Raw genomic sequence first — 60,043 nt, 5'->3', positions numbered from 1 at the left:
CATTTTGATATTTTAATTTTATTTAAATTTTAGGAATTTTTTTGAGATTTTTCGGATTTTAAAAATCGGGTTCGATTTTCCGAAAATATAAACTTTGATGATTTTTAAAAATTAATTTAAAGACCACGTGGCAAAACTAAAAATATATTTGGAGTCTACGTATTTTTCTGAGTTTTATGAAATTTTTTCGGAATTTTTGGACCTCGTTTTCGGTCCCGAGGCAGAGTAAAAATTCAAAATTTTGTATCCTGAATCGAACCGGCCGAATCGAACCGGACCGGATCGGACCGGTCGAATCGGGCAGCCCTTTTCCTTTTTCTTCTTTCCTTCCCCGCGCGCGTCGACCTCTCTTCCTTCTCTCTCTCTTTTCTCTCCTCCTGCCCCTGCCGCCACCTCCCCTGCCACGGCAGGCCGCGCCTTCCAGCCTCCCCCCCGGTAGCGCCAAACGGCGGAAAACGAGCGCGAACTCCTCCCTCGCGCGTGGCGTTCGGCTTCCCGGCCAAATCCGGCCGATCCGGCCACCAATTGGACCGGGTCTTGTGTCTAAAATCATCTACTCGAGAGCTTTCCATAGACACCAAGAACGCCGAAATCCATCAAGCGGTTTGTCCAATTTCTGCTCGGGAAGTTTTTAGCCCATTTCGACTTTTGGGCTAGATTTCTCGAAAACCATGAATCCCACGAGAAAACCGAGAGTACCAGAGTGCTCCATACGTCGAGAGCTTCGCGGGGATATAAATTTCAAAATTTTTCGACACCTTTTTTCGGTGGGTCCCACGGAACTTAGCGTGTTTTTCCGAGCATTAAATGAGCTTAGAAAATTCTAAAATTTTATGTACTAACCCCGTGTTATGGGCTTCGTGTAGGTATCCTCGATTCGCGGAAATTCGGCTTGGCCAAGATGTGAATTTTCGGGCCAGGACCGTTCTGGAAAAGTCTCCGAATTGGATCGAGGTTTTGGCTATCCCCCCATTATCAGATGTCCTGAGCGCGTCCCCGAAGTCAGAATCGGCAAAGGTAAACCCGAACCTTGCTTTTTTTTTCGTAATTTTCTAGTGCTTAAATAGGATTAAAAATCCATAAAATATTCGTGGTAGCTTAGAAAATTATGATTCTTTTTGCAATAGCCTAGTAATATTGCTAAGGACCCATGGCAAAGTTTTATAATTTTTAGAGCTTGTTTGGGTTTTTGCAAAAATGATCAATTATAAGGACTAAATTGAAATTTTACATATTATGATGGATGATTGATTTGATGGGCCCAGGAGGGGCTGTGTGAGGTGATTGAGTTGTGGATATATGGATTGTGAATATAGAAGTGTGTTTTGAGCCTTTTTGCAGGTTGGGTAAGTCCTAAGTATAGGGGAGACTCTGCCGGATTTTCTACGACTTAGTACGTATTTGGTCTTTTTCTTTGTTTGTATTGAGTCAAATTTATTAAATGATTGTAATAAAATTGTCAGGTGAGCCGGGACAGCCTTCTTCCTCCGCCCAGCCGCCTCAGTGACCAACGTCAAGTCTGTGAGTAAAATATTAATTTTAATTGTAATTTCACTATTATTATATGTTCAAGCATGCCCATGCATCACTTATATGCATATATTTATGTAGTTAAACTCTAGGCACGATTTATGTTACATTGATGATTGTTAAAGTGCCATGATGTTGTTGTGGTAATTTGGAGCAGTGTGCGTGCGTTGGTGTGCGTGTGATGTGGTGTGGACTATGGACAGGACGGGTAGTCACGACTTGAGTTCTTAAGTTCTTGGGACCCGATCCTTCTGGGGTAGTCACGGCTTGAGTTCTTCTTTGGGACCCCGATTTGGTTTATTAAGTGGAAGTCGGCTTGAGTTCTTCACGGCACGTGTTGGATTTAAGAGAGTCGTATAGGATCGGCTCCATATATTATGATTGATGTTACGAGTGTGTGAGTGCTCCAAATTACCTTTTGATGTTATGATGTGAAAATGTTGTTGATGTTGCATTTCACTCTCTGAGTGCATTAGTTTTAGATAGTTATAGAGATTATGGTTAAAATTGATATTTTACTCTCTCGAGTCGAACGCTCACTCTGTTCAAAAATTTTTCCAGCCACGGAGGATATTTTTGAGGTTAACTCGCTTTCTTCGCAGTCGATTACTAATGTTTGTATAAACTTGTTAAATCTTAGAATTTCCGCATGTGTTAGAAATGTTTATTTGATTTGGGTTTGTAAACTAAATTATTATTTTGGACCTGTAAACTTAATATTCTATGCATGTTTGATGGATTGGATGAGGGAGCTGAGCTCCCATTTATTTTTATGCTGATGAGTATGTGGAGGGTGAGCTGAGCTCCCCAATTGAGTATTTATTGTGTTTATAGGTCGGGTGAGTCGAAAACTTCCCGTTGGAAAGTCCATTTTATGGCCGGACTCTGTCCGTTTGGTTTCTTGAAATTGAGCCCAAATGGGCCTTAGAATTGGGTAAATGAACAGTTAGGCTTACTACGGGCCTCGGGGGCTTTAGGCTGGCCCAGGTCTTAGTGCCGGTCTGGCCCATAGGTTGGGTCGTGACAACATCAACGGGCATGCCATATTCCACTATCAACAATAATAAATCATCAATTACAAGCTCAAAACTATACTACTTGTTAGAAGAAAGAATACAAGTAATGAAGAAAAGGATTGTGTATTTGTCTGTGTCTCATTTACAGAGATATTACATCTATTTATACATGAAAATATGAACTAATTTGGACAAGAATAATAATTGCTATAATTATGCTACACAAATCTCATATAATCATGCTAATTGCTATAATTATGCTACACAAATCTCCTATGATCATGCTAATTGCTGTAATTATGCTAACACCCCCCCCCCTCAAACTCAAGGTGGTAGCACAGGTGCCAACTTGAGTTTGCTTAAGAGATCCTGAAAGCGAGCGGGAGGATGCGTTTTGGTGAATATATCAACGGTTTGGCTGACAGAGGAGACAGGAATCAAACATATGGTGCCATGAGCAACATGATGATGTACAAAATGACAATCAATTTCGATGTGTTTGGTACGCTCATGAAATACATCATTATGAGAAATCTGTATGGCACTTCTATTATCGCAATGAAGCATTGTGGCAGAAGAATGAGTGACACCCAAATCAGTTAATAACCACCGTAACCAAAGTAGTTCAGATGTAGCATCAGCAAGAGCACGATATTCAGATTCTGTGCTAGAACGTGCAACAACAGTTTGCTTTTTGCTACACCAAGAGATAAGAGAATTACCCAAGAAGAAACAATAACCAGTTGTAGAGCAACGATCTGTCAGATCACCAGCCCAATCAGCATCAGAGTAGCCAGATAATACTAGGGAGGAGGTAGCGAAAAAGTGAAAACTATGAAAAAAAGTGCCTTTGATATAAGGAAGGATTCAATCTTGCTGAGAAATGAGTTGAGCGAGGAGCGGACATAAACCGGTGACGGATGATGAACGATATGAAATATTAGGTCTAGTAACTGTGAGATAAACAAGACTCCAGACAAGCTGTCGATATAAAGTAGGATCATCAAGAGGAGTGCCATCAAGATGTTTAATTTTGCAATTGAGATCCAATGGGGTTGATACTGTTTTGCTATCGATGATGCACCTTTCGAGAAAGTAAGTCGGATGCATACTTGGCTTGAGATAGATAATAGCCATCAATTTTGAGAAACTTCAAGACCCAAAAAATAGCTGAGAGAACCCAGGTCTTTCATTTCAAAATGTTGATTGAGATAATGTTGTAACTCTGGAATACCAGATGAATCATCTCCTGTTATTATCATATCATCAACATAAAGCAACAGAAGAACAATACCACCGTCGGTTCGTGAGTGAATAATGCGAATCATGTGGACTAGAGAGAAAACCAAGTTGAGCAAGAGTGGAACTAAATTTGGCAAACCAGGCCACTGAGTTTGTTTTAATCCATATAAGGCTCGTCGAAGTTTGCAAACCTTATAAGGAGAATGATAACTGTGTGGAGGATGCATATAAACCTCTTCATTAAATCACCATGAAGAAAAACATTTTGACATCCATCCGGAAAAGTTTCCATTTATGAACTACAAGAATAGCTAAGAGACTACGAATAGATGTTAATCGGGCCTTTGGAGCAAAAGTTTCTTCATAGTTGATACCATACTCTTGAGTGTACCCTTTGGCTACTAGCGAGCTTTGTAGCGTTCAATAGTTCCATCGAGCGGGTCTTGATTTTGTAAATCCATTTGCAACCAATAGGGTCTTATTTGGTGGAAGATCAACTACATCCCAAGTATGAGTTTTCTAAAGCCCAAGTTAAATCGGTCATAGCTTGCGCCAAAGAGGGTCGATTGCCTCACGATAAGAACGAGGCTCATGAAGGGTTGCAATAGTAGAGTAACAGTGAAAATAAAAAGATAATGAAGAGTTTCTCTTACGGGTAGAACGACGAAGAGTAGTGCTAGGAGGAGATGCAGCGCAGTCTTTGGATCAATAATCGTGCCGATTCAACGAGGCGGTGTAGTTGGGCTAATATTGAGCACATCACAATCACTGGATTAGGACTTGGAAACAGACTCTTTGGAGGAGTCGGTGAAAATAGAGAGTCGTGATTGTGAGTGATGAAATTTGGAAAGAGAAGAGAACATAGTATTTTCCCAAAAGGTAACATGACGAGATGCGTAACTTATTAGAAACAGGATCCCAACAACGATACCCTTTGTGTTCAATGCCATAACCAAGAAAACAACATAGACGAGCACGGGGTTCTAATTTGGTATGTTCATGAGGTTGTAAAAGAACAAAAGAAACACATCCAAAAGGTTTAAGGATGGAATAGTCAGGAGGTTGTCCAAACAACTTTTCAAAAGGAGATAAATTATGAAGAACCAAGGTAGGAAGACGATTAATAATATAAACAATATGAAAAGCTGCTTCTCCCCAAAATTTTTGGACATGAGGCGGAAAGAAGAAGAGTCTGAGAATCAAGAATATGGCGATACTTGCGTTCGGCTCGCCCATTCTGTTGAGAGGTGTGAGGACAAGAACGTTGAACAACGGTGCCTTGTTGACTAAGAAACTGAAGTAAAGAAGAATCCCGATATTCAATGGCATTGTCTGTTCGGAGAATTTTAATGTCACAAGAGAACTGAGTTTTAATCATTTTTGCAAATGTGATGTAAATTTTTGATAACTCAGATCGATGTTTCAAAAAATATATCCAGGTAAACCCAGAATAATCATCAATAAATGTTACAAAATAACGAAAACCATTTATTGAAGAAATAGGAGAAGGACCCCAAATGTCAGAATGAATTAAACCAAAAGGAGTGTCTGAAGTAGTATTATTATGAGAAAAAGATAATGCAGGTTGTTTTGCAAGCTGACAATTTAAACAATTAAATGACTCAAACTTAGTGGATCCTAATAATCCACGAGAAATTAAAGGTTGAATTTTACTGGTAGAAGCATGACCAAGACGAAGATGCCATTGGTGAATGGAGAAATTAGGGATTGTAGCTGCATACACAAATCTCTGAGGAAGATGTAAAGATGTAAGCTCAAATAATCGACCCACTCTGCCACCCTCCCCAAGAATCTGTCCCATTTGTGGATCCTGTACCTGGACACCATGGTGAGAAAAAATAACATTTAGTCCTTTTTCACACAACTGACCAACAAAAATAAGATTGAGTGCCAAATTAGGGATATAATAGGTGTCAGGGAGATGGAGATTTGAGGTAGACACATGACCAGTATGTGTGATGTTCATTTTAGTACCATTTGCAGTATGGATTGGTGGTAAGGAAGATACAGGTTTTGCATAAGACAAGAATTTAAGATTAGTGGTCATATGATTACAACATGCAGAGTCAAAAGGCCAATAAGAATTACCCAGAGTGGCAGACATGGCAGCAGGAGAATTAGAAGAGAAACCTGTTTGAATAGTGCCTCAAGATCACTTATGGTGATGGCAATAGAGCCCTCAGTAGCAGCAACATCAATGACAGAGGAAGATCCAGGCTTTGAGACATTCTTGAATTTAGACTGCCCTCCTTTTGGTCTTGGAGGACGTGTGGGACAATGTTCAAGAATATGACCGTAACCATGACAATATTTGCATTTTATAGTAGGATAATATGCAAAAGCATGACCAATTTGATTACAATTCTTACAGAGTTGATTGCCAGATTTCTGATGTGAGGATCGAGTAGTTGCAAGAGCAGCTTCAAATTGAGGAGTTTTATCCAAACTGAGACGAGTCTCTTCAAAAATAATCTCTTGAATAGCAGTTTCCAATGATGGGAGTAGATTTCAATGTAGCAGAGACGCTCGAACGGCCTCATATTCTGATCGAAGAGCCATTAGAACTTGAATGAGATGAAGATGATCTTCACTGATTTTGGCCTGAGATATTTGATTCCAAATAGGTTGGACCTGGGCAAGAAAATCATTCACGCATTGACTGCTTCTTGTTTGATTATGAAGAGTAGTCCACAATCGATAATAGTGGGCAAGTCCAGTGGTGCGATATCGATTAGCCAAAAATCCTGCATTTCTTTTGCAGAGTCATAATTAGCAAACTGGATGTGGATGGATGAGACAGAGGTATTGCGAAACCAGGTGATGATCTGATGATTTTTACTATCCCAATCCTCAAGACGGTCAGCAAATTTTGCATCAGTTTCATCGTTCTCTCTTGTCGGCGCAGTGATATCTCCGGTAACAATACGCCAAAGCTTATGACCTATAAAAAAACTTTTCATTCCTTGAACCCAAAGATTATAGTTGGAACCAGTCAGAACTGTTGCAATAGGTCTTGAAATATCAGATTTCTCCATTGATAACAAGATGAGGAGAAAAAAAAAATGGTATAATAATAAGTATGAAAGAATAAACCAGAACAGGTTGTAGAGAGAGCAGAGAGACTCCAAAAACTAAAAATAAAAGCTTTATGGCTCTAATACCATGTTAGAAGAAAGAATACAAGTAATGAAGGAAAGGATTGTGTATTTATCTGTGTCTCATTTACAGAGATATTACATCTATTTATACATGAGAATATGAACTAATTTGGACAAGAATAATAATTGCTATAATTATGCTACACAAATCTCCTATAATCATGCTAATTGCTGTAATTATGCTACACAAATCTCCTATAATCATGCTAATTGCTGTAATTATGCTAACACTACTCATAAATCCAATTACACCCAAGAGAATCCATACTATATCAAACTGCTCATAATAAATATATTAGTTAGTCCCTCTCAGTTTCATCTAGACATAACCCAATATATTTACTATTACAACACTACACCACAAAGGGTGTCTTTAACTATATGGACAAGAGCCCTCTCACCAATGGACAAGAATTCCTTCATCTTGAATAATATATCCTTACTTTAGGCTGAAGCCTCTCTCCATTGCAATGGGCAAGTGCTCATCATCAATGAGCATAGCTAAATCCTCAAAAATTGCCAAATCCTCACTCCATGGGCCAAAAGCCACCTTTTTCAATGGACAAAAGCCAAATAACCTTCTCTCAGTCCTTATCTGATTAGGAGTTTTATTCAATTTAGGAATAACACTAAAATAAGAGTTCTCCTCATTATAGGAAATATTTATCCATCTTATTGAAGAATATTTCTCATACTCAAATTAAGAAAAAATATCTCTCCAAATTTCATTAAAATTTTGAATCATAATTCTAACAATATTAAATTGAAAGGACTCGAGGCAGTGTAAATTAAGAGTTTGAAAAAGAAGAAAATGTCAACAGTTTGACTCGGAAGCTTTTGAGCCGACCACGGTATCTTTCCTACAAACTCCCGTGGATAACGCGCAGGTGAGTGCATGGGCTAAATAGGTAAAGGTAGTTGCAGCTGGTGCCGCCAAGACAAAGCAAAACGGGTTAAGGGACCTCAAACCCTCAAACAACATACCTTCCTTTATGACAAATGAGAAAGGCTTCAGGCTTCCTTAATAGAACTGGATGATGATTGATGAATCCTAAAATGTGGTCCAAAACAAGTGTTGTTTCCCATTTCATAATGTCGCAGGATGGGTCTTAGGATATATGATTAATTTTTAGCTCAAAACTAATGCTTTTTGGCCGGTTTTGCATGACATCAAACCCCAAGTATCCGAGGTATCTAAAAGGAGTGTTTGTTGTCTACAAAATGTATAGAATTCTTCTTCACTTGTCTGAATTCTGGAACAGTTTGGAAATGAGGAGGGGAGGTGATGCCCCTGTTTCCAAGAAAGCTTGTGCATGTGAACAGTTTGCAGGATGGGCGTGTCCAGGATATCCATCAACCGCTTTGAATACAGAGCATGGCTCGTTCTTAATTTGACATTCTTGCTTAAATCGCTATTCTGAAATGTGCCTCTAATCACAATTTCATCCCCCACCCAAAAAGATAATGGATAACTTCTTGAACTATTATTTCTTGGAATTGATAACATTTATACCCATGTCGGCATTATTGATTTATCACATTCTTGATTCTTTAAATTTTATTTATTGATTTTTTTAAATGTCCTTCTTCCCATTTGAAAATTTCCAGATTGATTGGAATTATAGGCATGACATGAATTGTCTATCTTGAAGTGTAAAAGGTGAAATATTCAAACTCTTAGATATTGATTATCTATTTGGTTTTTTGTTTGGTAATTGCAGCTTCAGGTTGATGGCTTTTCACGTTTAATCAAGTTTCTTTTTTCTAAATTTTATTTTGGCAGTGGTTCAAAATCGATGTCTCATACTATTAAAAATGATCAAGTAGCATTGATTTAAAATTTATAATATCAGCAGAAAATAGATGGCTTGATTCATGCAGATCAGGGCCAGAACATGACATTGAAAATGTTCTTAATGCAATAACATTGGTAATCTCATTAACCAAAAAAATATAGTGTCTGTTCAAATTTCAATCATACGTGTTTGAAGAAGGTAGACCTTATGATATTATTAGCTCTGATGGTCTGGATCTACCTGGGCCTGAGCTAAGCAGCAATAGCTATTGCTTGATTGGGAACAAGCAAATAGCGAAATGTCTCCACCAGTGAGAAAGAATTCGAAAGAAAGAGCATTCTCCACATTTCATTGGCTTGCCCTTGGGATTTCAAACTTAAAAATTCATACTTCATGCTTGGATCTCTTCTAGAAAGAAATAACCAACTGAGATGTTTTCAGTGATCTAGAAGAATTATTTCTCAGAACTACTGCGGATTGGAACTCCAATCATTTGATGACATGAACAATTAGAGGAGTTTGAGCCATTAAGACCTTGTTCTCATTTACTGGGACACTGCAACCTACCTATATTGGAGACTGGAGATGAATTTGGCAAAGCCCAAGTTCAAGCTCAGGGGGGGCGCTGTCGTCCCTGTTATTGAAAGCTATGTTCCATTGTATTCTGTTGTTAAGCTGCCATTTTAAGTTGTGCTGGGATCTCTCTGAGCTTATTAGTACCTGTTTGGCATTGAATTTGAAAGGCAAAAATTATTTTTCTAAATAAAAATACCATTTCAAATGCTATTGAAAAAAGTAGTTTGAAAAAAATTATTTTATTAATTTAGTATTCTTATGATTAAAATTTATCAAATATAATTTTAAATTATTTTTTAATACTCTCTAACTTGTATATATAAAAAAATAATTTTCTTACCAATAGTTTTAAAGCAATGCTAAATAGGCTTTTAGTCGTCCTTGGGCCTAGCCCTATACTATCCTAGCCATTAGTTACACATGTAATGCTAGAACAATTTTTTTTTAACTGAAATTTGCAAATTTCTTTAATTTTTTTCTAGGTTTTTTCCTTAATTTCATTAAATAGTTCGACATAGCAACACAAAATTTGGCACGAAATAAGGAACAAAAGTTTCAAGCTGCAAAATCACTAATAACCATACGAGTTAATTACTGTACCAAACTTTACTTTACAAACATCTCTCCAAAGTCCAAACTTGGTTTCTGCCCAATATATACAAAAATCAGAGTGGTTGAAAGATTGCACGCTGCCTCAGCTTCAGTTTACAAAAGGGATTTAAGTTATTTCAGTCTAACTCAGCTTCCATGCTGCAGACGTCAGCAAAAGTTTACAGATGGAACAGAAGATTAGGCAACTCTACTTCTTACTCAATCCTGAACCCGAAACTGGTCCTCCTGCCAAACTGTGTACAGGCAACGCAAGATTAACAAATGAATGATAGATATTGATATCTTCTTGCATTCTCATAATCGGTATGTAAGAAAGATTCGTGCCTACCACAACAAAACGTATTGATAATATTAAGAATATTGAAAAAATAACAACTACAAGGAATACACACCTTGGAGAGCCAGAGCCAGGTCCATCACCTTCATAGGCAGCGTTCTTGTAAAATTGAACTGAAATCAAATCTTCACTTGCAGTAACTGCTGGCTCAGGTGACCCTTGTAGACACAAGCTTCCAATGTTTCTGGAGCAAATTCCTGCAAGAAAATTTTAAGCATATTAACTATATAAAGGCCCTAGTAGAATATTGGTACTACATTAGACTAAAAACTCTTCCACATGAGAGACTAACTAGCGTTTGAACCTTAAATTGTCTACATAAATCAACAGCAATATGACATTTGGAAATAGTTTAGAACGAAAAGACTCAGAATGAAATAGGCTATAACTGATTAACATAGAGCAAGCTAACTCTCAAGACTAATCTTAAACTGATGCACTTCAAACATAAGAATGCCTTTTCAGGTCACCAGGTCAATCGTGATTGAGCATTAGCGAGAAAAATTCAATGACCAAGTGTCTCAACTCAAATCTTGTATTCTGATAATGGCTAAAGCAATAAATCACAAACAGCTGGCCAAAGGATCCCATCAAGAGAAACAATCACATTAGCCAAGATCCTGCATAGTGGCTTCAGAAAATTCAACAAGCTATGGACTACAGTGAGTTAAAGGATTATGAATGAGGCAAAAAACTTGCTGTTTATTCTGTTCCTCTTGTGCTTTAATGCCGAAACCTCCATTTAGCTGCAGATTTACACTCTCTGCCAACTGATTCATGCATTTGCATTGACATGGAATTGCATGTTTGTCTTTTAGAGGAAATAAAAGCTTTAAATAGTGAAATTTTCCTAGCATTTAAGATCCACACAGATACTTAGGAATATACAGTATGGGAGTTGGTCATTTAACATCTTTCTCAACCCTTAATTAATATTGCAAACGAAGTATGATTCAAGCTAAAGATCAGGACCAGAATTTTGCAGCTTCAATATCCTATAAAGAAACAAACGTAATTATCTTTCAAGGGAAAACCCACTATTAAGGCAACTAGGCATATGGTGTAAGTTTGGCATCAAGGTGCAATCTCATGGCAATGAGAATTTTACTGAATTTGCCAAAGAAGGCTTAATACGTGGTGGTTTGAAGTTCATATTTTTAGCAATATACATGAGAACTAAAGAAACCTTGACAATGTACAATCTTGTCAATGATTTCCATCTGAAAAAATAGGCTGGGTGAAGGTTGGGGTCCAGGGGGAATTTTATTGGGCTTGTTAACTGGTCAAATGCCACAAGAGTTTATAATTGTTACGAGTTATGAAAAGCATATTTGTAGGACCAACTTATCAAAAGCATACACCATAAAGTTAGAAACTAATTATAGGCCAACTTATCAAAAGCATACACCATAAAGTTAGAAACTAATTATAGGTTCTTATCAAGGGCAAAATACAAATGCCTTATGCCATAAGCATATTTGTAAAGCACGAAATCAGCTATGAGTTCTGATAAGAGGCAAATTTTGCATTCCCCGTTTAAATAAAGAAATTTAGTTATCAACTAAACCACAACAATGCAATATCATATTAATTGCATCTATTCTTGGCACCAGACAGTACAAGGTAAATAATAGCCCAAATCAAATTCCAGAATGCGCTGTACCTTGAAAGATGAGGACAAGGAAGAAGAGAACAGTGAACGCCATGGCATATAGGCTGCTGTTCCAAGATGATGATTTTGCTCCTCTCATCTTTTTTAGCACTCTGATTCGTTCAATCCTGGCACGTTTTCTCATGGCAAGCTCGGTGATTTCCTGCACCAACTTCTGGTCAGCAGCATCCAGTGATGGACCTTTAGGAGGCCTGGGTGGCTTGGGAGCCTTTCTTGAGTTCTTTTTCTTCTTTTTCTCTTCCAGAAGCTTCTTATTCACAAATGGAATTTGCTGTTGACCCTCTTTTCCTTCTGAATTCTTGTCTAGCAAGAACTCCACATTCTCGTCAGCATCCTCACCAAATTTTGAAGAATTCCCCAATCCATCAAAACCTAAAGGCCCACTCCAAACACTATTTAAAACTTTCTTGGTTTGTTTATTTGCTGAAACAAGATCATTTGTTCCATCCTCTTCACTAGTTGTCCCTCCACTTTCAAGATCTACTTCAGGCTCTCTTTCTCTGGAAACCAAACGATCCATCATACCAGGCAAATCTCTATAACTCAGTTCCCACCCATTTATATGTTGAAGGTTCTGTTATTTTATCAAAGAAGTCCAGTGCTTGCCTTAAATAAAGCTCATCAAAGGATACATTTTTCAAGCTCAGAGAAAGACAACACTTTTTATCATCAATAGTCTAAATTAGAGCCCAACCCAAGCAGTTACACAAATGTTAAATTCTCAAACAGCTAGGTAAACCAGTTTCACAAGCAGAAAAGGAATCTACTGATTCTGTAACTCAGAAAAGATCTCCATCCCCAAACTCTCAATCATAACGAAAATCGTTGAACTTTTTAATGAGGACAAAAAATGTGACACAATTCCGGAACAATTTAAAAAAAAAATCCCTGCGTTCGAAAACGAATCAGGATTAACTAGAGATTTCAATTCAGTATCCAAACAAAGTGCAGAATAAACATAATCATCAACTATGAAACGACCCATAACACAGAAAACTTCTGAAATATTTTTCCCCCCTTTACCATCCCCCTTAAAGCAGCTTCAACATAACCCATTAACCAAAAACAAAGAATTGCCTAACCAAACCCACTGACTTGGCAATAAGAACTTAAAGCAGAAAAAAAAAAAAAAAGAACTTTTATTAAATAAATAAACAAAAAAAAAATGCACCTTTAAAGGAAGCGAAGAAGCCCTTAGCGAGGACAGTGAACGGAGGATCGTAAGCTGGTTTCGTCGAAATGTATCCCTATATTTGGAGCTTTTTGCAAACATAAAAATGTAAATATGTTACCCTCACCTCCCAAGTTTCAAACAAAAATTATCCATCTACTTAAAAAGAAATTAAAAAAAAAAAAAAAAGGAGAAACAGTAGCAGGTTTTTGTCTTGTAAGATGCTAGTGGACGAAAAGTAGAATTTTTGAAGTTGAACGTGTCAGCTTGTCCAAAGACGGCAAAGGGTAATTGCCGGTAATCACGAAGAGTGTCAGGCCTTTAATCCCGATTTAAATTTCTTATTAGATGATAATTAGGAATTTGTCAATACCTTAATAGTCCTTGTACTTTTGACGTGGATATGAATTTTAACTAAATCCATCAGTTTTATATTATATTTATTTTATTTTAATAGAATCTTCTAGTGGAATGTCTGTCTTTTCTTTTTTTTTGGTTTAAGCTCCCTTCAAAATTTAATATTTTATGTTAATTTAAGGAATTTTATTAAATAAATAAATTTGAAAATCTCTCTTATATTTTAATTAATCAAATTAATAAGCTATAGATTTTTGAAGATTTCATGCTGAAATATCTAAAACAGGAAAAGGCCTTTAAAAAATTATAATAAATTGACAGGACCATATAAGTGGCCTATGGGTACGTCTTTTGTGCTCTTTGAATTGTGGGATAAAGGTACCTCTTTAATTTTAATCGATGGTCTTGCTTCGCGCGAAGAGATGTGCGACATCGCTTATGGTTGGGTGGCTGAGTCTCCTCCTTCATGTCAGCAGCACTGTAGGTGAACAAATAATTGTGTTCAACCTTTTTGCTTAAGGGTTTCTAGGGATAGGAGCTGGACTGAGGAATTTATTATTTAGATTGTGATTTACTAAACTTTACTTTAAGCCTTTTGTTAATATTGTTTATGTTTCTAGCCCATTCCATGTAAGTGTGCCCCATGGGACTTCTTTATGCAAATACATTTGCAGTTAAAAAAAAAAAAAATCATATATATATATATATATATATATATATATATATATATAATTTTAATTATTGATCCTTAAAAAAATTTTGCCATCTTATTATAATATAATAATGTAAAATATTTAAAATTTGAAATACTTATAAATTAAAAAATTAATTATAAAAAATAAATTTTAATAATCAAGATATTTTATAATTGTTTTAGTTCATTGAAATATTGAAATGCTAATTATAAATTAAGAGTATTTTTATTTTATATACACAATTTAATAAAATTTAAATATAAAATATTTTATATATATCTAAAATTTTTACATATTATTTAAAATATTAAAACAAAATTCTATAAATAAATTATACACTTTTTTTTAGGAAAATAAATTATATATTTTTTCAACTCTTTTTATATATTAATTCAAAATATAAAATTGACCCAATGTTATTTCTTACTAATTTTGGTGAAAATTTATTAAAAATATTTTCTATATTGCATATATTTTTAAAAATCTATGTGTTGGGAGTTCGCCCTGCTTAGCCTAAGAGAAGTCCTCTCAATTCGATCTCTTTACTATGGCTGCATGATTAGCAAGGGTGGTGATTTCTCAAAGTAATCATAGTTTTCATTCTACAGTACCCAAAAAAATAAAATTCAAACATATAAAATAAGGTAACTCATTACGTGAAACACAGCAATTTGACACAAACCCAGAAAACACTAAATGGCAACATTTATAATCCATACCAAATCAATGAGTTTTAGTTCAAACCCAAATCCACAGTTAAAAACAACGAACATCTTTAGTTTTTAAGCAGCGTGTAGCCAATACTATGAGTAGGAAGCGTAAGCATCCATAGCAGCACATTCAATCTGCATAACATCTGGCACACGGATTGCCAATCACTCCTGCAAAAATGTGCTTGAAGCAATGTCTTTCGGACCAGGTTTTCTGTAGAATATAAAAGGCCATCGTCTCAAAGTAAGAACTCGAATATCAAGACTGTTTTAACAGTTAAGCCCGTACGCTGCATTAACTTAGATGCATCTCTAAAACAAAAGCAGTATTGAGATTGATCAAAAAGTACTGTGGTCAATGTAGAAGAGCCCTATAATAATGCATTTGGTTTCTACAGAAGGCTGTAATTCTGTTATTCATTGTGACATTTGGTCTCCACTCACGATCTAATCCTACAATTATTTGCTGCCCAGTGACCCTATATTGTTCCCTAAGAATGCTAGGAATCCACGCATCTGCGACTTGAGCCGATCAGTCACAAAGAAGTAAATCATTTGTGTGTTTGCCTTAACCCCTCTTAGCTCTTTCAGCAGGGAAACCTACCTCTTCTTCTTCTGGTACTAAAAAATTTCCAATTTCCTATTTAACGGGTCTTCCTTAGGTCATATGCATGGAAGCTGAAAAGTATGACCTGAAAACCATAAGGTGGCTTGCTCTCTATTAATATCAATGCATTTAATCTAACAATAGTTAAACTGATTTCCATATAAGGTATCCTTCAATTTGAAAGTTGATGCACCCTTTAATTTAAAAATTGATGAAGTCATTTTTACATAAGATTGAGCTTATAATAACTACATCCACTACTATATCCTGCGCCACAAGGCACAACATAAAATAATTGCTTAAGTTCTCCCAGTTCCAATGGAGGCTATTAATACGCTTACAAGCCCATTTCAAGAATGAATGATGCATTTCGAGGAACTGAAAAACAAAGCCATCAAGCGAGAGTGTAGTTAATGGGCAGTAGTTCTGCTTCTCCTCTCTCGGTTAAGCATAAAAAGTGAGGAGATGAGCGGAAGGCATTGTAGAGGAAGGGGAGGGTATACAATGCCTTGAAAAAAAAAAGAAGGCGGCCTCGGCAGCGGGTGGTGTAAATGATTCAGCTACTCAAAGTAAACTTGTTAGATATTTAAACTTGAATAATTCAAAATTTCAAATTGTGAGTCAATCAAAGTTCAAACATTACGTTGCTCACCTTGAATGGCTCACATATCTAATCAAATATTTTGCTTAAAATATATTTTATGTCATACTATTATACACAAGCACTTAATAATCACTTTTCAAATTGAGCTCAAACTTGAGCTCATTCCAGCTTTCGCATCAAGGTGGAGTCGAATTCAAATATGAAAAAATAAAATTCAATTGACCTCTAATCATATTTTCTAATAGAGTTGAATCTGCATGATACACCACATTAACTTGAATCAACTCAGCTAGATCACAGCCCTTATACCACACTGCTGTATTTTTATATTTCAAAGTTCAGACTATGCAATCACATGCCTCACCGCTTGGGCAAGAAAGCCAAATGGAACATCAAACCAAAGATTCAACGCAGATTCACCAACTGATTTACCATAAAGCTTGTACAATGATGTCAGTTCAGAGCTTATGTGTGGCACATGCAGAGCCTACAATGAATGTGAAAGGAATTACGCAGTTCAACAGTCTCTAATTATGTTTGCAAGTGAATATCTATGCTTCTTTTTAGGCTAAAGAAACATAATACCCACATTGGCTTCCTTTGTTAGCTTGTTTGACGCAGTTTTGACATAGAATTACACAGCAACTATGAAGGAAAATTAGAATTACGCAGCAATCATGAAGAAAACTTACATGTTGTGTGTAATTAGCGCATTGCATCTATGAATGTACAAGTGAATTTCTTCAAACAGTATATGCATCAACAGAATCTGAGTTGAAAAGTCTGTCAATAGTAATCCATTGATGCAAACAACATCCATTTAGGAGATTGCAACTTCTTAATATTGCCACACCTATCAAGAAAATTACACCACTTCCATACAACAAAGAAGTTCTGAACAGAAATGAACCACTAATTGAAATTGAATCAATCCTACAACATCAAAAATGTGTCGGAGCATTCCCTTGTTAAGGTTGATTAATATCAATCATACAAACCTAGATTTGGGGCGTGCCCTGTGGATCACTTGTAAACGACCATTTTCTGAACCCTGAAACTGTTTGGAATAGAAATTTAAGCTAAGGCAGAATAATCATCATAAAATCAGCAATGCCCACAAAAAAGAATCCCAACGTCTGCCTGCCCAACCAAAAACCTAATAGAAGTTACAGAAACTGCACCCTCCTGTGCACTGTGTACGAAACAATTGCAGTTAGAGAATGCAGAATTGAATGATATTTTCCCATCCATAGCCACAAACAGAGGCCTCTTATAGTATGGTAAAATCGGCTGTGAATTTTGGAAAGATAATGGATGTAACAAGATTGTGAGGGGACAATCAAAATTTGAGGGGATAAACAAAAAGAAAAGACAATAATTAGTCTTTCTTTACACAACCAAAGACAGACAACTCACCAAAATCATTTCCATTACATGAATTTAGTATCGATTGTAAGCTTTTCCAAAATCTTCACGCCTCTGACGCTGGAACTCACCATATCCATCATGGGGCCTTGAAGAATAATTTTCCACATGATTTGGGTACCTGACCCTTGAATCCATTGGTAAACCAGCCCCAGGGTAGTGAGGATTGGTGGAGCCATCATAATCACAGAAAACGTGCTGCTTATAACCACTAAAACCTGATGTGGGCATTTGTTGGCATGACTGCTGTTGACGTCTCTGAGCTTCAACTTGAAGAAATTCCTCCCACTGTCTTGTATGTGTGCCCCTCAGTACAGCCAGTTTCTTCATGCAATTCTCTCTCATCTCATTGATAGTCTAAAATTCACAAGACAAAACAACTATCAGAATTTCCTTATACAGTACAGAAAAAAAGAGTATTTTAGGACACATTAGCATTTTCACAAATGATAAAGACACCATGGTAACATCTCTTAAATTATAAAGGACAGGACTTGTAGATTTTATAGGAACAAAAAGTTTAATGTTTATTTAAGACAATGATTCATTCGCAGACAGATCACACTAATTAATAAGCAACATGGCCCCTCCAACTTCAACCTAGTTACAACACAAAACAGGAAAAGAACATGAATATGAACAGACAGGATTTATTGTTCCTTTGATTTGAAAGAAATAAATTCATTGGACAGATTGCAACCCTAATAGAGATAATATTCATATTTCATACACTATGGACAAAAAGGATTCAATGGTTCAAACATTAAGCAAACAGTTACAGGTAAATGTCCCATAAAATTATAAGCATTAACCCTAATTCACATTAGCCAAAACTATTTAGCTGGGTCTTGCTTGTTCAAGTATAGGCATGGAATCCAAATTACATTTTTTTGCAGGTTAGTCAAATAGCCAACTACAATTGAAACCCAAAGACCAAAGTACAGTGTTAAAAAGATAGATTTATTACCTCACGATGCTTACTATTCTCTTCATCTTCTTCCTTATCACGAATTCTACCAAGTTGCATCACCTCCCTCTTATACTCCAACTCTAGTTCTTCTAATGTCTGAGGGAAGGTTGAGTATTCAAATTGACGACCAGATTGCAAATCAGGTCCCTGTCTCTCGGTATTCCCCTCATCACTTCTATAACCACTCACACTTTGATTGTGACCACCATATGAACCATATGAGTTGCCAGCGTAAGGGGGGTGTGCAGGAGATTTAGAATGGCTTGAACGACTTCTACCACCATCATTACCATAAGCTTCATGAAATGAAGAGTATGTTAAGCACTTGATTCGAGATGCTAGATGGCAGCTTTAACAACATGCTATTTAACATTCACACAGAGAACCCATCCGTTGCAAACAAGCCCAAATATGCTTTCAGTAAATAATTTCGTTTTGTCGTCAATCCGATCAATTCAGACCCACCCACGAAAATACTTCAGAATCCTACACATTATGCTTGAAGCTAAGAACTTACCTCTTGCTGCAAACAAAGGATGAGCAACAAGCATTACCATTAAGAATTCAGAAATCCCAAAATGACCTTTAATAAGTACATAGGAAAGTATGTTGGGCCTAAAAGCTATGAAAATTGGTTTACCAGTTTTCTAAGGAATAAGGATGCCATAAAACAAACCCTATGCTGTCCCTACCTTGTGGAGAACCCCTAGAAAACTTCTGCATATCCTCACGAATGCGATCTTCCACAATCTTGTCTTGTCTACCAAATCTTTGTTGATACTGTGATGTATTACGTGGGTGAACTGTATAAGACCTTTGGGATTCTGAGCGTTGCAATCGTGATCCAACAGGACTTCGATCAGGCGACCTAGATCTGCTCCTGTGGGAACTAGAAGAACCCTTCTGATCACCCTCCCCTTTAACGACCTTGTGCACAGCATCAACGCCTTTCGCCAAAATTAACCTGTCCTTGCCACTAACAATTATAAATTTCTCCTCCATTTTAATTTTGCAGTCAATAACCTTTTCAATCCTCCTTATCACTTTCTCAGTGAAAAGGGCCCTTACATGCTTTTCTCTTGCAGGAACCCTTTCAAAGAAATCTTGAGACTTGCGATTTGCTCCAAGAGTGGAGGGGCATCCCTGTATATGTGGCGGATGGCATACACAACATTTAAACTCAAAGACAAAAAAGAATAAGGGCATGGGGGTGGGTTGGGGAAGGAAGAAGAAAGAAGGTATCTCTCTATTAAGCGTGTGAATTAGAATTACCCAGCAACGTACTTGAACAGAAAGATCAAGTGTTAATGGCATCAATAGTAGGAAGGAAAAAAAAAGTAAAATAATATGTTAAAACCTTTTAAAGAAAATCTAAGCAATCTAGAACCAATGAGAAGTTCATGAGAAATGCATGAGTCTAGGCACCATTCCTGGTTCTAAGCCTGGTCCAAATTAGTCATTCAAAGGCTAACATGAGCTTTGATCTACACTACACTTGAAAAAAAAAAAAAAAAGCAGCTTAAAAATAAAGTCACTCTTAGCATATATAGAAACAGTTTTGTAGTCAAGCTGCCAACAAATTAGAAATTAAAAAAATAGTAATTATTATAAAATACAAAGCATAAAGCAATGAATTCATGTGAATATCTTTGTAAGATATTTGATGTCAAATGTAACAGTAATTTACATTATTCACCATTCACCAATAAATAAAATTGGTAAGGTACTAAGGTATTTGCCAAGAAGAAAACAATACCTGAGTAAAGTGGCCTGATTCTCCACATATTTTGCAAATCATTTCTTCTTCTTTCCTTTTCTTCCAATTCCGCTCCGTAGCTTTTGATTTAGCTTCCCAAACCTTAGCTTCTCGGCTAGTGAAATCAGTCGGCACAGCATTTGGGTCCCGAGGTTCCTCTTCCTCATCAGAGCCGGCGTGGGACCTTTTATTTGCTTTTGACCTATCTTGTGCATTATTGGTAGTAGATCCTGGAGGACCAGTGTATTCCTTGTAAATTTCAGTAAAGTCATCATCATCATCAACTATATCCGTCCTTGTTGCCATCCAAAATAAAGTTAAATTACGTCAAGCTCCTGCATTACCAACACAAGCCGCACCAGACCATCATCTAGGAAGACCGATCGAAGAACAATAACCCAGCCACCCCGCGCCCCACTCCAAAAAAAAAAAAGGAATAATCAACAATAACTTAACAAGATACTAAATTGTAGTCTACAAGTACAAATTTTACACTTGCAGTAAGAATTAAAAGTATCAGTGGAGTTACAGATTGGATTGAGTCAACTATCTTGTGAACATATCCAAACTGCACGTAAGAGCAGCATGCCTATCCCAAAAATAAAAGTATGAAACACTGATATACCAATAAGTTCTGCACAAAATAATTGTTAAAACCACTAAGCATGAGTTTCCCTTAACCCATAAGTCCATAAAAAGCCTATACTCTTGTCAGTTGGCTTAGCTAATGAAATTTTAGTCTCCGATAAACTATTCAATCGAAACTAAACGAGAAAGAAGGTGGATATAATATATAAATCGCATTGTTCTATGGATTACTACCTTTAACTCTATTCGAATTGGGCAAATAGGCGTCGCGATGAAAACATGCAAAATGTTAAATAGAATAGAAACACAGTACGATTGGAATCGTGTGTAAAAGAGCTGTCATCTCGAAATGAAGAAGAAAGACATTACCCGAGCGGCGAGAAGGAGACAAAGAGTGGGTGAGGGCCTTGGGGCTCGAACGATGACCTGAGAGAAGACAGGGCTGGTTTATTTCTGTGCTGGGGCTTGAGAATTGGTATGGTGTGTTGCGCATTTTATTTTAGGGAGAAATATGGATTAACCTATAAATTAAAAAAATTAAATAAAAAGTCGTAAATAAAATATTATTTATTATTTATGATTTATTTATTTATTTTAATTTTTTTAATTAAGTAAAATAATATATTATTATAATAATTTTTTAAAATATTAATATTAAACTTATTCTAACACCCCCAACAATAAATTATATTTTTTTATTATTATGATAAATTAAAATTTTCAAATATTCTTTAATCAAATGGTTAAATTATTTAGAAGTTAATTTTAAATATTTTATCAATCAATATTAATTACTTATTTTTAAAATAATTTATAATTAAATAATGCTTTTTTAGTCAAAAATCAAATGTAAGCAATTAAGTCAAATAGCTTCCTAATTTACCAAGGAAATTACTATTAAGTCTCAACAAAATTATTGATTTGATAAATATATTGTGAAACATATATTAATTAATTTCTAAATTTTATTTTCATCCATTCATCTATTTTTCTCAACTTTTATCATACACACTTTTATCCTTAAATTTTTATCATTGTAAATATTTTTGTTCCTAAATTGTTATGACAATCAACAAATTTCTTTCTCATTAATAGGGATTGCAACTGGTCGAGTTTTGGGAGAACCCGATTTGAATAAACCCGAATATGACGAGTTTTGATAGTATATAATCATATTTAAAATGAGTTTTGATTTGAAAAATAATACTCACTATGAATTCGGATTTTGTATATTGAATCTCTGTTATTGAACTCATTTTAATTAAATATAAAAAATATATTTTTATAATAATATTTATAAATTTTTATATATTTTATTTTTTATAAAATAATTTTAAATATTTTATAAAATTATTAAATTTAAAATAGAAATCATTAATCAAAATAATTTTTTATATAAATTATTAATTAAAATATATAAAATTAAATGGATTTGAGTTTTTTTGAATAATAATAATTGAATTTGAAATGTGTTCAGATATTTAATATTAAATTTTAATAGAGTTTAAAAGGGTTCAGATTTTGAGAATATTAATAAGGTTTGAGTTTGATTAGTTTGATTATAGTAATTTTTTATCACGACCCAACCTATAGGCCAGACCGGCACTAGGACTTGGGCTAACCTAAAGCCCCCGAAGCCTATTGTAAGCCTAACTATTCCTTAACTCAACTCTAAGCCCCATTGGGCCCAATTTCAAGAATTCAACCGGACAGAGTCCGGCCATAAAGTGGACCTTTTAACGGGGAGTTTTTGACTCACCCGACCTGTAAACACGATTTATAATCAACTAGGGAGCTCAACTCACCCTCCACATACTCAATGTCATAAAAATAAATGTGAGCTCAGCTCCCTCATCCAGTTCATCAAATATGCATATAATAATACGTTTACAGGTCCAACATGATAATTATATTACAGACCCAAATCAAATAAATACTTCTAACACATGCGAAAATTCTAAGAGTTAACAGGTTTATACAAACATTAATAAACGATATGCGATGGAGAAAAGCAGGTTAACCTCAAAAATATCCTCCTATGGCCTAGAAAAATATTGAACAGGAGTGAGCGTTCGACTCAGAGAGTAAAATATCAATTTTAACCATAATCTCTATAACTATCTAAAGCTAATGCACCCTGTAGAGTGAAATGCAACATCAGCAATATTTTCACATCATAACAGCAAAAAGGTAATTTGGAGCACTCACACACTCAGTAATGTCAAATCATAAATATATGGGAGCTGATCCCCTATACAGCTATCTTAAATCCAACCTGTGCCAGCGAAGAACTCAAGCCGGACTTTCGCTTAATAAACCAAATCGGGGTCCCAGTGAAGAACTCAAGCTGTGTCTACCCCGAAGGACTGGGTCCCAGCGAAGATCTCAAGTCGTGTCTACCCGTCCTATCCATAGCCAACACCACATCACACGCACGCCAACGCACGCACACTGCTCCAAATTACCACAACAACATCCATGGCACTTTAACAGTTGTGAATGTAACATAAAACGTGCCTAGGGTTTAACTACACAGATATATACATATAAGTAATGCATGGGCTTGCATTAAACATATAATAATATCGAAATTACAATTAAAATTAATATTTTACTCACAGACTTGACAGCAGTCACTGTGGCGGCTGGGCGGAAGAAGAAGACTGTCCAGGCTCACCTGACAATTTTATTATAATTTTTTAATATAATTGACTCAATATAATGCAAGAAAAGACCAAATACGTCATAAGTCGTGCCGAAAATCCGGCAGAGTCTCCCCTATACCTAGGACCTACCCAACCTGCAAATGGGTTTAAAACACACTTCTATATTCGCATACCATACACCCACAACTCAATCATATCACACAGCCCCTCCTGGGCCCATCCAAACAGTCATCAATCACACGATGTAAATTTACAGTTTAGTCCTTATAATTGACCCTTTTTGCAAAAACTATCCAAATAAACTCTAAAAATTCTAAAACTTTGCCCCGCGGTCCTTAACAATATTACTAGGCTATTGCAAAAAGAATCATAATTTTCTGAGTCACTACAAATATTTTATGGATTTTTAATCCCATTTAAGCACTAGAAAATTACGAAAAAGCAATGTTCGGGTTTACCTATGCTGATTCCGATCTCAGGAACGTGCTCGGGGCGTCTGACAAAGATGGGGTAGCCAAAATCCCGATCCAATTCCAAGACTTTTGCGGTAGCCGGTCTGTCTGGCTGGAAATTCACAGACCCGAACAACTATCGAGTTTCCGCTAATTGAAGGTACCTACACTAAGCCCACAACACGGAGGTTAGTACATAAATTTTTTGGAATTTTCTAAGCTCATTTAATGCTCAGAAAAACATTACGAAGTTCCGTGGGACCCACCTAAAAACAATGTCGAAAAATTCTAAAATTTTTATTGCCGCGAAACTCTCGACGAGTGGAGTGCTCTGGTTCTCTCAATTTTCTCGTGGGGTTCACGGTTTGCGAGAAATCTAGCCCAAAAATCAAAATGGACTAAAACTTCCCTGACATAAATTGGACAAACTGCTCAATGAATTTTGATATTCTTGGTATCTATGGAAAGCTCTCGAGGTGTAGATGGTGTTTGACACAAGACCCAGCCCAATCGATGGCCGGATTTCAGCCGAAAAGATGAAGCCGCAAGCTGCTGCCGTCCAGCCTTCTCGCGCGCTGTTTCCAGCATTTGGGCCACGGCGATGGGGAGGCGGGTGGCGCCGACGAGGTGGGGAGGGCTGGGTGGTGGCTGGCAGGCGAGGGGAGGAGGGAGGAGAGAGAAAAAGGGAGAGAGAGAAAGAGAGGTCGGGACGCGCACGAGAAGAAAGAAAAAGAAAGAAGAAATCGGTCCGATCCGACCAGTTCGATTTAGCCGGTCCGATTCAAAATACAAAATTTTAAATTTTTACTCTGCCTTGAGACCGAAAACGGGGCCCAAAAATTTCGAAAAAAAAAATCTAGAAAATTCAGAAAAATTCATAAACTCTAAATATATTTTTAATTTTGCCACGTGATCTTTAAATTAATTTTTAAAAATGATCAAAGTTTATATTTTCGGAAAATCGAACCTGATTTCTAAAACCCGAAAAATTTCAAATAATTTCTTAAAATTTAAATAAAATAAAATATTAATATTTATCCATAAAATAATAAATTTAAAAATTAGGGGTGTTACATTTTTTATAATCGAACTCATTTACACAAATACTTAATTAAATATAAAAAATATATTTTTGTAATAATATTTATAAATTTTTATATATTTTATTTTTTATAAAATAATTTTAAATATTTTATGGAATTATTAAATTTTAAAATAGAAATCATTAATCAAAATAATTTTTTATATAAATTATTAATTAAAATATATAAAATTAAATGGATTCGAGTTTTTTTGAATAATAATAATTGAATTTGAAATGTGTTCAAATATTTAATATTAAATTTTAATAGGGTTTGGAAGGGTTTAGATTTTGAGAATATTAATAAGGTTTGAGTTTAATTATAGTAATTTTCGATAATCGAACTCATTTACACAAATACTTAATTAAATATAAAAATATATTTTTGTAATAATATTTATAAATTTTTATATATTTTATTTTTTATAAAATGATTTTAAATACTTTATGGAATTATTAAATTTTAAAATAGAAATCATTAATCAAAATAATTTTTTTATATAAATTATTAATTAAAATATATAAAATTAAATAGATTCAAATTTTTTTGGGTAATAATAATTGAATTTTAAACATGTTCAGATATTTAATATTAAATTTTAACAAGATTTGAGAGGGTTCAGATTTTGAGAATATTAATCAGATTTAAGTTCAATTATAGTGATTTTCACCCGTACCTATCCATTATCATCCCTACTAATTGATCACCTTTTACTCTCTTAACTAACAATAATCTTAAAATCCTCAATTTAATAGAATTAAAACTAAGAAGCTAAAAGATCGATTTTTAAAAATATAAAAATTAAATCTTTAATTTTAACATAATCAATAGACTAAATAATAATTTAGTCTAATTTATTTGCTAAAATTTATCATGATTACCGGTTATTGTCTATATTTTTCAAAGCCTAATTAGTTGATTCTTGCGCATTAATTTCATTAATATATATTATCTGTCCAAAAATGTACATTTCATAAGTAAAAATAAACTTATACCTCTTTTTTTAGCACCCCCTTTCTTAACACCTTTACCCCCACATTCCAATTTCCAAACACCATTACATCCCTACCACTTTAAGCAGAATTCAGTCAAAATAACTTAAAAAATCAATTAAGATTTAATTTATGTTTGTATAATTTTTTTTAAGAATATGTTTGTATAATTTTTAAATAAATTAGAATTTCTTAATTCAGTTCAATTAATTTAATAAAAAATTAAATTAATTGAATTGACGTGATCTACATATACAAAACATATATGCTGAGTATAATTCAATTGAAATTGAAGAGTCAAAAAGTTGAATCAATTTAATTTAATTTTTTAATGTGACTCAATTATAATTAATTTTCTGTTCACTATTATTTTTTGTGCCTATTTGGCATTGAGTTTAGAGGGTTAAAACTACTTTTTTTTAAATAAAAATATCATTTTAAATACTGTTGAAAAAAAAATAATTTGAGAAAAGTTATTTTATTATTTTAGTATTTTTATGACTAAAATTTATCAAATTTAATTTTAAATTATTTATTAATATTCGCTAACTAATATATTTAAAAAAATAAATTTCTCAATAATAATTTCAACAGCAATGCCAAATAGATCATTTTTTTTCTCAGATATAAATCATGAATCATAATCATTGTTTTTAAATCCAACTCGGCTTTATTGATTAAAAAACTTAAAAATTGAACTTATGATCGGTCCAAATTAATTTTAAAATTAGAATTTTTGAAATTTGATAACTTGATTAATCTAATTAAAAGTTACACAAATGAACGAGTTTATAAGTTATTTTGCTTAGTGTATGAAAATTAGTTTATAAGTGAAATTTGATTGCTAATTTAAATTCATAAATATTTAAAATATTAAAAAATTATGTGTTTAGTAAAAATACTTAATTTATAAATACATTTTATTATGAAAATGATTGAAAAATGTATTGGATGAGATTTGTGTTGAAAGGGCAATACAGTAAAATATTTTATGAAACTTACTTTCTATCTCCTTTATTAGCTTATAAAATAAACTTATAAGAAAAAAATATTATAAATAAATAGATAAATTTATTTTTAAAATTTATAAATTAATTTAATAAATTTATAAATTAAAATATATGCTCCCGTAATCACTAATGCCATTTTATACTTTTGGCAATACTTGATTAGTGATGCATATAAACTATGCATTTGGGTAGCTAAAAACTAACCCATGAATAAAAATGAGTGGATACAATTTCTTTTTTAATGTTTCAAAATTATTTTTTTGTAATTTATATACTCAAATATAAGAAAATTTGATTTTTATAATTAAGGAATAGTCGTCCTCTTTTGTAATTTAAGGAATTAAAACATAATAATCAATTATTTTGTTAGCGGCTAAATACTTGATTGTATGAATGTTTCGATTTTTATATTAGTAATTAAAATAAAAATTAATATTTTTATATTTTCATATCAAAATTACCATATGATCCAATAATCCAAACTTTTTCCACTCAGTGTTTTTTTTTTTTTCTTTTAATAAAATGTGCGAAAGCAAACTGATGTACCGGCAAAGTGAAGACAACAGCCTCACGCCCACGGCTACCACGGCTATGACCAGCCGGACCACAAGGAGCAGCTCCCGAACTATTACCAACACGAGCACCAGCATCACTACTTTAACCGCCACGAACCCTTTGCGCAGCTGAATCTGGACCACCAATTCAACAACCGCAACCACGGTAACTATTCTAATTACGACACTAATCATCAGATGAGCTTCGAACCTAATGAACCATTTGGTGGAGGAGAAGGAGAAGGAGGTGGAGATGGAGAATTCTGCTCCAACGCCTGCAAAAGAGGACGATATCATGCTGGCCGATCAGGTTCACCTGGTAATATGTCCTTTCATCTGCCCTCCCCCTCTATTTACGAACTTCTATCACAAAGTTAGTTATGATGATAACAGTTGCTATTGTAAGTGATCACATTGTAATTTAGTAAAATCTGTGTTCTTCTCCGCTGGTTTATTAGTCTTATCATGAATTTGGTCTATTCCCTCTCAACTTCCTCTGTGCCTTCCCCAAATGGCTACATTACTTGCGGTATTTTCCATGGATGGATTGAAAAGTTATTGTGCAATGATTATTAGGAGTTTTCAGCAACATTTCTTCTGAAAATGAATGTAAATTCAGTTCCTTCTTAACGTGCTATTGGCACATCAGAAGCATCTGGTACTGAATGTTTGATAATATCTGAATTAATGAGTTTTGTTTTGCTTTATTACTTGTCTATGTTACTTGTTTTTCAAATCATAAAGATGATGCTGTTACTGCAACACTTTATGTTGAACCAGTTCCAAGAAGTACAACTGAAGAATGTGTGAGTTGTTCCATTCTAGCATCAGCATGTGATTGTATTTGCTTGCAGAATCAGGAAAAATAAGAAACTAGGATTGGTCTGTTGTGATTTTATCCATGTATACTTTCCAAGAATTCATCTGATATGGATCAATACATCCATCTAAAATGCATATTTCTGATATTAAATTTCACTGAATTTTTGGGGAGCTATGATCAGGGGGTTACTGCTGATTGATGTCTTTAATGGTACACAAATTTTGAATCTGACTTGGTAATGAGCTTAAGTGGTGCTCTGAACTCCATTTGGTAAGAAATTTCACGTGCTGAAACGATGTAGTCTCTCTAATAAGGTAGAGGTTCTCCAATCTTGGCATACTCTAGCCCCCACTTTTTCAGATTCTTTTCCTCCTTGAGCCAAAATTTTGAAGGTGCGTAGGATATACTGGAGTGTTGTAGATTGCCGCTGCCTCCCTTTTTATATTATGAGTGTCATATCGATAGTTTCTTATAATTGTAATTCTTTTATAACTTAATATATTGTTTCTTTGCTCATTTAAACAATTACGTTCTGTATGAATTTTGGCTATTTCTTCTTTGTTCTAGATCTCCCCTTTGTTTGAAGAATATGGAAATGTATTTGAGGTAATTTTCCCTAGGGATAAGTGGACTGGCCAACAACAAGGTACTTGGAACATTTCTAAAACTTGGTTGGAATCCATTACAGCATTAAAACTATTAATTTTCAATTTTTGGTATTGCTACATATGTTTTCCTGTTCCTTAATATCTATAATAGTAAAATGAATTTATGTCCAAATTCACTTCAACAGGTATTGCTTTGTGAAATATGCAAAAATAGAGGAAGCTGACAGGGCTATTAGGACTTTAAATGGTCAATATACTGTTCCCGGGGTAATTTGTTTGGCTGCTGTTATTGTCAAATAAGTTTTGTTGTTGGTTTCTGATATGAAAATGGTGTTAAATTGTTTGATAAATTTTATTTATTCAGGAGGCAGTTCCCATTAAGGTCCGATAGCAACGGGGACGTCTTGGTAAGGGAGAAAGGGAACACCCAGGTAAGTATCTGCTATTCACAAATGTGCTTTTCTGCAGGCCTTTTTATGTAACTTCTTGCTATCATAGTCTGTAGCTCACCTAGGTAAGTACTTCTGCCATATGCAATTTTATTATTTGTATTATATGTATCAAGTAATCTGCCCAACAGCCCAATTCATGCCATTTTTCTGAGGATCTGAGTAGTTGTTGTAGAAATATGTACCTCAACCAAATAATAGTGTCACTTTTAGGATCTATGTATTTTCTTATTTAGCTTTGATGCCCTGCTCCTTAATGATCAGGAAAGGTTGATACATTTTGAATTTGGCCAATGAACATCTTATGGTGCCTGTAGTAAGGGGGAAAATATGGAATGACTAACTAAGAATCACTTAAATGAAATTTTTTAGGTAGCAACATGTGACTAATATGTTATCAGTCAGCAGCTAATTTTTTATGAGGGTTTCTTTGCATTCTGTCATATTTTATTTAAAGTGAAAAATGGATGTCTATTTTTCTGCTTTTGGGTTTCCATAAATAATAAGATTCCTCTTGCTGATTGGAACACTCTGTATTTGTTAGCCAACATGTCTCTGGGCCATTGCTCATCTGTGTACCTAAAGCCTTGGTAATTTTTTCTTACTCCCTCTAGTGTCATTTTTTTTTTTTGTTTTCATTGCCTATTAACTATATCTTCATTGTGCTATTTAGGGGTGAGCACTATTTAGTTTGAACCGAATAAATCGAATCGAATTGACTTAATTCGGTAATTTGGTTCAGTTTTTAAGATAATTCGGTTCGGTTTTACATTTTAAGAATTTTGGTTTGATTCGGTTTTGGAGAGAAAAAATCGGTTGAACAAAACTAAACCGAACCGAATCGCTTTATTGATTTTTAAATTGATTTATTTTTATAGGGAATTTATGAATTTTGTATAATTTTATATATATAAATTGTTTAATTTCATTAATTAATGGTTATTAGGTCCAAACCAAGATCAAAATTAGACCAAATAACTTGAAAATCAAGTCTAAATTAAAAAACCCATCAAAACTAAAAAACTGATCGGTTCGAACAGAATCGAATCGAAATAGAGCGGTTTAGTTCGATTTTTTATTCATTTCGATTCAGTTTGGTTTATAAAATATGGTAATTCGGTTAATTTGATTTTGATAATTCGGTTTGGTTCGGTTCGATTTGAACCAAATGCTCAGCCCTAGTGCTATGATAGGGAGAATGGAGTTTGTGGACAAACTCTATGTTGCTTCCATTAACAAACAAGCTTCAAAACAGGAAATTGAGGAAGGATGAGTCACATTTAATGAGTATTGAAATTTATTCTATCCTAGCTCAACAAAATAGATTTGAGATTCACCATTTCTGGTATATTTTTGGGTGTATGATAATATGCATGGGTTATGAATGCAAACTGCAAAAAGAAATTAGACGAAATTAGAGTATGTTAGGATGGAATCAGCAGTAAAATCTGTTAAGTTGAAGGCTATGGCTTGGATGCTGTTGTCTATGATTAAATTCATTGCATAGGTAACAGTACTTGCATGCACTATACAATGCAACAGCAAGTGGGTGTATTTACTTGAGCACATATGCCATGTAAATGTACATCTTTTACTTGACTTTATGTACAGATAATGTTTCCCAAAATCAACTCTATGTTTCATATATTTTCTTTTTTTAGGATTTCGGTTTATGTACGAATGTTTTCCATGTTAGATATTTTCTCCATATGGTCATGTGGAAGATGCCTACATTGCTTAAGATACTGAAGCAAAGTCATGGTATGTCCATCTTCCTTATTAATTACTTACTTCTTTAGCTGCAAATATCTGTGATTATTGACATAATGGAATTTAATTTGTCTATGGTCTTTATTTTAGACACAATGCTGTGCATTTCACCTAGATAGATCCTGGTCTTTAGTCCCATATGATTATCATAGTTTCTTTTGATGGTCTCTTCATGCATCATCACGGAATGAGCAACATAACGAACAAAAAAGCAAAGGCATCAAAACTGTTCAATGATACATGCAATTGTTTAGCGAACTTTATTGTTGCACCAATTGTTTTGTCTGGAACTTCCATTTTAGTGCAGAAATAATGTTATCCACCTGTCTTCTTCTGTTTTGGTGGCCTAGTTATGTTTGATTCTGTATCTGAATATAAACACGTTTCTATTAACTGGCAAATTGTGCATTCTGGTGGGCTTTTATGAAGGATGCACATTTATTAAATTTTCTTACAGAGATATGGCAGTGGCGGCAATGAAAGCATCAAATGGAACTTTCACAGTGAAATTAAAGTGTATCTTCTATTTTTATCTGTATCTTGTATCTTCTATTTTTATGTGTATCTTTATGATTTTACTTTTGGATTGTATTTTCTCATCCTCTCTGTTCTTCTGATCATTTCCAGGGTTGTGATGAGCCTGTAATTGTTCGTTTTGCGGATCCCATAAAACGTAGGACTAGAGAATTAAGGTTTTCCTTCCTTTATATTTATGCTTTTATACGTATGCATGGTCTCACAAGCTGTTAATCTGTGCTTTGCTTAAGCAAATAAATAAATGAAAAATGTTATCTATTTTCTGCTATTAATGAACTTTTAGTGAATTGTCAAGTACGTGGTGGTGATTATGCAATGTACTAACCTTCTATTTGGTTAATTGCTTGAATTCATTAACTTATTTGGGCTATCTAATGGTCTGTGCTGATTCCAAAACCCCACAGCCTGCAATTGGGTTATGCATTTACTTAGTTAGCTCTTTGCCTTGACAGTACAGATACAAACTAGTTTTGCTTCGATTTTGCTTAAGGTGGAAGACCACACAAACAAATGGACATTCAAACATAGATTTATCAGTTAAATCTTTGATAGTTTTGGATAATCATATCATAGACCGAAAGTAGACAAAACTTTAATTTCCATCTGATGATTCCTAATCAATAATTTCTCTCTTTCTCAGGGGAAATTATGCATTTGGTGGACAAAATTTTTGGTCCATGTTTTCATGAACCAATGATTAGGTACATTTTGCTTATTCATTTTCCTTTCCCTGTTGACCTTGTGCTGCATGTACCAAGTTGAGTTTGTGCTGCAGGCCGACACCCAATTTCCGCGATTCCATGGGAGGGTGTATTTTTGCCTAATGCTTCGTACTCTATGCATGAAATTTCCCAAAATTTGCAACCACAAACTGTTTCCTATGCAGTTGAACTGACACTTTGAGCTCCTCATATCACAGAACAATCACTGCCTCCAGTAAAGCAGCCACCAACACAGTTTTTTTTTTTTTTTTTTTTTTTGATAAACAGCCACCAACACAGTTGTGTCAGATGACATCACAACAAACACAAGTTCCACAGAAATTTTTGCAATCATCTCAACAAGCAGTCTCAGACATGCTGAAAGAGGCTCAAAATTTAGAGCAGCAGCAGAGTGTACAGATTACCCCTGAGGTAGTGATCAATGTCTATATATTTCCTACTTGATCTAGTATTCAAGTTACTGATTTGGGTATAAAGAAATTTTTTGAATTAGTAATTACTTTGAGTGGTGATCTAGTGACATACTCCTCAGGTAGTAATATAATAGGTGATTGCAAGACGCACTTGTGCAACCCTCAAATCCTTTGTATTATTCCTGTGTACTAAATGCAGTATCACTTGAACTGCACTGGGTTGAAAATAGGTCTCAATTATCTGTTGGGTACTTAAACTCTGTACATAAATAATTATCATTTTAGAATCTAAGAAAGGGTCTTTTAAACTAATTAATTGATTTTCAAAATTATTTCATTCTAAAGCTCTTAATCAATCAAACTGTCAGCTTTCTAAATTCTCATTTCCTCCCTCTTCTCCAACTGTGAAGGGAATTTCCCTTTTTTAATGGCTGACAAAGAGCAATAATCTGTCGTAGTTTCCCATTGTTGTCTTTTTTTATGGTTTCATCTGTTTTGTGAGTTGTGAAGAATTTTAAGTTGTAAATTTCATCAGTCGATTGGGTATGAGCTGGCCACAATGCAGTGGCATAGGGCATTTGTTGATGAAATGTTGCTATATGATTCCTGAGAACTGTGAGTTAATACTTTGAACTTGTCAATGCTTGGATTATCGGACTTTCCCACAACCACATGATCTCAGTTATAACTTCAACCATGTAGAATGATGAGTTGTAGGCTTTCTGTCATGTGTTGGAATAGAGAAATGCATGAATTTTGGTGCAGAGTTTGTCTCTTTTGGATGTTTTATGTTTCTGTAGTCCATTGTAGTTTCTTTCCATGGAGTAGGTAGAGAACGGATCTCATTCTACTTGGCTCGTCTTTTTTTTTTTTTGCAGGACCTGCATCATGTGCAAATAAAGTCAGAAACTAGTCCATTTGATCCCACCTTAGTTTAACAGGAGGGAGGCGCATAGTATTTAAAGCTTTTAAGGGTAAATTATAGAAACCCCCTGGATAGTTGGAGTTAGCAGGCATCTGCAGTAGTAATTTGCCTTATTTTTATAGAGTATGTAAACTGAAGTTTAGCGCTTGTAAAATTGAAGGTTCAGTTGTTGGATTGTGCTTTGGATGATGCAATGTGATGAAATGAGTTGACGGTACAGGTCCTGTTGTGTTGCTGTCACAAAAAGGGTTGATGGTGAAGTTTCTATTTGCGTTTGCTTTTAAGGTTTTGATTGTTTAGAACTCTTTGTAAGGTTAATATGAAGCCTAGTTTCTTATAAGTCTCAGCAACCATTCGTGAGAGAATTCGTTCTTACCATGACAGTGATGTTTATAAAGCAATAGCGTTCCTGGAAACAATTCAAGACCAATTACTAATCTCTGCTTTTGGGCGTTGTCCATCGAGAGAAGACTTAACCCTTGGTAGGAACTAATGAACTGTCGCTACAGTCTCAGGGCATAAATCCCAGTCTTGTGCATGTCAGAAAGTGGATCAGCTTTGTCATGCACAAGCAAACGCATAAAGATGCCCAAATGGTGCGCAGTATAAATTCCAACGGGCAATCTTTTCTATTTTGCCATTGAATATTGGCTGACGGTGGCTGCACATCAAATGCCAGGACGATTGAGAACTTCGCAACTTTCTACTCCTTTATTTAGTAAGGTATTCTTCAGCTTGTCAGATAGTGTTCTTTTGAAAACCACTCCAGGCATCTCGTATTTCGACGACTGAAAAGGTAGGAGTATACGACAGCAACATAATATCCAGGAGTACTATGCTACTAGTCTTTCCAAGGGGAACTGTTCTCTTTCAGGTTGTTGATGTGGACTCTGATCTCGTCTCAACCGTAAAAAATAAAATTCGGAAAAAGGGGATCGGAATTAAAAGTTTTATGTAAATGGTTAATTGTGCGGCTGATTGGCACTCTGCATTAGCATCCTGAGCAATGAGAATAACAGTCCAAGCATCTATGCTATAGGTTTTATTTATTTATTTATCTTTTCTCATGGCCTATATGGATAGATTAAGCAAATATTCTTAGCAAATAGCAATACAAGTTCACATGGCAGGAGGCATAGAACCACAGAAAGTATGCAATTCTTTATTTAGTTCCCACCTATTAGAATCAAAGCAGTACAATTCATATTCTCTCTACATGCAAGTGTTTTCCTCTATTGGTTTTTTTTTCTGTTTTAGCTTTCCCTCCAGTCCATATCCACACGCTTCAGGGATCCAAACGCATGAGTAACATATGGCCTTTCTGCATGACATACTCAGTAACAGAAAACTAAAGAGGGATTAACTATAAAAGGATGAAGTGGTTCTGTGTGGTTGAGTTATTCTTCCTAGCTCTTTGCATCCCTCGATTAATGTTTCAGAGACCGCACATTAATTCTCCTTCCGAGATTCTCTCGATTACTAAGACCCTCTTCTCTTTTACAGAAAGCAATAATGATCTTATTCATTCCAATAAAGGGGAAAATGAGAAAAGCCTCTATGCTATTAACTATCTTTCTGAAAAAAAAAACCCTAGCCCTTTGAAGATCTGGATTGCATTACTTTCTCTCTTGAAATCAATGCACATTCCTTCGATAACAAAACAAATGGCAAAAGACAAATGATGGAGTCAGAAGATAGCGTTAAAGTTGAAATAACCTCCTTTTCCATATCACGTACAATCCCTACTAACCCAAAACCACAGAAATAGAAAAAGGTGGGAAATAAAAAACAGTATCAGAGAAAGAAGCTAGTCCACAGCATTGAAGAAAAACTCCATCTTACAGTGAATGGAAGTTGGGTTCTTCAAGATAAAGATCATGACCTGTCAGCAAGAAAATCACATACTATATATAATATATTTTTTATATCACAGTAAAGGGTCATCTACGCCTCCGTTTAAAGTCAGTGAATGGAACTACAAAGTAGCAATCGTGTTCTCATCTACTCCTCGTTTAGCATATGGGAGGGGACAATGTCTTCAAGAAGCCCATGATCCTCAAGCAAAGTAGACCCCGCTGGGTTGGTGCAAAAGCGCCTTTCATGTAGAAAACTAGCATTTGTTGTTCCGTTATAACCGAAACCCAGAGGTGAGAAGCTATTGACAAGGGGTTGTTGCTGCTGTTGATAGAGCGATAGTCTTCTTTGCATTGGCATGGCAAAAGTAGTTGCGGAGAAACCAGACTCTGACGCAGCTCCAGCAAAGCTTGGACGGGGCATAACAGGGCTAGGATGGATGTGTTGGCCTTCATAGGTGGTCACAACGATGCTTGGATCACTAAAAGATCTCTCTACTCTCTTTTTCACATTACATGAGGCACTGGTGCAACGATAGTAACTCCTAAAATCAAAAGCCAAAACAAGCCAAACCTATCAATATTTGGACCAAAATATAAACAAATATGAACTAAAAAATTACCGCATAATGGAAAGAACTACAATTGGTTAACATTGAAGTTAGTACCTAGGAAAGGGGCTATTTTTCACAGCTTTCTGCCCGTACTTTCTCCATCTGTACCCATCTTCCAGATGATCAACATCGCTCTTCGTCATGAAAGCGAATCTCGGCTCTCTCTGTCTCTTTTGATTTGTCTTCTTGGGCTTCAACCTAGAAACAAGCACAAAAACCATCAAATCTTCAAGTTCAAATCTTATAACAAAATAGACCCTTCTGTTTTTCTTAATTACTCGTCGAATGGGGATCCCCAAGCATTACACCAAACGCAAACCAAAAAGTGAAAGCCCCATGTTTTTCTCAAGTGGGTTTAACTTAAACGTAAAATTAAAAGCAAAAATAGCATTGAAACTCACTCTTTCTTGGTCTTCTGCTGCTCTTCTTCCTCATTATCAGCAGCCATAACCGGTTCATCATTTAAAGCCTCACTGGACGCTGAGGAAATCGACGAAGAGTTAGGAGTTGCAGGCTGATTCAACGCCTCTGGGGATTCTATCTTTGTAACAACTGGTTTAGAAGCTGCAGGTTGCAGCATAGATGGTACTGGCAGCATATCAAACACGAAAGGACTGTAGTCCTGCATACCCAGTAGCTCCATAAACCCTAAAGAGCTCCTATCTCCTTCACAGAAATCAAATAAACCTTGGAGAGGATAACTGCTCTGAATATGATCAGGAAATGTTGTCGATCCAACAAAATTCTCAATCTTTACCACTTCTTTCCCTTCCATAGCAGTATCAAAGCAGCAAACACTTCATCAATGTACACCTACAGATACAGTAGTAGAAACATAGAGAGATAGAGTGTGGGGTTTGCATACGGCTCTGGAGAAGAAAGGGAGAGTAGGGAAAGGTTGATCTGGTTTTTATGGTAGGTAGGCAGGCAGGTGTGCGAGAGAGAGAGGGAGAGAGAGAGTTTGGGTGTGGAAGAAGTGAGATTTTCGGGGGCTAGGTGGAGATGGTGATCAGGTTTTGCTTTTGCCTTTTGCTTTGTAATCTTGAATCTTGAAGTTCGGCCGAGCCTGTGATGGGAACAGAAAAGATTGACCGGCAATTATAGGTGAAATTTTTTGTACGGACTTGAAACAAAACCGGTCATCAAATTTAATGCATGAGTGTATTATATTCTATACCGACAAACCGAGTTCATACGTGGCGTTTAACAGGTTAACCCGTTCGTCGTTTGAATGGGGTTGCGCTACACGTGAGACGCTTACGGCTAAAAAAGGGTTGGTATAGTCCTCGCTCGTGAGAGAGGCTTGCAAATCCCAAAGATATCCATTTCTCTTTAATAAAAAAATACAACACAATACAATAAAAAAAAATTCTTTGGTATATTTTACGCATTAATTCCACCATCATTAATATAATATTTATCCCTAGCGAGACCATAATTTAGAAGGATAGAGAGAAGAATGTTGTTGTGAAATTTTCTGTTTCTTCTCGTGTAAGATTAGAATGATGCATGTTGTCATTCCTTACATATATTGAAATTAATTAAACAAGACCCTTATGTGGGTTTTAGTCTTGAAAGTTCATTGTTTCTAGAAGTTAACCAAAAAGCAAAAAGAACCAGAACTTGGGGGGATAAAAAAAAAAGGGCATGGACCGAAAGGGCTTGGAAATCAATATGGATGATATGTTTCATGCACGCTTCTTCCAGGGTCGGTGAAAACAGCTACTTTTATGTTTTAACCCTTTTTTTTTTTCACCAAAAATAACCGGCAGAAAGAGAAAAAGAGAGAGAGAGAAGCGTACGAAAAAAAGCTCATGCACGTGTGGTGGAACCATGAAACACGTACGTACATTAGGATTCATCGCTTCGCACGCTGCCATAAATTGCGTGCAAGCCCCACTTACCTTTGCTTGTCTCTCAATTATTTGCGTTCTCACTCACTTTCATCTTTATTAATTAGAATAGTTAATTAGAGATACTCATCATAGTTAATTAATCAATTAATTAAACCAGTAAGAATTGCCCATCTCACCAAAAACCCTTATCCATCAGTGGTACTGTGTTGCTATCATGAAATAGATCGATAGTATATTAATTGCGTAGCTATCCATTCTTCCCAGAGTTCAGAAGCAAGGCAACAGATAACTGATATAACCCAATAATAACCAGGAGAGAGAGCAGAGCTCTCTCCAGGTTTCTATTTTCTTCAATGTGAACCTTCAAATTAAGACAGCTAACCAAGAGACAAGACTTTAGGTCATATATTAGATTTGTCATGTAAAATCCAAACCAAATGTAAGATTACCATATAATCCTGTGTCCATATTACACGGCCTGTTGTCCCTATCGCTCCCCACAAATCGATGCAGGGCTTCTTGGAGCAGGTTAGTCTTTCTTTATCGCACACGTGTTTTTATCTTGGGTCCTACAGTTCCCCTTCCATGATACGTGTTTTTTTTTTATCCTACGATCTCTATTCGTTTGCATGACATCAATCGCACGTGCCCCTATTTCTGCCGTGATGTTTGGCCTCCATCACCGTCAATGAGTCCATGTGCAATTTATATATAATAGCCTCCATTGGATACCATTATTATTATTATTATTATTATTATTATTATTATTATTATTATTATTACTATTTGAGGTATGCCTGGAGGCTGGAGTTCCACTTATTTGAGATAGGTGGCACCCAATAGCACAATGGTGGAATATTCTAGGATTGCCTTGTAACACAAGCTCTCAAGATCCTGTTCTTCATTCAATTGTGAATTAATCATCATCTTTACTGGAATCTAATTGCATTCAATGTAAGAGAATTTTCTTTTTTTTTTTTTTCAAAGATAAAGATTTCATTAAATTAAAACAAGGACTTAAAAGTCTATTAATAGAGCTTACAATAAGCATAATCAGTGGGCAAAAATTAAATGAAGGTCAAGCCCATACATAAACCTAACCCAAGGCTCTAACAAAAGGATCCATGCACCCAACCCGTCAAAGCCACAAAACCAAAAACGAAAACCCTAGCTAGTAGGAAGCCATTCTCATAGCATAAGCGCCATCCGCCAAACCAAAGACTCATTATTGAGGATACTTCATACTGAGAGAAGCGTACAGGTTGCTCAAGGCTATGTCGGATTAGAGAGACTCTTATACCATCCCCATTAACACCAGCAAGGTGAAAACATTCAAAAACTACTACATGCGGAGTAAAGAGCCATGGAGGGAATGCAGAGGAAGCATTCCATGCACCCAACCCAAGACTCTAACAAAAGGATAGTTGGCAAGAAGCCATTCTCATAGCATAAGCACCACTGGCCAAACCAAAGACTCATTATTGAGGATACTTCATACTGAGAGAAGCGTACAGGTTGGTCAAAGCTATGCCGGAATAGAGAGACTCTTATATCGTCCCCAATAATGCCAGCAAGGCGAAAACATCCAAAAACTACTACATACGGAGTAGAGAGCCATGGAGGGAATGTAGAGGAAGCATTCCATGCACCCAACCTAAGACTAACAAAAGGATCCATGCACCCAACCCGTCAAAGCTACAAAACCAAAAACGAAAACCCTAGCTAGCAGGAAGCCATTCTCATAGCATAAGCGCCACTGGCCAAACCAAAGACTCATTATTGAGGATACTTCATACTGAGAGAAGCATATAGGTTGCTCAAGGCTATGCCGGATTAGAGAGACTCTTACACCATCCCCAATAATGCCAACAAGGTGAAAACTGTTAGTAGTATGCCCTAGAGCATATCATTTTGTATGTATCTTGTATATATTTTATTAATAAAAGGCGATTTCATTTTTTCGTTTACATAATGTATTTATGTGTAATAGAAAAAGTCCATTGATATTTTGTTAGAAATTTTATTTTTAAGTTGTTAAGAATATGAGTGACAGTATTTCTAGTACAAAGTATCATAAATTGGTTCACAATCGATGATACTTCACACAGGATATGACTTATCCAGAAATGTTATAATCATGTTTGTTCCCAAGGTATTTATATGAGATATAAATAAAATGGAGTGGTGAGTCTCATGCCACATAACAAACATGATAGGCATTTATACATGATAAGTAGGCCGAACCAGTGACGCATATGACAAGCACATGGCGTTTACTCTTGTCAATGCATTGTCATATATCATATCAGTGCATATAATCCTTAGACCTGAGATAACACAGTTATCTTATATATAGGTGGTTTGAGTTTGATACTGTTTTCATATTTGTACTGTGTATGGGTATATGGGCATGTGTTGGCTCCTACTAGTTATATATGGAGATAGGTGTTGATCAAGATGGAATCCATTACCCTAAGTAAATAGGGATAAAATCCTATATTTATTTAATTGTTCTTGATGTTTCAAGTTCCTAATCATGACAGACAGGTTTAGTTAGAAAAGAGTTTCTGACGAGAAAATCTAATTAATCAAGAACTGGAATTAAAAAAAAAAACATAATGTTCATAGCAAATGGGGTTTGACATTAACTATGACTCCAGCTCAAATTGGGATTTTGTAACGAAGAGATTCTAGTGTATGGTAACATATGATTATAGGTTCATTTAAGGTATTCCTTGTTACTGATTGGGTGGCCATGGCACGCTATGCTAGGTGTCAACCATGGTCTATGAGATGCCTAAGATGATTTAGAGAAATCATTTATGGTAAGAAAGAGTTCTAATGATATTAAGAGTTAATATTATATCTTATTGCCAATTAGTGATGAGCCTAATGAGTCATACACATACACAAGTTAATCACCAAGTAAAATATGATTTAATTGATTAATTAAAGAGCTTAATTGATTAATTAAATAAGTTTGGTTTGCAATGAGATTATAAAGTCCCTAGCATAGCTTGAAACCAAATCTAGGTTATTGGATGTATAGTAAAAGTTAAATTTATATTTAAAGTGTTTAAATATGAATTTAATTGTGAGAAATTAATTAATGAAGATTAATTAATTAATTTATATTTGATATAAATTGATTAGAAGAGGAGAAATAATGATTTTGGGTTGAGAACTCAAAATTACAATATAAGGGTAATTTGGTCATTTAACATGGCGACATGTGACACCATGAGATGGTAACAAATGGCATCATATAAACTTTCCATTTGTCTTCCTATCATGCAAGATGATCAAAGTCAAGATTAAGTCTAGCTTTGACACTTGGCTTAATATGATTAAGTCAATTAAAAATAACATGCAATGTGGTAGTGACATGTGGCAAAGGATTTAAGTGATTATTTGACCTAATTATAAAAAGGAAAGAAAGAAGAAACAAAACACTCTCTCTTGTCTCTCATGTGTAATGGCACAAAGGCTCTCTCCATCTCCTCTCTTCTTTTCTCACTTGATTCAAAGAAAAATTCCTTAGTTTCTTTGAATTAAAATTGTTAGAAATTATTTCTAGTGTCCTATATACACACATAACCTCTCTAAAAGTAAAACCCCAAATTATAATTGATTGGCAAGGCTTGAGAAGCAAAATTGGGGGCTGCCCATTGGTGATCTTGGTGTGGATAAGCTAGAGAGACAACACTTGGGGTCATAGGAGCTTCCTAAAGGTGTCAATTGTATCTATAGTGCATCAAAGATGTTAATGCCCAAATTCCTCTTTCAAACTAGGGTTTAATTGAATTAATTTGTTAATTCATAATCTTAAATGGCAAATAAAGATCCTAATACATATTAAGAGTGTTTTAATATGCAATTGAGCATTGAAATTAATTAGGCACATAAGAGATGTGGCATGATGTATAAAATCCTAGAAGAAAAATTTTGAAATTCAGTGCTCCAATTCACAAATTACCATGCTTTCGCTCTTTCAAAAACATCAAAAAACTACTACATGTGGAGTAGAGAGCCATGGAGGGAATGCAGAGGAAGCATTCCATGCACCCAACCTAAGACTCTAACAAAAGGATCCATGCACCCAACCCGTCAAAGCCACAAAACCAAAAACGAAAACCCTAGCTGGCAGGAAGCCATTCTCATAGCATAAGTGAAGGAGCAGAAGCATGGTAATTGGTGTATTGGAGCATTGAATTTCAAAATTTTTCTTCTAGGATTCCATGCATCATGCCACATCTCTTATGTGCCTAATTAATTTCAATGCTCAATTGCATATTAAAACACTTTTAATATGTATTAGGATCTTCATTTTTCATTTAAGATTGTGAATTAACAAATTAATTGAATTAAACCCTAGTTTGACAGAGTGGTTTAAGCACTAACCTCTTTGATGCACTATGGATGCAATTGACACCTTTAGGAAGCACCTAGGACCCAAAGTGTTGTCCCTCTAGCTTGTCCACACCAAGATCACCAATAGGCAACCCCCAATTTTGCTTTTCAAGCCTTGCCAACCAATTATAATTTGAGATTTTGCTTTTAGAGAGATTATATATGTGTATAGGACACTAGAAACAATTACTAGCAATTTTAATTCAAAGGAAAATAATGATTTCTCTTTGAATTGTTGAGAAATTGAGAGGAGAGGAAGAGAGCAATGTGCCGCCACACTTGAGAGTCAAGAGAGAGTTCTATGTTTTTTCCTTTCTTTTTCCTTTTATAATTAGGTCAAGTAATCACTTAAACCCTTTGCCACATGTCACCACCACATTGCATCTTATTTTTAATTAACTTAATCACATTAAGCCAAGTGTCAAAGCTATATTTAATCTTGACTTTGATCACCTTGCATGATAGGAAGACAAATGGCAAACTTATATGATTCCATGTGTCACCATCTCATGGTGCCACATGTCACCATATGAAATGACCAAATTACCCTTATGTTTTAATTTTGAGTTCTCAACCCAAAATTATTATTTCTCCTCTTTTAATCAATTTATATCAAATATAAATTAATTAATTAATCTCTATTAATTAATTTCTCACAATTAAATTCATATTTAAATATTTTAAATATAAATTTAACTTGTACTATACATTTAATAACCTAGATTTTGTTTCAAGCCATGTTAGGGACTTTGCAATCTTATTGCAAACTAAACCTATTGAATTAATTAATTAAACTCTTTAATTAATTGATTAAATCACATTTAACTTGGTGATTAACTTGTATATGTGTGTGACTTATTAGGCTCATTACTAATTGGCAATGAGATATGATATCAACTCTTAATATCATCAGAACTCTTTCTTACCATCAATTATTTCTCTAAATCATTTTAGGCATCTCATAGACCATGGTTGACACCTAGCATAGCGTGTCATGGCTACCCAATCAGTAATAAGGAATACCTTGAATGAACCTTTAATCATATGTTACCATGCACTAGAATCTCTCCGTTACAAAATCCCAATTCGAGCTGGAGTCATGGTTTATGTCAAACCCTATTTGCTATGAACATTATGTTCTCTTTTAATTATAGTTATTGATTAATTAGATTTTCTTGTCAGAAACTTTTTTCTGACCAAATTTGTCTGTCCTGGCCAGGAACTTGAAACATCAAGAACAATTAAATGAACATAGGATTTTATCCCTATTTACTTAGAGTAACAGATTCCATCTTGATCAATACCTATCTCCATATATAACTAGTAGGAGTCAACACATGCCCATATACCCATATACAATACAAGTATGAAAGCAGTATCAAACTCAAACTCCTTATATACAAGATAACTATATTATCTCAGGTCTAAAGATTATATGCACTGATACGATAGATGACAATGCATTGATAAGAGTAAACTCTATGTGCTTGTCATATGCGTCACTGGTTCGACCTACTTATCATGTATGCGTCACTGGTTCGACCTACTTATCATGTATAAGTGCCTATCATGTTTGTTATATGGCATGAGACTCACCACTCCATCTTATTTATATCTCATATAAATACCTTGAAAACAAGCATGATTACAATCTTTCTTTATAAGTCATGTCCTGTGTGAAGTATCATTGATTATGAACCAATTTATGATACTTTGTGCTAGAAATACTGTCACTCATATTCTTAACAACTTAAAAATAGAATTTCTAACAAAATATCAATGGACCTTTTCTATTACACATAAATACATTATGTAAACAGAAAAGTGAAATTGCTTTTTATTAATAAAATATGTATAAGATACATACTAAATGATATGCCCTAGGGCATACTACTAATAATCTCTTACTAGCACTAGAGCCATTCATTACAATATCTTAGACCCATCTTCTCAAGATGTCGGTCTAACTGAGCTTGTGACATAGGCTTCGTGAATGGATTAGCTGGATTTTCAGCTAATGCTATTTTCTGCATGGCTATATCGCCTCACCCAACTATCTCTCTGATAATATGGTAGTGCCTTTCTATGTATTTGGATTTCTGGTGAGACTGGGGTTCCTTAGCCTATATGACCGCTCCATTGTTGTCACAGTAGAGAGGAACTGCTGACTCAATGGAAGGAACTACTGCAAGTTCTGACACGAACTTCTTTATCCAAACAGCCTCTTTTGCAGCATCTGATGCAGCAATATACTCAGCCAATGTAGTAGATTCAGCAGTCGTACTCTATTTGGAACTCTTCCAACTGACTGCACCTCTATTATAAATGAACACAAACCCAGAGGTAGACTTTCTATCATCGATATCTGATTAAAAAGCAGAATCAGTATAACCATCCAATTGCAAGTCACCACCTCCATAAATCAAGAATAAATCCTTAGTTCTTCTCAAGTACTTAAGGATATTCTTGACAGCTATTCAGTGTTCCAAACCTGGATTGGATTGAAACTTGCTAGTCAAACTAATAGCATATGCGATATCTGGCCTAGTAAACATCATGCATGTATCAAACTTTCAATAGCCAAAGCATATAGAATCCTGGCCATTTTATCTCTTTCTTCAGGTGTCTTTGGAGACATCTCTTTAGAAATGTGGATACCATGTCTTACTGGTAACAATCCTCTCTTGGAATCAAGCATGTTAAACCTCTTTAACATCTTTTCCAAGTATAAACTCTGAGATCTATCTCTATAGATGCGAATTCCAAGAATATAAGTTGCCTCCCCTAAGTCTTTCATGGAGAATGTATTTGACAACCATACTTTTACCATTGTCAACATACCTATGTCATTACCTATCAATAGAATATCATCCACATATAAGACAAGGACAGTGATAGTACTATCACTATCACTAACCTTCTTATACACACATGGCTCATCCATATTTTTAATAAAACTAAATGACTTAATGGCTTCATCAAAATGGATGTTCCAACTCCTCGAAGCTTATTTCAACCCATAAATGGATTGCTTTAGTTTGCACACCTTGGAACTATCCTGGGATTCAAAACCTCTAGTTGTTTCATGAAAATGTTTTCATCAATGTATCTATTGAGAAAAGCTATTTTGACATTCATCTGCCAAATCTCATAATCATAGTATGTAGCTATTGCTAATAGAATCTTAATTAATTTAAGCATGGCAACAGGCGAGAAAGTCTCCTCATAGTCGATTCCTTGTCTTTGGCGAAACCCTTTCACTACTAGCCTTATTTTATAGGTCTCTACCTTTCCATCAGAATCAATTTTCTTCTTGAAAACCCATTTATTCCCTATAGGTACAATACCTTCAGGTGGGTCAACAAGGTCCCAAACTTGATTCTTATGCATAGAATCAATTTCCGATTTCATAGCTTCAATCCATTTTGAAGAATCTATATCTGATATAGCTTCTTCATAGGTAAGAGGATCATCTCTATGATCTACTTCTTCATGAGTAAACAACTCTTGTTCATCTTCATGAAGAAAATCATATCTTACTGGTGGGTGAGATATCCTGGTTGAATAGCGAGAAATTACTGTAGATGTTTCATCAATAGGTGTAGGTTGACTAGATAGATCTATATCCATTTGATCTATTGGTTGGTCAGAATTTTTCAATTCTAACTCTATTTGCCTTCCTTTGCCTCCTTCTTGAACAAAATATTGTTCAAGAAATATGGCATCTCTGCTTACCACAACTCTTTGTGATGTAGGAAAATAAAAATAAAATCCAAAACTTTTTTTGAATACCCAATAAATCGACCCTTTTCTGACTTAGTTTCTAATTTGTCAGTCTTCAACTTTTTGATACAAGCTGGACAACCCTAAATCTTAATATGTTTAAGACTTGTTTTCTTCCATGCCATATCTCATAAGGTGTGGAAGAGACTGATTTAGATGGAATCCTATTTAGAATATTCAAAGCTAATTCTAATGCAAATCCCTAAAAGGAGATTGGCATATCAGTATAGCTCATCATACTACATACCATATCTAATAGGGTACGATTTATCCTTTCAGATACACTATTCAGCTGTGGCGTTCTTAGAAGAGTCTGCTAGGAAATAATGCCATGCTCTTTCAAGTATTCATCAAATTTAGTACTTAAGTATTCACCTCCACGATCTGATCGAAGAGTTTTAATACTTTTTTCTGTTTGATTTTCTACTTCAGATTTAACTTCTTTGAACTTTTCAAAGAATTTATGTTTGTATTTCATCAAATACAAATACCCAAATCTTGATTTATCATCAGTAAAGATAATAAAGTAATAAAAACCGCCTCTAGTCATTTCTTTAAATGGACCACATACATCACTATGTATTAGCTCCAAAATATTTTCAGCTCTTAGTCCTTGTCCAACAAAGGGTGATCTAGTCATTTTACCCTAAAAGCAGGATTCACAAGTTGGATTAGGTTCAGAACCTAATGATGATAAAATCCTAATTTTCTCCAGTTTTGTAATCCTATCTTCTGTAATATGACCTAATCTTAAGTGCCAAACATATTTTGGACTAGATTTAATTTTCATTATGGCTTTACATTTATTTAGATTACTTGCATTTAATTTGTGTCTATCATTATTATCCAAATAATAAAGACCATCATGCATATAACCCGAGCTAACATATTTATTTTCAAAATAAATATTACAAACATCATTTGTGAACTAAAATTCATAACAATTTTTAGTCAAACTAGATATTGAAATGATGTTCTTAAAAGTATCAGGTACATATAATATATTATTTAAACACAAAACATGTCCACACATGTAAAAAGATTTAGATCATATGGCTAAAGCTTCAACAGTTGAGCCATCGCCAATCCGGAGTCTAACATCTTGAGCATGCAAGCTGCTATTGTTTGCTAGTTCATGCATATCATAAGAAATGTGAGAACTGGCACCAGTATCTAAAACCCAAGCTGTAGATGAACTATGTGCATCATCAACATCTAAATAACAAGATATAAACATACATTCTGAAGGTGTGTCCTTCTTATCCTTCAGAGAAGTAAGATACTCTGGATAGTTTCTTTTCTAGTGTCCATCTTTCTGGCAGTGGAAATACTTTCCTTTGCCTCCATCAGCTTTGATCTTCGCTTTTTGTTTGCCTATTTTTTTGGAAGGTCCAGGAACCTGAGGTTTCCTTTTCTTATTGCCCTTCTTCTTGTTAGACTTTTCAGCAGAAGAAGATGCAATCAAAGCTACCTCTTTCCTTTATTGCCTGGCATATTCTTTTAGACAATAGCCAGCATGTTAAGTAAACCAGCCAAGGTATATTCCTGCTTAGTCATATGGAAATTTATAACAAAATTCTCAAATGACTCAAGTAGGAACTGAAGATCAAATCCGTCTGCAGTTGGAAATCCATGTTAAAGTCAAGATGTTCCAGCTACTCTATAAGCCGAATCATCTTGTGGACATGATCCCCAACATTTCGTCCCTCAGACATCCTTATTTGAAATAGCTGCCTAGATATCTCATACCTAGCATTCCTGCTATGCTCACCATACAATTTTTGTAGGTGAAGGAGGATCTCACTTGTATTTTGCATATTTTCATGCTGCTTCTGTAACTCATTACTCATAGAAGTAAGCATGTAACATTTGGCTCTCATATCATGCTCCTTCCACTTGTCCAAAGTGTCATGTTCCTCTTGAGTGGCCTCTGGAGGTAAGGGACCAGGAACCTTTGAGTCTAGAACATATCCAATACGTTCTAAGTTCAGGACAAGTTTTAAATTTCTTAGTCAATCAGAAAGATTAGGTCCCTTCAACCTATTGTGATCAAGTATGCTCGCAAGGATATTGAATGGTAGTGGTTATTGTATGCTCATTATTATCAGAAAATTAACTGCAAAAAATAACTAGATTAATTAGTAAATGTATCAAGTAATTAACCAAAATGATTATGATCTTTTAATCAAATTGGTCCTCCTACTAACTTGGCAAATACTACACTTCCAAAGTAGGAAATGGAAATCCTAGTTGGATGGATTTCTAGTGGGTGATTAAATTCTTATAGTCTCATTGATCATCCTCAAGCACATTCATTATTGGAATTACAATAAACTATAAGTGAGCAACTCCTTGCCCATCACATCTCATATGAGGTTGAATCATTTATCTAGCCCCTAATGCTCAAAATCTCAGGCACATCCATTATTGGTTTATCTTGCATTAGTTAAGTTGATCCCATTGAGCCAGTAAACATGCAAATAATTTTAATGTCCTCAGGCACATCCATTATTGGCCATCAACTATTTACATATTTACAACATCTCATGCTTAATAATTATTCTTAAGAAAATCTCTTAAATAAAATGCATCATATGCAAGTATTTAAAATTTCTTAAAATAATTGCCTCAATGGAGGGCCCATGATATAATTACTTTAATTATACTATTTTCAACTTAATCATTTGTTTAGAAGATTTAGTAGTCGACTTAATTACTATTATGGTCTCACTTTACACATTATCCAATTAGCATGCATATATCATATACTTGCATATATTCCCATACATCTCATGCATACATGGATAAACAATTAATATGGTATGATCATGGACTTTCTAAGGGATTCAATTATGAGCTATCAAGAATTGAATCAGGGCATTCCTAGGTGTATTTCATTCATTCATTTTACAAGAGTTGCTGAAGGAATACATAATCAATACTTGATATTGATTTCCTCCCACTAGTCTCACCAATGCTCTTGATCTCCTTGATCTTCTTGCAATTCAATTACATTGTAATCCTTGACCTACCAAGGCAAATTTACAAGAATACAGACTTTAAAGTCCTCAAATAAATGAAATTACAACCCAAATTATTACAACACTTATAATACATGCCACTAAAATAAAATTAATTATTTTACAACCCAAAGAGAAATAAAAGAAACAAATCCAATCACATTGGTCTTTTATTGTCCATGGTCATCCATCATGCATATTAAAATTTAATAATTAAATAAAATATAAACACTAAAAAATTAAATTGAATATCACATATTTAACCAAAAAATTTAAATTTGAATCTCATTCAAATTATTTAAATTTAGAAACCCTTTTCCAAATTTAACTCTATGAAAATAATTTTCATAAATTAATTGTGTGATTAAAATTCATAATTAAACAATTTAATTAGGTATGAGCCTAATTATGGGCCTTAAAAACAAAGCCCATAACAAATCGCACCCTTGGGGTGTGATACACATTCAAGTCGCCACCCATGATCAACACAACATTCATGCCGCCGCTTTGATCATCACAACCAGCTTTGAATCAATCAACATTTAATACAATCACACAATTAAACTTCATATTCAATCCTAATGGAAAATATAGTGGCCTTGATACCAATTAAAAGAGCGAAAGCATGGTAATTGGTGTATTGGAGCATTGAATTTCAAAATTTTTCTTCTAGGGTTTCATGCATCATGTCACATCTCTTATGTGCCTAATTAATTTCAATGCTCAATTGCATATTAAAACACTTTTAATATGTATTAGGATCTTAATTTGCCATTTAAGATTATGAATTAACAAATTAATTAAATTAAACCCTAGTTTGAAAGAGGAGTTTGAACACTAACCTCTTTGATGTACTATGGATGCAATTGGCACATTTGGGAAGCACCTAGAATCCCAAGTATTGTCCCTCTAGCTTGTCCACACCAAGATCACCAATGGGCAGCCCCCAATTTTGCTTCTTAAGCCTTGCCATCCAATTATAATTTGGGATTTTACTTTTAGAGAGATTATATGTGTGTATAGGATACTAAAAACAATTCCTAGCAATTTTAATTCAAAGGGAAAGGATGATTTCTCTTTGAATTGTTGAGAAATTGAGAGGAGAGGAAGAGAGCAATGTGCTGCCACACTTGAGAGGCAAGAGAGAGTTCTATGTTTCTTCCTTTCTTTTTCCTTTTATAATTAGGTTAAGTAATCACTTAAACCCTTTGCCACATGTCACCACCACATTGCATCTTATTTTTAATTAACTTAATCACATTAAGCCAAGTGTCAAAGCTATATTTAATCTTGACTTTGATCACCTTGCATGATAGGAAGACAAATTGCAAACTTATATGATGCTATGTGTCACCATCTAATGGTGCCACATGTCACCATGTGAAATGACCAAATTATCCTTATATTTTAATTTTGAGTTCTCAATCCAAAATCATTATTTCTCCTCTTCTAATTAATTTATATCAAAAACAAATTAATTAATTAATCTTCATTAATTAATTTCTCACAATTAAATTTGTATTTAAACACTTTAAATATAAATTTAACTTATACTATATATCCAATAACCTATATTTGTTTTTAAGCCATGCTAGAGACTTTGCAATCTTATTGCAAACCAAACCTATTTAATTAATCAATTAAACTATTTAATTAATCAATTAAATCACATTTAACTTGGTGCTTAACTTGTGTATGTGTGACTCACTAGGCTCATCACTAATTGGCAATGAGATATAATATTAACTCTTAATATCATCATAACTCTTTTATACCATGAATAATTTCTCTAAATCATTTTAGGCATCTCATAGACCATGGTTGATACTTAGCATAGCGTGCCATGACCACCCAATCAGTAATAAGGAATATCTTAAATGAACCTTTAATCATGTGTTACCATGCACTGGAATCTCTCCGTTATAAAATTCCAATTTGAGCTGAGTCATGGTTAATATCAAACCCTATTTGCTATGAACATTATATTCTCTTTTAATTTTAGTTCTTGATTAATTAGATTTTCTTGTCAAAAACTCTTTTCTGATTAAATCTGTCTGTCCTAGCCAGGAACTTAAAACATCAAGAATAATTAAATGAACATAGGATTTTATCCCTATTTACTTAGGGTAACAGATTCCATCTTGATCAACACCTATCTCCATATATAACTAGTAGGAACCAACACATGCCCATATATCCATACACAGTACAAGTATGAAAGTAGTATCAAACTCAAACTACCTATATATAAGATAACTGTGTTATCTCAGGTCTAAAGATTATATGCACTGATATGATATATGACAATGCATTGACAAGAGTAAACTCCATGTGCTTGTCATATGCATCATTGGTTCAGCCTACTTATCATGTATAAGAGCCTATCATGTTTGTTATGTGGCACGAGACTCACCACTCCATTTTATTTATATCTCATATAAATACCTTGGGAACAAATATGATTACAATCTTTCTGGATAAGTCATGTCCTGTATGAAGTATCCTCGATTGTGAATCGATTTATGATATTTTGTGCTAGAAATACTGTCACTCATATTCTTGATAACTTAATAATAGAATTTCTAACAAAATATCAATGGATCTTTTCTATTACACATAAATACATTATGTAAATGAAAAGTGAAATTGCCTTTTATTAATAAAACATGTACAAGATACATATTAAATGAAATGCTCTAAGGCATACTACTAACAATAAGCACCACTGGCCAAACCAAAGACTCATTATTGAAGATACTTCATACTGAGAGAAGCGTACAGGTTGCTTAAGACTATGCCGGATTAGAGAGACTCTTATACTATCCCCAGTAACGCCAACAAGGTGAAAACATCCAAAAACTACTACATGCGGAGTAGAGAGCCATGGAGGGAATGCAGAGGAAGCAAACTGGTAGAGCTCCGGTGCACTTCTTCTCGCCTTAAGGGACCAGAAAACCCACTGATGGTACCGAAATGTCCCTGAGAATACCAACCTTAAGGAGATTCTCACTCTCACCTGTAAACAAACACTAATAACTAGTAACATAAATAGAAGAAGAAACCCCTCACAATACAAATGTAAGTCACCCACATTAGAAACCCTCTCCATTTAAAGCTCAGATCTACGAAGCCATAAAAAAACTCAAAAAATCAATGTACAATCCCCACTCAATGAGGGGAGGGTTAAACCCAAAACTTAGATAAGGAGGAGGAACTCCCCCCTGCTCGGAAGGGGCAGAGGAAAGTCGCACACTAATGATAAAATAAAAAAGATAAAACTCCTAGGAAAAAAAAAAGAGAAAAATATTTCAGCCCTCTGTGAGAGAATTTTCTTTTTGGTTCATATATTGCGAGAATTTACATTTTTTGACTTTTTAGGCGAATAATTATTTCTTTTTAGAATTAGGTCATAATTATAATAACTTCTTACTATTTGAAAATTAAATTTCAATACAATATATCTTTCAATTATTTTTTATCAATCATGAAATTCAAAAATATACATCATTAACAAATTTGCCTCTAATTTTTTTTTGAAATTTTTATTTTTTAAAAAAATTATCAAATTAAGGATCATATAATTGATAATAAAAAATTGAAAATTCTAAAAATTATTTAATAATTAATCAAGTTAAATTTGAACTAAATGAAATATTATTTAATTAAAATAAAATTTTATTCAATCTGATTTAAGTATTAGATTATAAAAAATATACAACCCTGAAATTATTAATTAATTTTATTTTAAAAATTAATTAGAGCAGTTTCGGACATAATTCGGGCCGTGGGCATGTTTGGAAGGGAGGGGGGGAAATACGACAAAGAAATTAAAAGGGCTAGTTGAGATTTGACTAATGCTTGCTTACAGAATACGTTTGGAGCATAAGAAAAGCGACAAGAAACAGAGAAATTAAAAATAAAGAAGTTTTGTCGTATTGTGAAAAGTAGCCAGCGTCCGTTACCAGCCTAATTTTGGACACAGATCCCAAAGATTTGACTGTGGTCCTTAGTATCGGTCCAATTATATGCGTAGGTCGATTGTGTCCTTATTTGGACCATCCTCACTTTATTATGGTTAGCAATTAGAAATGATAAGGAGATGCCGTTTATGAAAATTATTTTATGAATATAGATCCGTAGAAAGAAGATGAGTCAGAGATTCATTGAAGGTATTCCTGACGAGTACCCTTTGAAACTTTAAGTTAGAGCTAACACAAGAGATAAGAGGATAGTGTATTTAAAGAATAAATTTATTTTTATTAATAATTTAATTTTTTCATATAAAATATATATAAATAATAATTAATTATAATAAATTAATTATATAATTATATTAATATTATTAATTAATATAATTATAAATATATTTTTATTTATACTACATAATTATATACATTGTTATTTTGATAAGATGGGCTTGTTATATTTAGTTAAGATTATTTTTCTTTTATTAGATGTTTTTGTATTGGCTGAATCATGTCTCTATATGAGCTACTTATTTAAATGAGTTATATGTCTGAATGAGCTACTTCTGACTAAGTTCAAGCTATATTTTATCAATCTAAACTATGAGAGGCCGATTTTCTAGCTATATGTGGTTGAGTCGATCTACTTATGACTGAATTGAGCTAATTGATCTACTTATAGTCAAGCCAAACTGAACTATCTGATTTACTTGTGGCTAAGCTTATTTACTTATGACTGAACCAATATATTTGTGACTGAGCTGATCTACTTATGACTGAACTATTAATATAGTTGGCTCATGAGCTATTCAAAAACCTTAGTTATTAAGTCAAATATATATATACACTAAAGTCTGGAAAACTACTTGAATGATATTCAATTCTGATTTGATCTCTTACGATAGTATATTGAGATTAAATATTTTTTCTGCTTGATATGTAGAATATTAATTGTTTGTGAGTGTTCATATTTCAACATCTTTAAACTTATATCAAATTTAGTGGTGTATCCCTTTTTATGTAATTAGATTAAATTAATAATATCAATAGCTAATCAAGGATTTTGAATCTAAAGAGTCATGACCGTTACGTTCAAAGAACCCACATTTTAGCAATTCAACAAAAAAAAAGTTGGGAAAAGTCTGTGGTCCAATAAATTATTTATCCCCAAGTCACTGTCACATTAAATTAATCTCAAAATAATTATTCTAATTAAGGGTTCCACATAAGTAAATAATTAATTCCCTGAAGCTGCTGTTGCTTGTGATTAATATTTAATCTGTTAAAAAATTATATAAATACAACCTAATCGTTTCTTTAAATTAAAAAGCTAACCAACTTGGATAATATCCCTTTCAGAAATGATAATAAAAAAGAAAGCAAACAAACAAATAACATTGAGAATTGAAGAGTAGACCTTCTGGAAGATTGACATACATATGTCTATAATTGAAGCTCATCCTTCGATATATCTAACTCGTGAATGAGTGCAACTTTTTTCGGGTGATAATCTTGTTGTGAATCATCAATCTTGTACTCATTACGTTTTTTCAAAACAAAGTTGGAGAATGAAAGCTCCACATGGGGCAAGTCAAAGCACCCATTTGTCCTCCATTTCTATACCATACAATTGCTAGGGGGACTCATCATAGAACTAGTCAATTATATATATATATATAAGAGAGATACCTCCATTGTTATTGCTCGTTTTGAACTTTTCTTATTGCCTTGGATACATTATTTTTTCCCCTTATTATTAGGGTAACCTTTAAGTCTATTTCTCGTTCATAGATTCGTGGCTGTTTTTTTTAATAAAACATATATATATTTTTTATTTTTTTTATTAAAGTATTTATCTTTTTGATAACATCAATAAAGTCAAGCACATTACATGGGTCCATTGGGAAAAATATGGTTATTGCTTGTAATCCTATTTAATAGAATGATAAATAAATAAATAAAAAATCATTTGAAAGCCTCCAAATTGCATATGCCACTATAAATTTGAATTGTCTTTCCTATGTATATAAGATTATCAAATTTTTTTTAAGGGGATTTAAGAATAATCTGAATGTGAATGATTGTTTTTTAGTGCAAGATCATAAAATTAACGGTTATATTAGGCTTAAAATTATAATAATGATGTGTAGTTTTCCTCATTGTGAAAAACGGATAAATATAAATGGTGATGTTGGATTATAATCTTGTTACAAACAGGCTGTAAATGAATTTGTCACGATTCAATTTCATAGGCCCGATCGGTACTAGGACATGGATCGGTATAAAGCCCATGAGGTCCGTAGTAAGCTTTATTATTCTCAAATCCATAACCATAGTCAAAATTAAGACCCAACATGCAAATAAAATAAAATAAAATATTATATTTTTATTCAAGCCAACCTAACCCGATAACCATCAGAAACTAAAGTTAGAAGAGCCTAACTCAACCACGATACTATTATTTATAAACTATTTAAATATCATAAAAAATTTCATTTATTAATATAAAAAATACATAATCCAATATCACAGCAGAGTTCTAATCATTAAACATATAATTAAATAAATAAATAAGTAGACACAAGAAATTATTAAACTGAGAAACACAATATGCTACAAGTTAGACTCGAAAAAATAAACATATTCCTCTTGCAACCTGGGAAAAATATTTGAACATGAATGAGCATTTGACTCAGAGAGTTTAAATATTGATTATAAATGTAATTTCTATAACTATATAAGACTAGTCCAATCCTACCGTGAAATACACATCCAACATGTAAAACAAGTAATTCATCTAATATTCGCACGAGAAGTTAATTTATAGTTACTCACACACCCATTGTATCACATCAATATATATATATATATATATATATATATATATATATATGGGAGCTGATTCTCTATATAGCTCTCTTAATCCAATACCTGTCAGCGAGATCAACTCGAGCCGGACTTTCTCTTAATAATCCAAATGCGGGGATCAACGAGATCAACTCAAAGTCGTACTCACCCAGACTTATCCACAAAAGGATCGGGTTCCAGTAAGTCAAGCTCCAGCCGTTCTACCCATTCCACCCATATCCAATATCATACCACATGCACACCGACACACGCAGACATCTCTAAATTATCCTCAAGGCAACAATCACAATTAAATAGCAATAATTAAATATGCAGAAACCAAAATGCCCTGAATATATTAACTATACATGTACATAATTAAATATTTATAAAATGCATGAGCATGCCAAATGTATAATTCATATTAAAGTTGCAAAAATAATTAATATCTAACTCACAGACTAGTCGACTGGACTATAGCTGATTCAGCTAGAAGGAGAAGACGGCTAGCACCGATCACCTAAACATACACACTGACCTCTATCAAAAGACTGATAAAATTAAATAATTTATTCAAACCATAGAATCAAAATAAATCCTAAGATCTTATCGAAATTTCAACAGAGTTTTCCCGATAATTGGACCTAACCATCTGTAAGAAAATTCAACCAACAATAATAACACAGGGCCTCAAGCCCACAACAATAATTATAATGTCCATCCGGAGCCTACAAGAATCCTAATCTAGGTACAATCCTCTAAACTCCAGCTTGGGTTCACAACTTTTCTATAGTCTAAATAATTATTTTTAGTACTTCAAAAATTATAAAAATATTTCTGAAGGTCCTTTACATCGTTCTTATATTAATTAAAATTATTTTACTTAATTTTTTTAAGTTATAAATATTTTACAGATTTATAAGCTAGTTTAACCAAGGTAAAAATTACACAACTTAAGTTTGGGACTACTTTTATAAATTCTACCACCTGGAATGCATTTGGAATATCTAAAAATGCTAAGATTGACTATAATATTGGCTATGTTCCGAGACAGGCCGCTAGGCAGTCGGATCTAGCTGAAAACTCAATCCCGGACACCTGTGAGCTATCATCGATTTGATCACACCTGCTATGCGATTTTGTGTTCTTTCTTTTTCTTTTTTTAATTTATGGGAATGAATCTGAACATACATTTTGTCTAATTCCTGGAAAGTTTTTAATTCTTTTTTTTTTCCCATAATAATAATAATAATAAAAATAATATACAACAAATAATGATAACAATAATAATACAAATAACAAATGTAATAATAATAATAATAATAATAATAATAATAATAATAATAATAATAATAATAATAATAATAATAATAATCATTTAACAAAAATACTATTATGAAAAATATTAATTTCAAAATAATAAATAAAATATCAATAAATTATTAGCTTAATAAAATAAAATATTTATTAAAAAAATTTAGGTTTAGGTTGTTATAGAATTGAGCCAAACTAAATTTGAATAGTTTAGATTTAATTCATTTAAAGTTTTTGAAGTTGACTTATTTAGAAAATAAGCTCTAAATGAGTTGAGTTAAGCCAAGCTGAAATTTTACCAAATTAAGTCTCGAGTAACTCGTGAGTAACTTGACTAATTTATGGCCCTAATGAGTTTTTAATTAATTTTGAGATATTAAATTCAAATTATGTAATTTTGATTAGTTTTTATAGTAAAAAAATTTATAAAACATTAAATTTAAATTATAAATAATTATATTTTATAAATATATTTTATATATTGATTATAACACAGTTTTAAATAATATATTCTTTTTGAAATATTTATAAATAAAATAATAAATATTTATTACATAATAAATATTATAACAAATTTTATATTCAAGTCGATTTATAAGTTTATTTATTGAGTTGTTTGTGAATCTATAAATGAGTTGGCTCACAAATTTTAAGTAGCCGAATAATGTAAAATTTGAACTTAACTTATTTATTAAACAAACCTAAAAATTGAATTTAAATTCAATTTGTTCTCTTGACAAGTTGAACTAAATCAAAGTTACTTAGTTTCGAGTCATTCGATAGATTCGTTTACAACCCTAATAGCAGGACGGATGTACTTTGAACAACAAAAGCTCTTTTTTATTTTATTTTTTATAAACAATAAAAGCCACTTCATTCAAACACAAAAAGGCTTAAATTAAAGGACAGCCACCCATTCTCATACTTCACTGGAATTATAAATACCAAATTAATGAGATATGAATACTCCGATTGCTGCTGGAGGTTGCCAATTCTAATATCTCGAATTGGGAAATCGTATCCAAGCAAAACTAACAAAACTGTTGGTCCCCTTTCCACTTCATTTGTCCCTTGAACGATAAAAACCTGAAGACTGCAGAGCCAATCTCATCATCAAAACTACCCCCCCGCGCCTCATGTCCAGTCCATTTCACAAGTTGCACGTTCTACCGTTTTACAAACAAAGTTCATTTAACAATAGAAAAAATTTTCAGTCCCTCTTTCTAATTAATGACCCATCATTATTCATTGAAGGCCATCATTGTAGAAGCAGAGTACAAACTGCAGTACCATTATCAAGAAAATTTTTTGCATGATAGTGCTTTGATTATTATCTGGGTGGCTTGCCTGGCAAGCATGGAGATTGAAGATTGGAGATGAAGGGAATTATATGTGATGGTTGTCCCACTCTTTGGTGGGGGTGCTGAAATGCAAGAAATTGAATAGGGAAATGTTGGAAATCTTTGAAACAGTGGTGATATCATTTGACAACAATCTTGTCAACATCTTTTGCCACTATGGTTGAGTTTTGCTCCTGCCATTGTCTCTGTCTTTTCTAGGCAAATTTGGTCCACTAGTCCAGTGGGGTCCCAGCCCTACACACTTCTGCATCTTTGAAGTCAAATTAATTACAATCCTTACCTTTTTTTTTAATTGGGTGAGAATGATGGAATTAGAGTTTAATCACTCAGATATTGATGATAAACTTAAACGGATATATGAAGTGAAAATTAAATTGAGGGAGAAAGACAATTTTATAATTTTAAAAAACTGATTTCATTAGGAGATGGCAATGTTTATTATATGTGTGCATGGTAGCTCTTCTGACCATGGACGAAAAACTTTGAACGGATTCACAAAAGTCTAGAGCAGATGAATGGCTGCAGCATGAAATGGGCTGAGCCTCATACCTGGAACCTTTTTATACGCATAGCCCAAGATCTCTTTGAACTTTGGATCAGGCACGTGTAACTTGCATCTACTAACCCACAATCCAATCCATGAATGGATTCTACCATTGCTTTGTTTAAACTATTCTTTTATATCATGAAAAAAAATTCATAATTTTATAATAATTATATATTTTATTTATAAATTTTACGTAAAGTAAAGTTTTATTTTTTATAATTCAATTATTTCATGAAAGCCATATTAGATAACAAAATATAAATAACACAATATATTATTATTATTACTTTAAAATAATATTTTATTATATTATTTTATAAAAATATTAATTATAAATTATATAAGACTATATAAACAAAAAGGTTATATTAGAAGGTATAGGAAGCAGAACTAGCTTGGTAAATATAATAATTTCCCTTACATAATTAAGTTCTGTTAAATTGTGAATTTTGTTGAGTCATTAAAAAGAAAAAATATATACAAACACATTTCAAAAACAAATTAAATTTATTATAATTAATGTAGTTTTTTGCAATCATCCAGATCATTAATTAGGGAAGAGTGAAGATGTCACTGTGCGTTAAGAGCCAAATATTGAAGTTTTATTTGGTGAAATCGACCTTCATG

The 60,043-nt window shown here is 33.9% G+C and overlaps 4 protein-coding genes across 34 annotated transcripts; 1 reads left to right on the top strand and 3 right to left on the bottom strand.

The window, feature by feature from the left end:
- Positions 1-9,907: 9,907 nt before the first annotated feature.
- LOC131169120 (uncharacterized) lies at positions 9,908-13,296 on the bottom strand. Of its 2 annotated transcripts, none has more exons than XM_058139594.1 (4): positions 13,132-13,296; positions 11,952-12,534; positions 10,344-10,485; positions 9,908-10,184 (listed from the first exon to the last, which is right to left on the bottom strand). In XM_058139594.1, exons 1-4 carry the CDS (start codon positions 13,231-13,233, stop codon positions 10,139-10,141), a joined length of 873 nt encoding a protein of 290 aa, XP_057995577.1. In that variant the 5' UTR covers positions 13,234-13,296; the 3' UTR covers positions 9,908-10,138. The 2 variants fall into 2 exon arrangements, with proteins under 2 accessions (XP_057995577.1, XP_057995580.1); XM_058139597.1 differs by having other exon boundaries at positions 11,952-12,848; positions 13,132-13,274.
- A 4,015-nt stretch (positions 13,297-17,311) lies between these two features.
- On the bottom strand, positions 17,312-21,340 carry LOC110638545 (uncharacterized). Of its 2 annotated transcripts, none has more exons than XM_058139591.1 (5): positions 21,213-21,340; positions 20,256-20,590; positions 19,192-19,642; positions 18,497-18,795; positions 17,312-17,886 (listed from the first exon to the last, which is right to left on the bottom strand). In XM_058139591.1, the coding sequence occupies exons 2-5, from the start codon at positions 20,559-20,561 to the stop codon at positions 17,545-17,547; spliced, it is 1,398 nt and encodes a 465-aa protein (XP_057995574.1). In that variant the 5' UTR covers positions 20,562-20,590; positions 21,213-21,340; the 3' UTR covers positions 17,312-17,544. The 2 variants fall into 2 exon arrangements, with proteins under 2 accessions (XP_057995574.1, XP_021644832.2); XM_021789140.2 differs by having other exon boundaries at positions 21,078-21,333.
- Positions 21,341-27,563: 6,223 nt separating this feature from the next.
- Positions 27,564-34,186, top strand: LOC131175392 (uncharacterized). 29 transcript variants are annotated; one of them, XM_058139562.1, is made up of 12 exons: positions 27,565-27,918; positions 28,990-29,068; positions 29,216-29,297; positions 29,395-29,461; positions 30,024-30,069; positions 31,176-31,240; positions 31,707-31,763; positions 31,877-31,922; positions 32,427-32,487; positions 32,562-32,594; positions 32,706-32,919; positions 33,800-34,186. In XM_058139562.1, exons 6-12 carry the CDS (start codon positions 31,238-31,240, stop codon positions 33,857-33,859), a joined length of 474 nt encoding a protein of 157 aa, XP_057995545.1. In that variant the 5' UTR covers positions 27,565-27,918; positions 28,990-29,068; positions 29,216-29,297; positions 29,395-29,461; positions 30,024-30,069; positions 31,176-31,237; the 3' UTR covers positions 33,860-34,186. The 29 variants fall into 29 exon arrangements, 8 of the variants coding, with proteins under 8 accessions (XP_057995545.1, XP_057995548.1, XP_057995541.1 ...); XM_058139565.1 differs by having other exon boundaries at positions 31,141-31,240; XM_058139558.1 differs by having other exon boundaries at positions 27,565-27,765; positions 27,847-27,918; positions 29,395-31,240.
- Positions 34,187-35,541: 1,355 nt separating this feature from the next.
- Positions 35,542-37,394, bottom strand: LOC110638539 (WRKY transcription factor 23). The gene is made up of 3 exons (XM_021789131.2): positions 36,715-37,394; positions 36,368-36,511; positions 35,542-36,244 (listed from the first exon to the last, which is right to left on the bottom strand). The coding sequence occupies exons 1-3, from the start codon at positions 37,086-37,088 to the stop codon at positions 35,848-35,850; spliced, it is 915 nt and encodes a 304-aa protein (XP_021644823.2). The 5' UTR covers positions 37,089-37,394; the 3' UTR covers positions 35,542-35,847.
- Between the last annotated feature and the right edge of the window lie 22,649 nt (positions 37,395-60,043).

Source organism: Hevea brasiliensis, chromosome 2 (genome assembly GCF_030052815.1).
Source record: "Hevea brasiliensis isolate MT/VB/25A 57/8 chromosome 2, ASM3005281v1, whole genome shotgun sequence".
Classification (NCBI taxonomy): Eukaryota; Viridiplantae; Streptophyta; class Magnoliopsida; order Malpighiales; family Euphorbiaceae; genus Hevea; species Hevea brasiliensis.
The sequence above is the reverse complement of the archived record's forward strand: the minus strand, read 5'-3'. Positions and strand labels throughout refer to the sequence as shown.

Coding starts and splice junctions, on each gene's coding strand:
- LOC131169120 (XM_058139594.1), bottom strand. CDS start 13,233: ATGTTTGCAAAAAGCTCCAAATATAGGGATACATTTCGACGAAACCAG. Junction 10,486..11,951: donor CCTTGTCCTCATCTTTCAAG/GTACAGCGCATT, acceptor ATTTTCTTGCAG/GAATTTGCTCCAGAAACATT. Junction 10,185..10,343: donor CCTGGCTCTGGCTCTCCAAG/GTGTGTATTCCT, acceptor GCCTGTACACAG/TTTGGCAGGAGGACCAGTTT.
- LOC110638545 (XM_058139591.1), bottom strand. CDS start 20,561: ATGGCAACAAGGACGGATATAGTTGATGATGATGATGACTTTACTGAA. Junction 19,643..20,255: donor AATCAGGCCACTTTACTCAG/GTATTGTTTTCT, acceptor CCACATATACAG/GGATGCCCCTCCACTCTTGG. Junction 18,796..19,191: donor TTCTAGGGGTTCTCCACAAG/GTAGGGACAGCA, acceptor CATTTCATGAAG/CTTATGGTAATGATGGTGGT.
- LOC131175392 (XM_058139558.1), top strand. Junction 31,764..31,876: donor ACTTTCACAGTGAAATTAAA/GTGTATCTTCTA, acceptor GATCATTTCCAG/GGTTGTGATGAGCCTGTAAT. Junction 31,923..32,426: donor TTTTGCGGATCCCATAAAAC/GTAGGACTAGAG, acceptor TCTCTTTCTCAG/GGGAAATTATGCATTTGGTG.
- LOC110638539 (XM_021789131.2), bottom strand. CDS start 37,088: ATGGAAGGGAAAGAAGTGGTAAAGATTGAGAATTTTGTTGGATCGACA. Junction 36,512..36,714: donor CAGCAGAAGACCAAGAAAGA/GTGAGTTTCAAT, acceptor GCTTGTTTCTAG/GTTGAAGCCCAAGAAGACAA. Junction 36,245..36,367: donor AAAAATAGCCCCTTTCCTAG/GTACTAACTTCA, acceptor TTTTGATTTTAG/GAGTTACTATCGTTGCACCA.